Source organism: Helianthus annuus, chromosome 1, assembly GCF_002127325.2.
Source record: "Helianthus annuus cultivar XRQ/B chromosome 1, HanXRQr2.0-SUNRISE, whole genome shotgun sequence".
Taxonomy (NCBI): Eukaryota; Viridiplantae; Streptophyta; class Magnoliopsida; order Asterales; family Asteraceae; genus Helianthus; species Helianthus annuus.
Window position 1 is genome coordinate 136,912,772 of NC_035433.2, and position 72,089 is coordinate 136,984,860.

General features: G+C 36.2%; 5 protein-coding genes and 2 long non-coding RNA genes across 7 annotated transcripts; 4 read left to right on the forward strand and 3 right to left on the reverse strand.

The window, feature by feature from the left end:
- Positions 1-10,613: 10,613 nt before the first annotated feature.
- Positions 10,614-14,788, reverse strand: LOC110879892. Its single transcript, XR_002559068.2, has 4 exons — positions 14,380-14,788; positions 11,747-11,862; positions 10,885-11,679; positions 10,614-10,794 (listed from the first exon to the last, which is right to left on the reverse strand). It is a non-coding gene; the product is annotated as an uncharacterized LOC110879892 (long non-coding RNA).
- Positions 14,789-24,886: 10,098 nt separating this feature from the next.
- On the forward strand, positions 24,887-27,304 carry LOC110932357 (protein FAR1-RELATED SEQUENCE 5-like). Its single transcript, XM_035989408.1, has 4 exons — positions 24,887-25,022; positions 25,335-26,094; positions 26,183-26,441; positions 26,627-27,304. The coding sequence occupies exons 1-4, from the start codon at positions 24,887-24,889 to the stop codon at positions 27,302-27,304; spliced, it is 1,833 nt and encodes a 610-aa protein (XP_035845301.1).
- Positions 27,305-28,437: 1,133 nt separating this feature from the next.
- On the reverse strand, positions 28,438-29,925 carry LOC110940262. The gene is made up of 2 exons (XM_022181819.2): positions 28,947-29,925; positions 28,438-28,861 (listed from the first exon to the last, which is right to left on the reverse strand). Exons 1-2 carry the CDS (start codon positions 29,883-29,885, stop codon positions 28,580-28,582), a joined length of 1,221 nt encoding a protein of 406 aa, XP_022037511.1. The 5' UTR covers positions 29,886-29,925; the 3' UTR covers positions 28,438-28,579.
- Positions 29,926-33,763: 3,838 nt separating this feature from the next.
- Positions 33,764-37,100, forward strand: LOC110879895. The gene is made up of 5 exons (XR_002559070.2): positions 33,764-34,033; positions 34,148-34,214; positions 34,296-34,432; positions 34,846-34,911; positions 36,488-37,100. It is a non-coding gene; the product is annotated as an uncharacterized LOC110879895 (long non-coding RNA).
- Positions 37,101-37,577: 477 nt separating this feature from the next.
- LOC110879906 (putative HVA22-like protein g) lies at positions 37,578-41,906 on the forward strand. Its single transcript, XM_022128448.2, has 7 exons — positions 37,578-37,785; positions 38,083-38,147; positions 38,236-38,334; positions 39,121-39,177; positions 39,295-39,358; positions 39,438-39,641; positions 41,570-41,906. The coding sequence occupies exons 2-7, from the start codon at positions 38,116-38,118 to the stop codon at positions 41,813-41,815; spliced, it is 702 nt and encodes a 233-aa protein (XP_021984140.1). The 5' UTR covers positions 37,578-37,785; positions 38,083-38,115; the 3' UTR covers positions 41,816-41,906.
- A 2,346-nt stretch (positions 41,907-44,252) lies between these two features.
- LOC110879912 (probable protein phosphatase 2C 47) lies at positions 44,253-45,627 on the reverse strand. Its single transcript, XM_022128459.2, has 2 exons — positions 45,443-45,627; positions 44,253-45,317 (listed from the first exon to the last, which is right to left on the reverse strand). Exons 1-2 carry the CDS (start codon positions 45,554-45,556, stop codon positions 44,331-44,333), a joined length of 1,101 nt encoding a protein of 366 aa, XP_021984151.1. The 5' UTR covers positions 45,557-45,627; the 3' UTR covers positions 44,253-44,330.
- Positions 45,628-48,437: 2,810 nt separating this feature from the next.
- LOC110879924 (2-Cys peroxiredoxin BAS1, chloroplastic) lies at positions 48,438-52,733 on the forward strand. Its single transcript, XM_022128471.2, has 7 exons — positions 48,438-48,734; positions 50,281-50,352; positions 50,457-50,538; positions 50,615-50,694; positions 50,791-50,916; positions 51,074-51,187; positions 52,439-52,733. Exons 1-7 carry the CDS (start codon positions 48,543-48,545, stop codon positions 52,553-52,555), a joined length of 783 nt encoding a protein of 260 aa, XP_021984163.1. The 5' UTR covers positions 48,438-48,542; the 3' UTR covers positions 52,556-52,733.
- The last annotated feature ends 19,356 nt before the right edge of the window (positions 52,734-72,089 follow it).

Consider the following 72,089-nt stretch of genomic DNA (forward strand, 5'->3'; position numbering starts at 1 on the left):
CGATTTTGTCAAATAAATGAATTAGACGAGCTAAGGAATTATGCATATTCTAACTCCGAAATTTATAAAGAAAGAATGAAAAATTTACACGATAAATATATTAAATCTGATGAATTTCGGGTAGGAGATCAAGTTCTATTGTTTAATTCACGACTTCGATTATTTCCTGGTAAGCTAAAATCTAGGTGGTCAGGACCTTTTTCCGTCACCCATGTTTTTCCACACGGTGCAGTAGAAATTAAAACTCGAAATGGAATACCATTTAAAGTCAATGGCCAGCGGCTAAAACTCTACCGAGGATCCATTGAGGATGAGGAAGAGGAGATCTCACTTCAAACGGTTAACAAATAAACTCATACCCGACATGTTACAGGTAAGTGTACGTTTAAAAACCGGTAAGTCTTCTAGCCATTTTTGGAAATAAGGGGCATGCACACGAGCACATCGTAAAAAAAAAAAAAAATTCAAAAAAACTTTGCTCGGCACGGGGCCGTGTCCGCTGGACACGGGGCCGTGTCGAGGCAACTGTCGGGATAAAACCCTCTTTTCCTATCAGTTACACCATTCCACACGCCCTGTATAGCCGAAAACGCTCTGGTTCCAGGCGATTTTCTGCAGTTTTCCGACGTCACTACCGAGTTTAAAAACGTCAAGGTATGATTCTATCATCTCTAGTAGTTAGATTAGTTACTTGCATGTAGTTAAAACATCGAAAATTGGGGAAAAATCTAGGGTTCTTCATGTTCATCCGGATCGAACTCAAAATTTTTGATGAAATCTGTTAGTAGTAGTTTAGATTAGTATAGTAGGAAGTAAATAAACATGTATTGTTGATAGATTCGTTCGATTTCCAACTAAAACCCCAAACCCTTGTTCTTTAACCGAAAAACACGAAATTGAAAGGGTAAACGGTTTGTTTTGGGAAAAACGACAATTAGGGTTTCATTTTCGGGGGAAACCGCTACTATTGGGCTAAAAATTTTCAGGTTTTCGAAACCGGGACGAAAAATGAAATTTTTGGGCTACAGACGCCTGGACACGGGGCCGTGTCCGCTGAACACGGGGCCGTGTCCAGCCCACTGTTTGCAGTTTCACTTAAAATATCCTTGTTTCATACTAACCTTTGATGTATTCTTTCAGATGTCAAAATTCACGAGGTTCAACGCAAGCGAACTTGACGCTAGGGCACGGTACGAGATACTACAAACAAGACCGGAGGAGTACCCTAGGCGGGCATGTACCGACTTGTTAACCATGGTGAATCAACTTGACCGATTCAACAACATCGTGAGAGGTCCACTGGCAGTTGCATTGAACACCCGGCTTCGGTCGGTGCATCAATGCACAATGGAGTTTTACAGTACTTTCATTTTCAACTCAAGGTGTGAACCGTTTGACCATGAGGCGGTCACATTCCGATGTGGAGGGACCACGTTCACAACCTCCATGGCACAGTTTGGATCTATCATAGGGCTATATAGTGAAGAGGAATCGGGGAATGAAGAGAATACTGGGGGATTACGAGACTTGGATGCAACTGAACGTCAAGCCGCATGGGCTCAGATCGGTGAAGGAATCTACAACCCTAGCAGCACCAAGAGTACCAAACTGAGGGACCCGCTTTACCGCTACATTCACAGGCTCCTCACCTACTCGCTGAACCAGCGTCACGACAGTAGTGGCGTTGTAGGGTTGAAAGATTTGGTTGTCCTTCACTGCATCCACAACCAGAAGCCTCTCGATGTTCCTTATCTCTTGTTACGAAACATGCAACTAAATCGCCTTGCTCACGCTCCTACACCTATCTTCTTCGGGGGATGGGTGTACCGTCTTTTCAAGCATTTCACGAATATCCCAAGGTCCTTTGAAAGGAGTCCATGGTCGGGACGAGTTGACTACCACATTTGCCGAGCCATGAACTTACTTTATGAGGCGGAAGACGGGACAGTGAGTTTTCAAAGGACACAAGGCTATGCATGGAACCCGCAGGAGGCTCTAGTTCTTCATGCACCACCTCCCCATTATCAGTACCAACCCCAGGGCGATCCGGGTCAATCCTCCTCTCAAGGAGGCGGTTTTCCTAACTTTCAAAGTTTACATGATCTTTTGCAGGAAAACCTCATGTGCACCAGGAACACCTACAATCTCGCCAACAACACATACCACCGGGTTGGAGCTATCGAGCGCAACATTAACGATATACAAGATGATATCGGTAGCATCCGGGAGTACATGGCGAGGCATGGGGGTGAAGGTGATGGTAGCGATGAAGACATGGAGTAGGAGGATTGAAGGAACAAGGGGCAGGTTGGTGATGAGCCCACAGGTTTAAGTACCCTTCTCTATCGAACAATTTACGGCCTGCGTGCCGCTTGTTGAACAATTTACTTTTTTTAACTGTTTTTTTTTCATCTTTGTTTTATTTTTAATTTATGCGTGGAGACAATTAACGTTGGTAATTTAGGATGGTTTATGTTTGTTTGGTTTGGTATTGAGTGATTAAACAGGTGCAATGCAAGGGTTAAAGTGCTAAACATTAGCACTTGCAGCCCCAAAATGGAGAAACCGGGAGACAAAACCTGTTTTTTTTAGGCGCACAGACTGTCCACACGGGGACGTGTCCAGCCGACACGCCCCCGTGTTCATCTCCCAGACCTGCTGTTTGGTTACTGACCTGCAATTATTTGCCAGACACGAGGCCGTGTCCACCCAACACGCCCCCGTGTTCATATTCTGTAAGTTTTCATTACTGGTAGTTCGCCACGGGGCCGTGTCCAATGGACACGGGGCCGTGTCCAGACTGCCAGTAACATAAATCTTTGCTTTTTAACCTACTTTTACACATTCTAATCAACCAAAAACCTTATTTTTGGAGACATTGAGGACAATGTGTAATTTAAGTGTGGGGGGAATGCTAAAACCTTGAATTTTGCAAATCCTAAATACAAGCCTTACACAAAACTCTATTGGAACCGCTAAACACCCCAAATTTTTTCAAAAACTTTTTCATTTTTTTTATCATTTACTTGTCTTAGTTTAAGTTGGGAATAACAAGTTCTAAAAAGGTTATATTTTTACAAATTTACAACCGATAGCGTCGTGATAACAAAGAACCAACATAAGAAAATTACGAAACGGCATAACAAGTCTAGTTAAAAATTCGATTATATATACTTGATCACATTAAAAACCCATTTCCACAAAAGTGAGTTTTGAGCCTTTATTGAGCATAAAGATATACATATTTAGACTAAATGCTCATTTTTCGTTTCTTGTGTGAATAGCCGCTTGGTTCTTACAACTCTAGAACTTGCCACGACAATACATTCCCGGTCCTTACCAACTTAAACCCAAGTAAGTAAGTGATGGAGGCATTAGGACTAACCATATTTTTCTTTCTAAACCATTATTTTTCATTTTTTTTTACCACCTACCCAAAATCCCCCTAGATAGCCCCTTTGAGCCTAAACCTTTCATTTCATTACCCCAAAACCCTTTTTACCCACCAAAAACCCTTTTTATTTTTCACCCTTTATTTTAGTAACAAGCTCGGTTTTTTGTAAACTCGCCTTTTTATGTGAAAAAAAAAAACAATGATGAAGTCAAAAACAAACAAAAGCTATATAAAAGCTTGTTTGGAGAAATACTTCAAAATAAAAAGTCACTAAAAACAAGGTATGTCACGAAAACCGACGCTTTTTACGATTTTCGCCCTTTTTTCTAACTAACCCAACCAACCACCTTTAACCCAAGCCTAACCCTTCACCCCAAAAGTCCTCTTGATATTTACAAAGGTAAAAAGTTAAAAAGGAGGAGGATTGATTGCTTGGCAAGCCTATGGAAGGCGTAAGTTCCATGCCGCTCTCGAGTGATTCACTAAAAATTACACCTTCGGCCGAGTGTTGAGTGATCCCCCGCGAGGTATGTGAACTTGTATATAAATGGAATTTTATTAAGGCATGCTATGCCCAAATAAGTAATTTATCTTATGAAACGTTCAAAATAAATCATAACGAATAGGATTGTAAATAAATAAAAATAAAACTTACAAAGACCTTGGATTCCCAACACTCTAGGACAAGCTAAAAACTTTCTCTTCTACCTATTCCATTTGGGAGTGTAAGCCACATTTAAAGAGTTTTGCTTGAGGACAAGCAAAAGTTCAAGTGTGGGGGTATTTGATGTGTGAAAAATGCAACATATAAATCACATCAATTAAGGCATAAAACTAACCCTTTTTAAAGTACTAATGTTGGAAAAAGAGTGTTTTTGTCTTCCTTTTGTATTTTTAGGATGAAATGAGCTCAAAATCACAAAAGAAGCAAAAAGACAACTAATTCTAGCATAAATACAAGAAAAGGAATACAAGTAGACTGCCCGGACCCTCAACGGCACCTCCCAAGGCAAAGAAGAGAAAACAGAAGACTGAACACGCCCCGTGTCCAGCGAACAAGGGGCCGTGCCCAAGAAGCAGCAGAAAAGACAAACCAGTAGAAGCTTCCATTGCCCACCACGGGGCCGTGTCCAGCGGGCACGGGGGCGTGGTGAAAGTACAGCAGGCGCATTAATTGTAATTGCGAATTACAATTAATGAAGAGAGAGAATGTCAGACGGGCACGGGGGCGTGTCCAGCGGACACGGGGCCGTGCCCAGCCTTCTGTTCAGCCTATAAATAGGGGTGCTTGGTTTCATTCCATCTTATCCCTTGGCACACCACCTCTCTCACACTTCATCCACCACCCACCACCACCATAACACCATCATCCACCACCATCATCCATTGTCCATCATAGAGTGTGTGAGTTGTCTCGGGATCCAAGATTGATCGTAAGAGTTCTTGACAATCAAGGCCATGTTTGCCTAAGTCTCTTACATCACTTGGTGAAGACAAGTGTTTAGTATAATACTTTTTATTTTTAATCTTTTGCACTTTTTATTTGGTTTTGTATTAATGACTTTAATAACTAGTTACTTATGTTGAAGGTGATCTTTCCTTATCGTTTGTCCGTGGTGTCTTGGCATTATTTTACTGTCTATATAAAATAAAAGATTTTCACCATTCATATCTCCACGGTCTATATGGAGGTATGTTGGCTACCTGGTCGGGGGTTAAGGGAACGGTTTGGTAAGGGTCTTGCCCTTGTTCAGCGTTTAGAGGTCCTGCTTGGGACCTGGGTCAAATTTAGTAGGATCTCCTTCAATGCCCATAGGTATTGGATGGCGGGGATCCAAACTCTTTGACCCCCTCATAAGTTAACTACTATTAATACTATAACCCGGCTATTTAGGACTGTATCCCTGCTGACTCAGACTACTTAGCCGAGGGTAACGTCACCGCCGAAAGCGGGGCCTACCACAATTTGCATTAATAACTTAATTCATTATCTTTCAATAATCCGACCCTTTAGGATTGTATCCTTGCTGACTCAAACTACTGGGTTGAGGGTAACGTCGCCTTCAAAAGAGGGGCCTACACAATAACTAAGATAATCTCTTAAACAAGTGCAAAAGTGCGAAAATAATCAAAGGTTATACTAACACACGTGTCGGATCCAAGTGATTCATCTTGTCTATCTGTTTTTATTTTATTTTATTTTTCAGCATTTAGTTAGTTTTTATTTTTCTTAGTTTAAAACATTTTTCTCACTTTTTGATTTGATTAGACGTTGAGGATAAACCTGTATTAAAAGCTCTTGTGTCCTTGGACGACCTCGGTATCTTACCAACACTATACTACGTCCACGATGGGTGCACTTGCCCATATGTGTGTTTAGTGTTCGTAAATATCGTGTTTTATAAATTTAAAACTTGGCTAAAAGTGTAAAAAGGGGCTTAAATATACATTTAAAATATATTACATTACACACGCATCATGTACTATGCTTCTGGTTGTGCCTTGTTGTTTTCTTTCACTTTTGTTCCTAATTTAGCAAAGTTTTTATCGTAGTGTTGAATTTGTCGTCTACCATTCTCTGCAGCCTTGCGATTTCTTTCTTAATGATGACTTGCATCTCGGGGCGTATGACATTGATAATGGTTTTGAAATCTTCATTAAGTCCCCCTAACGCATCTCACAATGTTCCCAAAGCGTCTAGCTTTTCCAAGGAACGATTGACAAGAATTCCGAGTTGTGTGACCGATGTTTCGACATTAGTCAACATTTTGTCTAAGGATCCGGCCAAATCCATAGACACGCCTTTACCCAACTCAACTTCTTGTTGAGTCTCGTTGTGATTGTGTGTCTCCTCTTTGCTATAGACGTTTTTCTTGCTCGTTGCTCATTTCTTGCTTTTCTTGTTCACCATCCCGATGAACCATCCTCGCTCTGGTACCAAATGTCACGGGGTTAGTTTTCGACCCCCGTGTGGCATCACCAAGTCCCTGGGGACAAGCCAATCCATCCCGCTTCTTTGTGTGGGATGGATTGGCTTATCCCCAAGCACTTGTAAACATTCTCTTATACTCTTTCTTTGTTAATACAAAGCCTTTCAGTTGTATACTTATTTGAATTAGCTTTTGTAAATTCGTTATGGTCCCGAATTCCAGAGTTGTCGTCCTCCAAGTATATTCAAACTGGTTGGCGAACGTGTTACCCCATCACCTGGCATGTTTGGCGATGTTTGGACATGTTTTGGTCCGACCATTGACAATCGCCGGGGTGTGTTTGAATTGGTTAAAAGGTGTTACCTTATCATACGGCATTTTTTGTTTTACAACGTTTTACAACGGTCAACTAACACACCAATTTATCTAATCTAAGCTTACTCCTTTACCTCGATACCACCGTTGGGCTACAAGCCTTTTGTTTGACATTGTATCAACCATAAAAGGTAAAGCACAACACTCAAAATTGTATTTTGTAAATTTACCGTGTTGTTAGCATATTAGTGTCATGGATTTTTTTTTGTACGGCGGAACTACTATATAGAAATATAGCCAGGCCAACAAGAAGCTAAAAAACTCGAAAAAAATTACATCACAATGTCTCGCAAGTTAAACGTGTCTCGCTTGTTAAACGCATACCATCTATCCCAATCCAAGCTAACAAATTAGACCTACACCTTACATTAACCAAAGAAAAACAAGCTCCTTTATAAGATCCACCGTTCGATTGATAGGAGTGAAACGTTTATTAAATTCCATCTCGTTCCGGGTTTTCCATATCTTTCACATCCTCAGCAAGAATACCTCCTCCACTGTCTTCTTCCAGTCACGAATGGATCTAAAAAGACTACTGCTTGTTGGAAGAAGTGTTACCCATCATCATTAAACTATGGAATTTTCCCAAAATCCTAACTCTACTAGAAAAACACCTGGCATAAAATAAGTTTAATATTGCTGATTCAAGAAGATAATAAGATACTTTAATCTACGGGTGTTTATCGGTTCGGATATTTGTTTACACGATTTTGAATTGTTTTAGCCCTAGAAAAAACCGAACGGCTAAATCAGTGGCGGATATAGGATTTTATTCTAATGGGTTTCTTTTGGTAAATTCTCTTTAATTTTCACCAATTTTTTTTTTCTAAATTATACAAAGTTCTCACTATTTTTTCTGTTTTTTTACAAACGTACTGGGTTCCTGGGAACTTACAAATGTGGGCTGGATCCGCCCCCAGGCTAAATTCAAAATGTGTCTAATAGAGTAATAGAACAAAGTTCAATCGATTAAACTGATTCATTCATTTTGGGTTATCCGGTTATTATTCGGTTTATTAGATTGAATTTGATTTGGTTGTCCGAATAAGCAAGAACTGTGAGTCCACCGACAAAGCAAACAGAAAACGAATTCACAATTCAATTAAGTTTTTTTTATTAAGGATACGGTTTGGTTGGGTTCACCCCTACTCTAATTCACTAGTAAAAGTAGCCAAACTAAATATAATAATCATTTATACTTTTTAAAAGTTATCAACTTTGCTTTCTAATCAGGCAAAATACTAATATATAGTTATCCAAAATGAAAATTTAACAAATCTAGTCACCATTGCAATATTTAAGTTGGTGCAAATGTTTAGCAGCGTATGGATTGTGGTGAGGATAAATTTTGTAACAAACTTTTTAGAGGAGAAAAGGTGATGGAGGCCGTGAAAATAGGCTCACACTATTCTCATACAAAATCTTATCTTCATATCCGATTGTATAGAGTTAATCGGACCGGATAGGAGAATCTTCCACAATAAAAATTGTTAAAGAGTATCTTTTTTGTCTCCATGTATACGAGCCGTATCTCGTATACAATGTTATACAATCCATATAGTGTTTTACGACTCAAACCTCATATAATATATACGGCCTGTATAATGTTATATGACCCGAATAATGTTACATAACCAAAATTTTTCTTCATCTATACCAGTCATATAGCATTATACGACCCAATATTTGTCATTTCAGATTATTTTATACGGAGCTTATAACTGTTTACAACTTGTATAAAGGGTGTGAAAATAAGATTTTATGATGTGACTTTATTAACACCCTAAAAATATAAATTGGGGTGGGGTGAGTTGTCAGGGGGAATAAGCAGGGCTTTTTTATTTATATATTTTGAATTAAGAGCTTGTGCATAAAATTGAGGTGGGGTGAGTTGTCACGGAGAATAACCAGGGTTTTTTTTATTTATACTAGTGATTTCCCCCGCGCTATGCGGCGGGAATTCTTTCAGTATTTGTTCGGTTTGATGTGATACCTACAATCACTATAGCAACCGAAAGAGAAAACCAAATATTAAGTCATGGTATACCCAAACGTATATAGACACATGTTTTACGTCGGTTTAAAACAATAAAATCGAATGCCAACACTTATGTCGTCAAGTCTGAATCGCTTCAGTTCGTCATGGTACCGACATGGTAACAACACTTGTATTGCCTACGATACCCAAAACACACTCTAAATTCAAATCACCTATGATACTCATAAAACACTCTAAATGCAAATCCGTTGTCAGCAAATTTAATATCGGAACATTGAGAAAAAGACTAAACGCATGCGCATATTCCATTTTTCTAAGTAAATGAACGTAATTTTTAGAGGACAATTAGATTAAACGAAAATCAAACGCGTTAAAACATATATTATAAATAGTATGAGTGGTATAATTAAAACTTATTATAACGATTCGCTAAACACTGTTATACTCATCTTAAACTGAACCATAAATATAATATTAAAAATAGATAATGGAGACTACATTTGATTAGAAATTAAAAGAAAAATTGGTTCATGTTATACTCATCTCAAGTTGAACCATAAATATATATTATGAAAAAGCTAAAAATAACTAAATGGAACATGAATGCATCTGAGAAATAAAGAAAAGACTGGATTGCCTTTGGATCTGAGACAATCCAAATATGAAAACAATAAGGATGAGTTAAAAAGAATTATTAAAAATTTATTCACCTATTTGCTATTCTTCAAAGGTTTCTATTAATATATATAGGTAGAGGATCCTGTAAAAAGTGTGAGAAATATGAGAAGTGTATTATAACACTATATATAATACTATATAGCACCATATAAACACCGTATAACAATATGTAACACCATATAATACCATATAACACTATGTAACACTATATATCATTATATAACGCTATAGGTTGTCTGATAGCATGTCTATGATAGATGTATAGTGTTATATTTGTTATACAATGATATATAGTGTTACATAGTGTTATATGGTATTATATGGTGTTACATATTGTTATACGGTGTTTATATGGTGTTATATAGTATTATATATAGTGTTATAATACACTTCTTACACTTTGAGCACTTTTTACACTATCCTTACCCTATATATATATATATATATATATATATATATATATATATATATATATATATATAACAATCTAATGAATAGTGTATTTAATGTTATAAAGGTTTCAATTAATATATATATATACATATATTTATAATTATAATTATAATTAAATTATAGGTATTTATTTTATTGTTTTCGCTATAGTACCAAACCGAATATTTATTTTTATTGTTTTTGCTTTTGATAAACTAACACTATCTTTATCGTTTTTGCTTTAGTCAAATAATGAAGGATTTTCGATTAGTAATAAAAAAATGGTGGAGCTATAATTATAATTATAAAAATAGTTAGAATATTGTACCGCTATAGTACCGAACCGAATCAAAACCGATTGAACAACATCTTTATCGGTACCGGTATTTATTTTTATTGTTTTTGCTTTCGATAAACTAACACCATATCGCTACTATGTCGACTAAACAAACAGCCTTGGTACCGGTTCGGATTCATTTTTATGGTTTCGTGTTTGATAACGGATACTTTGATCATATGTTAAACTTTATATCAGTACCGGTATTTACTTTTATTGTTTTTGCTTTCGATAAACTGACACCATATCGCTATCATACAGTACCGAATTAAACAAACAACCTTGGTACCAGTTCATATTCATTTTTATGGTTTGATGTTTGATAACAGATACTTTGATCGTATGTTAAAATTATATGAGAAAAAATATGTTCAAAATCAATTAATGTATTAAAACAATTAAATAATGAAAATACAGGAAAACAATATTAAAAAAAAAAGAAATTAAACTAATGTTCATCAAAAGTTTGTATTATACGTTTTTGCTTTAGTCAAACTAGGGTCATTCCCCAGTCGAGCGTTGCGCGATTTACATATAATACTACAGCCCAAGGTAAGTAGAAGGTTCCTTTTGGGTAGATGGAGGAGCTACATTAGTTGGCCCATCTTTTTCAGTGACCGTAAGACCAAACAAAGCAATATCATTATACCTACAGAATTTATAAATATGTATATATACATATAAGTCAGCAAATTACAAGAACCAACACAAGTATCTGTTGAGAAGAAAATAAATTTACCTGATAGTGCTTAATATGAAGCTGAATATGTACAAAGGGTAGAGCATATAATCTATTATAAAGCAAAAATGTCATATCAAGTGACCTGTAATGCTAAGTTTCACAAGAAGAACCATTAATTACAAATATGATAAGAGATTCAAGATCATGAGTAAAAAAACCTATGCATCGTTACTAAAGGCAGGGAAGCATTATTAAACATGAATCAAGCATTTTTTTGTCTAATAATAAAAAGTACACGCAAGTATGAAGATGTAGGATTAGTAATCAGCAGGGAATGGTAAAAAAAGGTTTCAAGTTTTTACTTAATTTTCTAAAACTCTGATTACAACAATAAACTAATATATTCCATATACATAGGTCTTTTAAAACCATGATTATAAACATATTAAGCAGCAAAATACTGTAGGAAACATGACAATTCACATTTCAAAAACTCTAAGTGATTGTTTATAAGCATTTGAAGATACAAAAGGTTTTAAAGGCAACTGCAACCCAAACCTATGTTAAAAAGCCAAATATCAAAATATAGAAGTGGCCACTGGAACTTCCATCGTTTGACTGGGTTCTGACCTGAGTTTCTATGTTGACCGATTTGACCTATTCTTGACTCTCATCAACCATTACCGAGACAGACCTCAAGAACTTCAAATCTTCACCAAGCCAATCACCATGCTTTACCTCTGACCTGTGGACACTGGCGTTCCAAACGGGTGTAACCGGAATTTCACAAGTAGCCACCAATTTGACATAACCAGCCCTATTCCAACTGTGCCCTACTCCGCTTCACTGTTTCTACACATTCAAACCTGATTACTTAACCGGAGTTCACATACGTGGCCGGAAGTAGTTCGTGGCTTACCTTATATGTAGAGTAGGCCTGGAGTGTTGCCGATTCACTTGAAGAGCTCTCGTACAGGCTTCAATCTGCTCACCGGATCTTCACCTGGTTCTCCTTGCTGGTACTGCTCTTTAGATCTAAGACAAAAATCAAATTCTAAAAAACATAAGACGAAAAGAAAAAAAGAGAAAAACATGTAACTTGAACATAAACAATTCTTATTAAATCTTATGTTCGAGGTGTTTGAATGTGCAGTTGAACTAATTATAGCAATTTGTAGTTGCAAAAATCATTTTTTGGTGTCTTTTGATACTCTTTATAATCAGCCACTGTGATTATTTACAATCAAAATGATCAAACTTAAATATAAAACCAACTAACTATAACTAACTTTGCCAGGAGTAAAATCTTGATTCCAAGGAGCTACAAACACTTTAAAACGCACATCCATACACCCTTCGTGTGTCCTTCCCCCACAAAAATCATAAAGAGAAATATATCAAATAAAGATTTCAATCACTTTGCAAGGACGCATATTTAGTTAATAAAACCAATAAAAGAAACCTTATAGATTCCAAATGAAGTCAAAGTAATGTTAAGTAACAAAATGTTGAATTTTTCACTACTCACAACAACACATCTACTTAAAAACTGTTGTAAGTTACTTTCATGAAAACACATCCCTAGTTAGGGCTGCAAACGAACTGAACTTTCAGCGAACAGTTCATGAACCGTTCGGCAGGAAGTTCGTTTGTGTTCGTTCGTTTAATAAATGAACGAACATGAACAAAAAATTTCGTTCGTTTAGTTAAATGAACGGACATGAACAAATGCCGTGTTCGTTCATTTGTGTTCGCGAACGTTCGGTAACGTGTTCGTTTACGTTCGTTTGTGTACCAGAATATATATATATATATATATATATATATATATACATATAGGGTAAGGTTCATGCGAGAACCACCTTATTGCGAGAACCGCGAGAACCAATGTGAACACAACCTAAAATAGCTAAAAAAACCCTAAAAAAAACCTAACCCCCACCCCCCAAAAACCTAAACCCCCCCACCCCCCCCCCCCAAAAAAAAAAAAAAAAACCTAACCCCCCCTCCCAAAAAAAACCTAACCCCCCCCCCCCCAAGCTAAATGCTAAAAACTAAAACCCTCAAAAAACCTAAAAAAAAACTAACCCCCCCCCCCCCCACAAAAACCTAAACCCCCCACCCCCCCCCCCCCAAGCTAAAATGCTAAAAACTAAACCCCCAAAAAACCTAAAATATCTAAAAAAATCAAAAAAAAATAAAAAAAAATCTAAATTTTTTTTTATTTTTTTACTATTTTTTATGTTCAAATCGCTACTTTTAGTAGCCAAAAATGTTTTTTTTTTAAAAAAAAAATTGTTAAAAATTTTTTTTTTGGATACTAAAAGTAGCGATTTTTATATAAAAAATAGTAAAAAAATAAAAAAAATATTTTTTGGGTGTTTTTTAGATTTTTTTAGGTATTACTGTTTGTGTTCACACTGGTTCTCGCGGTTCTCGCAATAAAGGGTGGTTCCTAACGGATCTTTGTCCTATACATATATATATATATATATATATATTATTTTATTACCTAACTTATATTATATTATATTGTATGGCCCAACTTATATTTTATTGGTTATTTGTTAGATATTTCATTATCACCTAAGGTCCACCATATATACAATTGAAAGTTTGAAAGTACAAAAACCCTAAGCATTATCAGCGTCGTTCCAGATTCTGGGTCCCATTTTCTCCGCCATCGACCAAGCGCCGCTCTCTCCCCCGCTCCCTTCGTCCTTCCTCTGTCAATCACCATCGTTCAACACCGTTCCCACTCATATATGTTCGTTTGTGTTTGTTTATGCTCATTAACGTTTGTTTGTGTTCGTCTGCGTCCGTGTGCGTTCATGAACGTTCGTTTGTGTTCGGTACCTAAATTAACAAACGAACACAAACGAACACGAACAAGTTCATTTCCTTAACAAACGAACACGAACAAAAAATCTCGTTCGGTAAGTGTTCGTAAACTGTTCGTGAACACATGAAATACTTAACAAACGAACACGAACAAGGTCGTGTTCGTGTTCGTTCGGTTCGTTTGCAGCCCTATCCCTAGTTATAGAATCTTTAATAAGGGTAATCAGATAACAACCAAGAACATAAACAAAATACAAAGATTAGGAATAAATCAATGGCATTGGACTATCACATCAACTAATCAAAATATCAAGAAATTCCAAAGAAGAGTATGAATTATGATAAAAAAAATTAACACCCAGATGAGCAAACCTCACAAAATTAAACACCATTATACCCTGAATTCTGAAATCAACTGTGAATGATAGAAAAATCACATTTAAAAACACATAATAACATCTAAAAGAAATTACCCTTGTTTCTTTGATCTACAAAATGGGGTTGAGAGAACCTACGATGAAACAAAGGTATAATACTGGATAATAGTTTAAACGTAGCAAAGGATAATAGTTGTGCTGATAGCAAAATCTACTTGCTATTTACCTTCACCGGAACAGTTGGGTACACCAAATCAACATATATGATGCTTTCAAGACCCATTTTGAACCGATCTAACAAAGAACGAAACATGCAGATGGGTTCGGATCTTACCGAAATCTGGTCGGAATGCTAACCGTCGACATGGCCACCGTGTACACAGCCTCTTTCTCTCTCTGAAACCCTCAACCGTTGTTCCGTGGTTGGGGTCGTTGACACCCTGGAATCAGGTGGCGCTGTCGTGCTCCTCCATCGCTCCGCCACCGGGGGCGGTGTTCAGCCGCCACTCCCTCACAACTCTCTCTCAGTCGTTGTTTTGTTGGTTGGGGTTGTTGACGCACCGGAATCAGTTGGCGCCGCCTTGCTCCTCCATGGCTACGCGCCTCCACCACTCCCTCACGGCTCGCTCTGTCTTTCTCAGACTCTAATCTCTAGACATCAGCCTGTCTCTCTGTATTCAAGTTGGTGTAGTTGATGTGGATGAGGTGTCAAGTATGGGGACAGCCAAGATTAATACACGTAAATGATGAAGTTAAAAACACTGTTCATTCAGTTTTTCTTTTAATAGATATAGATATATAGATAGTGAAAGATATTCTATTAGTATTAAAAAAAAGGGTGGGGCTACAATTATAATTATAATTATAATTATAATTATAATAATGAGTTAATTACACAAATGGGTCCTGTGGTTTATACATAATTTCGCCTTTGAGTACTAACTTTATTTTTTAACATATTTAGGTTCTATGGTTTCAATTTTGTAACACCTTTGGGTACTAACACCAAAATTAGTTAATTAATGACTAAAATACCCTTGCATTTTTTTAAGTTTATCAATGTAACACATTTGGGTACTAACACCTAATTTTATTTAAGTTTAATTCAATTTTACGAATCTATTTATTTTTTTTATTTTCATCTTTTTATTATATCTCTTAATTAACATAAAGTCTATTTATTTTTTTATTTTCATATTTTTATTAAATTTCTTATTTAACATAAAATCTACTTGTTACACCAGTATTTTTTTTAAATAGATTTTTTAAATAAAATATACTAGCTATATAGTTTTATGTAAATTAAATTTCTTACTAGTTTTAAATAATGTAAACCTTACTCGTTTTCAATTTTGGATATATATGACTGATAATAATAATAATAATAATAATAATAATAAATATCTTTCATTTAAAAAAATTAAGCTATTTTTAACTTGTTTTTTTGTTCATTTACATTTTACTATTTTAGAAAGATATTTAATTTACATAAAATCTACTAGTTGTACCAGTAAAATCTACTAGCTATATAGTTTTATGTAAATTAAATATCTTTTTTTACAAAAAAAAACGAGTTAAAAAAAGGCTTAAATTTTTTTAGTTTTATCTAAAATACCTAGCTATATAGTTTTATCTAAAATACCTAGCTATATAGTTTTATGTAAATTAAATATCTTTCTAAAATAGTAAAATGTAAATGAAAAAAAAAACGAGTTAAAAAAAGGCTTAAATTTTTTAACATGAAAGATATTTATTATTATCAATCATTTCAATCCAAAATTGAAAACGAGTAAGGTTTACATTATTTAAAACGAGTAAGAAATTTAATTTACATAAAACTATATAGCTAGTAGATTTTATTTAAAAATATCTATTTAAAAAAATACTGGTGTAACAAATAGATTTTATGTTAAATAAGAAATTTAATAAAAATATGAAAATAAAAAAAATAAATAGAGTTTATGTTAATTAAGAGATATAATAAAAGATGAAAATAAAAAAATAAATAGATTTTGTAAAATTGATTTAAACTTAAATAAAATTAGGTGTTAATACCCAAATGTGTTACATTGATAAACTTAAAAAAATACAAGGGCATTTTAGTCATTAATTAAATAATTTTGGTGTTAGTACCCAAAGGTGTTACAAAATTGAAACCATAGAACCTAAATATGTTAAAAAATAAAGTTAGTACCCAAAGGCGAAATTATGTATAAACCACAGGACCCATTTGTGTAATTAACTCTATAATAATAGTTAGAATATTGTACCGCTGTAGTATCAAACCGAATCAAAACCGATTGAACATCTTTATTGGTACCGGTATTTATTTTTATTGTTTTTACTTTCGATAAACTAACACCATATCGCTACCATACCGACTAAACAAACAACCTTGGTACTAGTTCGGATTCATTTTTATGGTTTCGTGATAACGGATACTTTGATCATATGTTAAAAGTTATATCAGTACCGGTATTTACTTTTTTTGTTTTTGCTTTCGATAAACTAATACCATATCGCTATCATACAGTATCGAACTAAACAAACAACCTTGGTACCAGTTCACATTCATTTTTAAGATTTCGTGTTTGATAACAGATACTTTGATCGTATGTTAAAAATTATATGAGAAAAAAATATGTTTAAAATCAATTAATGTATTAAAACAATTAAATATAGAAAATATAGAAAAACAATATTAAAAAAAAAGAAAATTAAACTAATGTTCATCAAAAGTTTGTATTAATATACATTTTTTGCTTTAGTTAATTTTTTTTTGAACGGCGATATTCTACAACAGGTGATAAGTATCGCACCCGCTTAGCAGGCCCATCACTCCACTCTGGAACAACACTATGTTGTCTTAACCGGGCCCACGCTTGACATCAGAGTTTGGCTTGGCGCTCCCCGAAAAAATTTCCAGCCCACCGGCATCCCCGGCAGTTGGAGTCGAGAATCTCTAGAGTAAATGCACTGTAATAGAAAACTCGGGTGTGCTCCAGGATTCGAACTTGAGAGCAAAAGGTCCCAAGCCTTATCCCTTCATTGCATAACCACTAAGACAAGTCCCAGGGTTTTTTGCTTTAGTTAAATAGTGAAGGATATTCGATTAGTAATAAAAAAAGGGGTGAAGCTATAATTATAACTATAATTATAATTATAGTTATAATTATAATAATATTTAGAATATTGTACCGCTATAGTACCAAACCGAATCAAAACCGATTGAACAACATCTTTATCGGTACAGGTATTTACTTTTTCATTGTTTTTGCTTTCGATAAACTAACACCATATCGCTACCATTCTGACTAAACAAACAACCTTGGTACCGGTTCAGATTCATTTTTATGGTTTCATGTTTGATAATGGATACTTTGATCATATGTTAAAAGTTATATCAGTACTAGTATTTACTTTTATTGTTTATAATTATAATTATAGTTATAATAATAGTTAGAATATTGTACCGCTATAGTACCAAACCGAATCAAAACCGATTGAACAACATCTTTATCGGTACCGGCATTTACTTTTTTATTGTTTTTACTTTCGATAAACTAACACCATATTGCTACCATACCGACTAAACAAACAACCTTGGTACCGGTTCAGATTCATTTTTAAATGTTTCGTGTTTGATAATGGATACTTTGATTATATGTTAAAAGTTATATCAGTACCGGTATTTACTTTTATTGTTTTGGGGAATTGGCCTGTAATAATCTCACCTAGACCTTATTGGCCATTAATAATCCCACCTCAGAATATTCCCCCCACCAGTCCCACCTTTCAGCTATTTTTCCTACAATGGTCCCCCGTTAAAAAAAGTTAACGGAGTTAAGCTTTTTTCCAAATTACAAACAGATTTTTTAGGGCTTTTGATCAGAACGATGATACGAATCCATTAATGTAAAACTTACTTCGAAATGGTGCTCCAAGTGACTTGATTTTGGTTAATTGAAAATTTAAACACCCGAATTGAAGCGCCATTTTCATCGTTTAGAGCACTGTTTCAAGGCAAGTTTTACATCAATGGACTCGTATCGTCGTTCTAATCAAAAGCCCTAAAAAATCTGTTCGTAATTTGGAAAAAAGCTTAACTCCGTTAAGTTTTTTTAACGGGGGACCATTGTAGGAAAAATAGCTGAAAGGTGGGACTGGTGGGGGGAATATTCTGAGGTGGGATTATTAATGGCCAATAAGGTCTAGATGGGATTATTACAGGCCAATTTCCCTATTGTTTTTGCTTTCGATAAACTAACACCATATCGTTATCATACAGTACCGAACTAAAAAAGCAACTGTCGTACCGGTTCACATTCATTTTTATGGTTTCGTGTTTGATAACAAATACTTTGATCGTATGTTAAAAATTATATGAGAAAAAAATATGTCTAAAATTAATTAATGTATTAAAACAATTAAATAATCAAATCCTGTTACATCTCCCCATTCCTGCCGCCACAGCTCACCTCAGAACCACCATTGTGTGCAGCAGCAGCGGTCTCGTCTTCTTCTCCTACTCCTCGAGTGCTATATATATTGTGTGAAGGTAAATACGGGTTAAGTGTCGGTACCAAACAAACTGTTGGCATCTTTGGAGCTAACATTGTTCGTGTTTTTATTATGGTTAATGACCTTGTGTAGGAGGTGGATTGGCAGACTGAACTGCTAATATGTATGAAGTGTGGGCGTCTATTTGATGATTATGAGCGCTCAGTGGATCATATTTCTGACCATAAAGAAATTCCGCTCTTTGAGAACGTGCCTCGCCTTTTAGATGGTGCCGTGTTCACTGCTGGAAATCCTTTTTTGAGGCTTTAATAGAGCAGCTTATATGTTAACACTTGTAATCTCCTTTTCTATATAATAAAATGTAATCATGTCTAGGCCATTTGTATGCTTCTGGTGAAAGAGTACTTGGTTATGCTGAGTATATCGATTCTTGAAGAGTGCAAACCTTCAGTATCCCGAGATGTGCTAAATTCAGGGAGTTTCAAGAACATGTGACTTAGAGGTTTGGTATTGGTGCTAAATGCCAATCATTCCGTCAACTTATAAGGAGCAACACTAACCAAACATATAGGCCCAAGTGTCCTTTAAGAGCTCAAGGAAACCACCTGGTATGGTTCCACAATTTGATCAAAGACCAATCCTGGCCTAATCTTCTTCCCTTTCTCCTCGAGTGCTATATATATATATATATATTGTGTGAAGGTAAATACGGGTTAAGTTTCGGTACCAAACAAACTGTTGGCATCTTTGGAGCTAACATTGTTCGTGTTTTTATTATGGTTAATGACCTCGTGTAGGAGGTGGATTGGCAGACTGAACGGCTAATATGTATGAAGTGTAGGCGTCTATTTGATGATTATGAGCGCTCAGTCGATCATATTTCTGACCATAAAGAAATTACGAACAATGAAGAGCTCTTTGAGATCGTGCCTCGCCTTATAGATGGTATCGTTTTCTTTGCTGGAAATCCTTTTTTTGAGGCTTTAATAGAGCAGCTTATAAGTTAACACTTGTAATCTCCTTTTCTATATATAAAATGTAATCATGCCTAGGCCATTTGTATGCTTTTGGTGAAAGAGTACTTGGTTATGCTGAGTATATCGATTTTTGAAGAGTGCAAACCTTCAGTATCCCGAGATGTGCTAAATTCAGGGAGTTTCAAGAACATGTGACTTAGAGGTTTGGTATTAGTGCTGAATGCCAATCATTCTGACAGCTTATAAGGAGCAACACTAACCAAACATATAGGCCCAAACGTCCTTTAAGAGCTCAAGGAAACCACCTAGTATGGTTCCACAATTCGATCAGAGACCAATCCTTTAGCTAACCAGGTGGTTTCCTTGAGCTCTTAAAGGACGCTACCCGTTAACTTTACAAGGAAGTATATTTCCTTATATATATTGTATCATTATCGTTTCACAGTCAACATTCGTCTTTACAAGTTGTAACAGTCTTGACAAGTATTGATGCATAGTATATTGCAACTACTAAGAGAGTGAAAGAAGTTATTTGGCTTCAAGGACTATATGGTTTACCTCAAAACACATGTTACTAGTAATTTCCTGGAGCCCATGATCAGTTTTGGAACGATAAAGAGATGTTTCATTTCGCTGGCTTTGTATATGTACTTCAAATTTTCAAACAAAAAATTAAAAATGATATGATCTTCAAAAAAAATCTCTATATTTGGTGAAAATATATCATATTTAGACCACCCGTAGTGGGGAGTTTTGGGCGTTTTTCCCCAAAGGAACACCCCAAAACGCTGCACACCCGCCCCCTGGGTGTTTTTTTCAAAAAAATGCACAAGGTGTCCTTTTTTCCACACCGGTGTTCAAATGTTTTGGCCAGTACCGTTGCAACGGTCAGAATCTAAAGTCTATTCTATTTTTTTTCTTCATTCAACACACACACACACACACACACACACACACACACATATATATATATATATAGGGAGGGGCTCATGCGAGAACCACCCTTATTGTGAGAACCTTGAGAACCAATGTGAACACAACCTAAAATAGCTATAAAAACCTGTCACACCCCGATTTCCACGTGTCTCACCGGTGGGCCCGGTGGGGGATTACCGTGACGATGTTGGCAACAATATAGTCAAACCACACAATTATATAAATGCACAGCGGAAGCTTAAGATAAATATATAAACTTCAACCTCTGGTTGTAATATCAAATGTATTACAGAAGTTGAACATATCCACAGCGGATCAAAAATAATAAAATATTGTTCATTCAGATGCAGCATCGAGTTTGCGAGACTATGTACGATGCTTAGGCAGCTAATACCAGCCAATTTCGTCTAGTACCTGCACTTAATCTTTTTGGAGAAAATACGTCAGTTTACACTGGTAAATACATTCAACTGACACATTTGAAAATGTTTATTAAAAATTGATTTGAATGCACAAGGCACAAACTCTTTTATAACTTGGGAAAATTATAATAACATCTTGTGAACGTTTTACATGTTCTTTTATGCGTTCAGTAGACCGGGTCGTGCCGGGTTAAAGATTTATAGACACACCACGTTTGCGTAAAACCGTAGTATAAAAACCAACGGCTACGTCTTTTAATTTAATGTCGACACTTTATACCGGGTGTACGCCTACACCGGGATGTCGATGGTCGTGGCCATTTCGTAAAATGATGCCAAGGATATCCGGGACAACGGTCATTAAACCCCCCAAAGGCTTATAAGCAACAAAACTGTTTAAATGAGCCGATCATATTATTTAATTAACCACCTAAGCGATGGAAGAATATAATGCTCAATCAAGCGGTATTAATATACCGTAACCCAAGCCCATATAGGGGAAATAAGTTAAAGTATTTACCTTTGCAAGTATATTTCCTTAATTTGGATTAAATCACCGATAGCTTTTACTGGGGCTCCTAATCTGGAACGAAGGTTTTAATTAACCTCTTAGAATCCTAACGAGTCTTTATAATGGCCGTAGCCTAGACCGATTGGTTCCGATATATATAGATACGGTTTAATCGCGCGAAAAGGCGAAAACCGAGAATGGAGTGCGATTCTGACCCAACAAGTTCAGAGACTTGTTTTATATGGGTTTATGGTTCACACTCTGGATTTTAGGGTCCAAATAATATAATTTGACCCGTATCGGCTAATTTATGAAAACTAGTTTCATAAGCCGAACCGTGCGCTCAATAGGCGAAACGGTTAACCATGAGAGTCGTACGCTTATTTCCTAAGTCAATATGCCTTAAATGGGTTGTGGTATCAGTAGGATACCTCCCGTGACGCCCGTAACGAGTTTAAGTTAATATTATGCCCCGTAGGGGCTTTTCGGTCATTTTAAAGACTTTTAAAGAGCTTTTCGAGTTCTACAGGAAATCTGAGTTTCCCGAACAGTTTATAAAGTCTAAAATACTTTATTTATTATTTAAAATCATTAGCAACTGGAATCGGGTCAAAAGACCTTGTAGAACTCATGTTTTGGCCGAAAAGGGCATATTCGGTATTTACCGAACCGTAGCCATAACCGCAGGTTATGAGCGAGGTAAAAATTATTAAAAATCTTTAAAATTCCCAAAATATTATTTTAATACAGTGGGTAAAAGTTTTGGTGACGAAATCTTGGTTTAGATAGGTGTTATGCTAATTGCGCCGTTTATTACAAAAGTTTATTTAAATTGCGCTAATTAGCATAACTCTCATTCTAGACCTCGGATTGACGTGAAACTTTAAGGACATGCTTATAATTTAATAAGCAAGGTTCTGGTCCGTTCACGTGTCCGAAATACTCGTTTTAATTTCAAAGTGGCGTTACGGTCAACTTTTAGGCGATTAACGGAAATGCGTAAAAGACTCGGATAACTCATGAACCGATCACAGAGGTTTATACCATCATGTAACCTGGTCCTAAGAGAGTTCTAAGGTATATCTATACCTCACTAAAACGGGTCAGAACTGAAGTCAAAGCAAAAGTCAAACTTTTGCGACATTCGGCTCCGAACCGGTTCAATATAGCTAATGATCGATTCAAACGAGCGCAAACAAGTTTATATACTTATTATTATGTTTTTATAAGTGTCAAAACAGGTTTCATAACATATACATTACAGATTATGCATAAATCGCTAAAATAGCTTTCTGTTGACTTTTTAACCGCACGTTTGACTCGATATTTGACATAGTTAGAGTGGTGATCAGGGGGAACCCTTTTAGAGGTTTATTACCCACATAATTACCATCTCATAACCACTTTTGATTCGTCATAAGACTGAACCATTTGCAAGTTATTGTAATGACAACCGTTAGTTACGACGGTTGTGTTTATAGGCTAAAACTATGGAAATGTATGACCAAAATGGTTATGAACGACTTACAGAAGTTGTATCTTGATTATGGAACAGAAGAGAATGCTAGGGAGCTCTTGGAATGATCAGATGGAAGTGTTTGAGTTGTGTGAATGTTGTAACCTCAACATTGCTATTTATAGTGCTCAAAGGACCTCAAGATCATCACAACTCAGCCTACATTTGATCATGGATCATGGGCAGGTGTCCCTAAGGTGTATGGGTCGAGTAGGGGGCACCCATGCCTCATTGATTGATGTTTGGTCGTTCAAATGCTCCAAAAGGCAAGTAGTTACAACTTTCTGCATCTGGGCGTCTAATGCGGCCCGCATGGGAGTTCCATGCGTTTCTAATGCGGGCCGCCTGGGATTTAAATACCAGGCGAGTAAAAGAGGAGGCTCGCGGCCCGCCTCAACTTAACCACAAATGTAATGCGGGTCGCGTGGGACCTGTTTTTCAGATTTTTAAAATCTTTTGAAATGATTACGAAATCCTGGTAATTAATAACGAAATCTTTCGTAATGATTTACCTGACCTTTCGGGTTTGAAGGGGTAACTTTGCGGTTTGGCCCTCGGTTATTTACCGATAGGGGCCTCGTGTTATTTACCCGCATTATAAAGTCCCCGGTTAGTTTATTAATTAATTGGAAAGCCTTAACTTTCACTGTTGACGCTTTTAGCCCTTCTCATACGAAATTGAGTATAACTCTCTCGTTTTAAGACGGAACTTCGCGAAATTTATATAGTATATTCTAGTGAGTGTATAATACTGTTACGGAGCCTTGGGAACGTTAAAGGGTCACTCAGAGGTAATATTAAACATGTTGACACAGTTAACCCCTGTAGCTCGTAATCTCTCACTTTCTTCCGCGTTTCGCTTCCGCACGATCTATGATTTATTCGTTTGAAGGTTCAAGCATTATTTAGGGTTACTATACAGTATATTTACCCTTGTTGACATTTATAACCCTCGAATTTATATACTTTCAAGGTTTGTCAAAATTAGTCCTTTATTTATTATAGATGCCACGTGTAAACGAATGACACGTGTTAACACATCATTGGACACAAAAATTCGAGGTGTTACAAAACCTAAAAAAACCTAACCCCCACCCCCCCTCCCAAAAAAAAAACCTAAACCCCTCCACCCCCCCTCCTCAAAAAAAACCTAACCCCCCCCCCAAAGCTAAATGCTAAAAACTAAAACCCCCAAAAAAAACCTAACCCCCCCCCCCAAAAAAAAAAAAAAAAAACCTAAACCCCCTCCCCCACCCCTCAAAAACCTAAACCCCCCCCAAGCTAAAATACTAAAAACTAAACCCCCAAAAAACCTAAAAAAAATCTAAAAAAATAAAAAAAAAATTATTATTTTTTATGCTCAAATCGCTACTTTTAGTGGCAAATTTTTTTTTTAAAAAAAAAAACTACAAGTTTTTTTTGGCTTCGAAAAGTAGCAATTTTTATATAAAAAATATTAAAAAAAAATTTTTTTTTGTGTGATTTTTAGCTATTTTTAGGCATTTTTGGTGTGTTCACATTGGTTCTCGCGGTTCTCACAATGAAAGGTGGTTCTCGCATGATCTTCTCCCTATATATATATATATACACCAACCAACCTTCAGATGAGTGCGGGTGAAGAATGGTTATATATATATATATATATATATATATATATAGAGGAAGTGTAATGTACAAAAGGGGTAATCGTACTTCACGTACGCTAATACCCTGACCGTCAGATCTGTTTGATCATCTCGCAATTAAGGTTTAATTATTAAGGGCAGATTAGTATTTTTCATTCTTGTCACAGGGGTAATTCAGACATTTACTTAAAAACAAAGAAATTACACGAGTTCGTTATCTCCAGCATCCCGGTAATTACGATCAGTATCAGTTTCAATTAATTTCCATTTTTCAAATTATAAAATTAGCGGTTATTGGTGGGCGATTAGGGCTTAATCATTTTTTTCATTTTAATGGATCCACAGAGTAGTAATGCTCGAAACACAGAAGATGTCGAATTTGAAGATGCAGAGGTCGATACCGGACTTGAGGATGCAGAGCATTATCGGAATCCGACATCAGGCAACATTACCTTAGACGATCAGACTAGTAAGTTGTAAAGTAAATGGCTGTATTAAATGTGTTGTGTTTTATCTCCATCATTTTCATAGTTATTAGTTTCTTGATTGTGTTTTTAATCACGAGTGTTTGGTTGAATGTAAGAGAAGTTTAATTTACTGGGTGGTTTTTGTTTATGCGGTATTTAGATTTTCAAGTGTTATTAATTTTACATGCGTTATTTTTATAGTGATGCGTTTTTTTTTTTTCAATGTTCCTGATTCCGAAGCGTTATTATTTTTCCATGCGTCATTATTTTTACAAGCGTTATTTGTATTGATGCGTTATTTTTTTTCAATGTAGCTGAAAGATTGTATATCCCAGAGGTAGCTTCATCATGTGTTCCTGTTATTGGAATGGAGTTCTCTTCCATAGAACAAGCATATGTTTTTTATCAGACATATGCCAAGAAGGCAGGGTTCTCCGCTCGAAAAGGAGGTGAACATCATGTTGGTGGTATTATTAGGTCTAAGTATTTTGTGTGTACAAAAGAGGGGCATAAACCACAGGCATATGATGATAATTATTCGAAGTTGTCTAAGCCATATAAACGTAGGAACAGACCGACTATTCGAACCGGCTGTAAAGCACAAATTAAGCTTTGTTCGACGGATGGGGTGTTGTTTAAGGTTGATAAGTTTGTTCAATCGCATAATCATCCATTCGTGTGCCCCAAAGACATGCACTTATTACCAGCTTATAGACATCTGTCTGAGACACAAGAAGAGATGATATGGGAGCTTGGTACATTGAATCTTGGGCCAGTGAAAGCCTTTAATATAATGAGAAAAAGATACGGCGGGTTTGAAAATGTAGGCGCAACTAAAGACGATTGCAAGAATTTTAGAGCTAGGATACATAGCTACATCGGACAGTATGATGCAGATATGGTTATCAATAGGCTGACCGATAAAAAGAAGTTTATGGTTGATTATTCATTCTTTCATTCGGTCGATGAAAACAAACGATTAACCGGCCTGTTTTGGGCCGATGGCTTGTGCAAACGTAACTATGCTGAGTTTGGAGATGTCATATCGTTTGATGCTACATTTAAAACCAACAAGTTAGTCATTAGTTCAAGCTTTTTACTGGTATTTTTTTTATAATCATCTTGTTTTTTTATATTCATTTTTTGTATTCACATTTTGAAGGTATAAAATGGTTTTTGTATCTTTTACTGGTATTGATAATCATTGTCGAAATGTGACACTTGGAGCCGGGTTGTTAGCATCCGAAAGCATTGAATCATACAAGTGGCTTTTACAATCATTTTTGAACTCATTCGGTAAGCAGCCGAATGTGGTTGTCACTGATCAGGATCCCGCGATGAAACAAGCCATCGAAGCAGTGTTCGATAAGAGTAGGCACAGATTATGTATGTGGCACATAATGAAGAAACTTGCTGATAAGGTTAGGTTCAAATAGAGTATGCGTGATTATGTTAGAACTGGCGTAATAGTTGTATTCAGTTCATATCTTTATTTGATCAGACTAAGAATAGTCATAATGCGTTATTTATTTTTCTACATGCGTTATTATGTGCTTTATTCTTTTTTTCATTACACCGTCTAAGTTCCAATTCTTTGGTTTAATAGGTCGGACATCAGCTGTGCAATAACGAAGACTTTAAGAGACGTATGTGTGACATTGTATGGACAGATTCGATTACGCCAGAAATGTTTGAGAGAGAATGGAAGCTGATAATGATTGATTTCGGTCTAACTGAGAATAAGTGGCTTGATGATATGTTTTGCATGAGATCTTCGTGGATCCCAGCGTTCTATCGTCATGAGCCTATGTCTGGGCTTATGCGGACCACTTCTAGATCAGAGAGCGAAAACCATTTTTTCTGTCAAGTTGCGAATTCTCAACTTACCCTTGTTGAGTTCTTTAACCATTTTGACGGTGCAATGGACATTCAAAGATTCAACCATCGGAAGAATGACCATATATCTAGAAATACAGTCCCGGATAACTTTTCTGAATCTACTCTAGAGGATGATGCCATGAAAATTTATACCAGGTCAATTTTTGCTGATCAACAGGCAGAGTTACAAGGAACATTGTCCGAGTGCCTTCCTATAGAGACTAAAATTGAGGACCCTTTTTTGAGGATAAGTATGAAGGATTGGAAAGCTCACGGCGACGGTTTATTAGAGGTAATAATATATACATCAGCTAGTATGCATTTATTGCCAAACCATGTTTCCTTTTTATTTTTTTTTTATTATTTTTTTTTGTGTAGGTATGTTTCAAGAAGGGCGAGGATGTAATTGCATTATGCACGTGTCGCAGGTTTGAACAATATGGATTGTTGTGCAAGCATATATATTTCGTGTTCAAGATGTTCAAAGTGAAGGAAATTCCCAACAAGTATGTAATGAGAAGATGGACTAAAGATGTGGTACCGAATGATCTTAATAATACATTTGATATTACTGTTGACGGTGATGATGCGCATAAAAAGGCCAAAGAGGTTGCGTATGAGATTATGCAGACTGGAGAGTATCTTATTGGTAATCTGATCAAAGATTTCGATCATCTACTTATAGTTAGGGATCGGATGAGAGAGATGAAAGAAATGGTTGATGAACTTCGCATAACCAAGCCCATCGACCCTAAGTTTGATAGATATTCACGGTTAATTGGTTACGAGAAACCAAACACTGACGAGCCACCTACAGTCCGTGTGCCAACCGGTATTAGAAACAAAGGACGAGGTTCACATAAGCGGATTAAATCAAAAAAAGAGAAAATTATTAGTCTAAAAGGCAAGAGAAGTCGGACATGCAGTGTTTGCAATATCAAAGGTCATGACATTCGAACCTGCGAGGTGTTAAAGGGTAAAGCTACTGCTGCTGATAAGGTTGCCAATAAGGAGGGGAGGAAAAGAAGAGCAATTCAGTTAGAGAAGGATCCTAATTTAGTTGATGAAGAGGACGAGGAGGTTGAAAGTGGTGACGAAGAGGAGTTTGAGGAGTCCGACGAAGCAGAAGATAGTGATTTTGAATGCGAAGACGAGTAGTGTTTTAACAATACAGACATTCCATATTTAATGATTTTTGTTGTGACTGAACTTTTATGTAATCTATGACATTCACATGGTTTTTTTTTTTCACATGATATGGGTGATTATATATCTCAAGAGTAATTGTTTTTTTTTACCCCTTTTTTTTTGTGATTAACCACAACCATACACAGGACTTTTTTTTTTGAAATGGAGACTTCAAGTGACCAAACACTGATTCTCATCTACGTAACTAGCGTATTAAAAGGTACAAATTCATGCGTGATAATACGTAACATGCATTTTTTTTCATATCAATATTGCTAAACCAACATTCAAAAAAGTATGAGACATCAAGTGACATAACACTGAGTCTCATCATCACAACTAGCTATGGGTGGATGATTTTACCAAAATATACCCCCACATATAAGTTCAATACACACAAAACTAGACTTTAAAACCACCATTGTTCAAAATACCAACAACACATTAGGTCATCCCGAAAATCAACAAAATAGTTATTAATCAGCCATACCACTTACTTCGGTGACATTATCTTCCCAACCTCCTTCTCGGACGTCTCCATCTTCTCTTCAACGGTCTCCACTGCATCTTTCAGATATGAGTATACTAAGTTATCTGCCGATGCTCCTTCGTCTTCTTCCACTTCATCACAATCTTCAACACCTAGCGGCCCGTTGTTGTATAAATATTCTTCCACGTCGTCGATCATACCAGAGGTTACATAATGTATGACAGGCATTTTGACAGGTTCATCGAAAATTTTGTGTCTTTGGTTGAAATAATGGCTGTATAGAAGCTGCATATTGTTTTTTGAAAAAAAACAAATTATTAATATTAATATCGTATTTAGCATAACCGTTAAAGATGTGTACATAACATACCGTTAGGAATGCAACCGGGCCATTGTATTGTGAGTCTAACTTTTTCCAACCTTGTCTTGTTCGTTTCAGCGATTCTAAAACGAAGGAGCACCAGTCCAGATTTGGAATGTCTTCCTCTTTGTCAATTGCAAGTAGAAAACTTTGTTTAACAGTTGTTGACTTTGTTATCTCTACAAACAAAGTGTTCCAGTAGGCTAGGAAATTTAGCTTGAATAATCGTCCGCCAGTGGTTTGCTCTGACATAGTTCTTGCAAGCAAAGTATGAGTAATTTTGTTTCTGTCTGGCCACTGGTTTTTGAACTCATCTATGGTTGTTTCTGCGCCTTGAGTAGCCGTATTATTCTCCACTATTGCTCCTTTTCTAGGCTTATTTTTTTCTCGTACAATAACATTACCCTTTGGAATACCAAACACGTCATGTACTGAATCTCGGGTGATTTTTATCTTGTGATTTCCTATGTTTAGTGTGCTGTATTGCTCGTCATAGTTTCGTACGAGCCAATACCCTAAACGTGTGCTTATATGATAAAGCTTTATATTAAGGACATCACCAAATCCAATGCTTTTCACATCCGCCACCTGCGCTTCAGTAAAGTGCTTAACTGTATCCAAAAAACCTGAAGGACTGCACCGTAGGCTTATTACATCATGATGATAATGATAGAACGGTCTTGGTTCTGACCTAAAAGGTTCTGCATCGGTAATCTTCCGTTTCCCCTCGATAGGATCCATCTGCTTTTCGTTTTTCGATTGTTTCTTTTTTACTGGTTCAAAGTCTTCACCATCTTGGTTAGTTGTAGTACTTGGCCTTTTTCTTGTGTTTTCACCTCTTTTGACTATCAAATTTCTAATAGGTTCTTCAAAGTCATCATCATCATCTTCTAGACTATAGTTTGTATGCTTTTTATTAACCTTTGATTTATGAGGTTGCTTTGTCATAATCGCCTGAATCGGGGGTTCAAAATCATCATCATCATCAGCAACCCCTACATCATATTCCAATACAAAGTTTTTAAAAGATGGGATGAATCATGCTAATGCTGCTTGCTATCTCAAAATCTACAACTACACAATTTTTAAGCTAGAACCGGTATGTCATATCAATATGTAATAGCTATCATACTAATGCCGCTTGTTACCTCTAAATCACCAATTTTACAATTACCGCAGAAACCCAAAGATTATAAGTTTCATATCCCAATTCACACTGTAATCTGATTCAATATTTCCATATCAATCTTGCTAATGTTGTTTGATAGCTAAAATGATTCAATTACACAATTAGATCAGACGCCCCAAATATCAAGTGGTAAAATGCCCAATTTCACAATGTAACCTAATTCCGCTAGTTTATTAAAGAGAATCATCATCTAATGTTGAGCCTGATAATCCCGCTTCTACATATTAATGAATCAACAAAAAATTATGCTTGTTCTTATCAAATAACGCTAGTTAATCAACCCTAATTTTGGCTTGAAAAACATCAACCAACATCAAAACTGTAGTTATGCCGCTAATGTGCACCGGCAAGGCAACCTAATTCTATATTTCCATATCAATCATGCTAATTTTGTTTGATAGCTAAAATGATTCAATTTCACAATTAGATCAGACGCCCAATATCAAGTGGTAAAATTCCCAATTTCACAATGTAACCTAATTCCGCTAGTTCATTAAAGAGAATCATGATCTAATGTTGATCCTGATAATCCCGCTTCGACATATCAATGAATCAACAAACAATTACGCTTGTTCTTATCAAATAACGCTAGTGGATCAACCCTAATTTTGGCTTTAAAAAACAACAATCAACATCAAACCTGTAGTTATGCCGCTAATGTGCACCGGCTTCACCGGATCATTTCTTTTCTTGCTCCTTCTTTCTCTTTTAGCTGCTTCAAGGTATAATGTAACCGCCGATTAGTTCAAGTATAAGGTTGGGACTGTCTAACAAAATAAACGGGATTGAATCGATACCTCTTAATGCCGTATTCGTCATTCTCAAGTGAAATCGATGTTCGTTACTATTTCACCGTTGTTAGTCTTCTTTCACCGACGGTCGGAATCGTCTTTTCTCCGTCGCTCCGAGTCGTTTGAAAGTCACCGAATTTTTTGATGAACAAATATGGTTATTGATTAGATACTGAGATTTAGCCGGGTTTTTAGGTATAGGAATTGACCATTTTAACCTTTGATTCAAATAATTACGTTTTAGCCAGACCCTTAAACATTTATTTAATCCCGCTTTTAATCGTCTGATCCAACGGTCAGGATTATAACGTATGTTATGTACGATTAGTCATTATGTAGGTTAACCGCCCTCTATATATATATTATACACACACCAACCAACCTTCAGATGAGTGTGGGTGAAGAATGGTGCATGGAGGTGTCTTGCGGGTGAGTGTGCTGCTGGAAAACGGCACCAGAAGTTGGTCGGGTCTCCAACTCCGGTTACCGGATCTTTTTTAGAGAGAGTAGAGAGTTGAGAGATGATTGATAATGTTTTTTGTGTGTGTTAGAAAAGAAAGATGGGGGCTAGGGTTTTAAAATGAAGGAGAAGGGGAAAAGTGGGTTAAATAGCTAGGTTTTTTAAATGGGTTGGGCCCAAGGCCCATTAGCCCGTATTCAGTCTTTCATGAACAAAGGTCTTTTTTTGGTTTTTATTTTTTTTAACAATGTAATTTTTTTATTTAATGAAATTTTGTTAGTTTTAATTAAAAAAATTAATAATTGGGTAATCATTGATAGGGCATTATTGGGCATTATCTCACTACACTCATTTATGAAAAACGCCCCATAATGCTCCTTTACTGACTGGACAGACACGTGTCGCACAACGCCCATGAGTGGGTGCATTATTCATGTGTACCACTACACATTTCTTATCATGTATGAAATGTGCAAACTATGTGGTATTTAAACTTACATAATCTGATAGTTACAATAAGTTACATTATATTTACATATTTTCAATGTGACCTAATTTTTTCTCCATCTATACGAGCCATATAGCGCATTATACGACCCATTATTTGACATGTCAGATTATTCTTTACGGGTCGTATAACTCTATACGACCCGTATAGAGAATGTGAAAATAAGATTTTATGGTATGACTTTATTAACAATGTAAAAATATAAATTCGGGTGGGGTGAGTTGTCAAGGGGAATAAGCAGGGTTTTTTTATTTATATATTTTGAATTAAGAGCTTGTGCATAAAATACAAATAAAAAATGAAAATAAGTTTTCACTAAATAAAAATATAAGTGTTGGTCTTGAGAACCCATGTAATACTTACAAAAATGAATTAGGTAAGGTAGAGTTTTGTATATAGGAAAGAGAGGTGGAGTAGATCATTACGAGGGAATAAAGAAAAAAGTGTTTTGTTGGTTATAAATTTAAGCTTTTGGTTTTATATTGGTAGTGTTTGGTATGCAGGAATGAGAGGTGGAATGGAATGAGTGATTACGAGGGAATGAAGAAAAGAGTATTTGGTTGGTCAATGGAATGGAATCACCCATTCCAAAAGATATTCCATTCCCTCAAAATCATTCCTTCCACCCCCCATGTTTTTTTTCCATTCCATTCCTCTTGCACCATTCGTCAACAACACCATAACCCACGACCTTCCCCACAACCCACCACCACTACCACCCACCACCACCCACCACCCACCACCGACGCCATTGCCGCCACCCGCCGCCACCCGCCACCACCTCACCCCGACAACCACCACCGCCGGCGCCTCCCACTCGCCACTGTTATCACCCACAGCTGCAACCAACCGCCAACGCCACTCGCCGCGGCCGCCGCCCATCACCATCGTCGACGCCACCACCACCGCCACCACCAACCGCCACCTTTGCTGCCACCCACCACCAACGGCCACCTTGTCGCCACCACCACTCATTGTCACCGCCGCACCGCCACTCGCCGCTACCACCACCACCCATCGCCGCCGCCGACACCCATCGACACCCACCGCCACCACCTATAACCACCCACAATCACTACCACCGACCACCACCACCACTCACCGCTAATTTTATTACTCCGTTTTTCTTGCCTACCGAACAATACACAATAATAATTCATTCCATTCACATGGTAACCAAACAAGACATGGAATGGTATGATCCATTGCATTCCCTCGTCCATTCCATTCCTTCCTCCATTCCATTACCCCATACCAAACAGAAGTTTAAGCGTCTCAAAAAAAAAAAAAAAACATTTCATTCCCTAAAAATCATTCCATCCACCTCATGTCTTTTTCAATGCATCTCCTCTTGCATCATTCATCAACAACACCACAACCCACCACCTTTGCCACCACCACCACTACCACCCATCATCGACGCATCTACCAGTCACCGTCACCGTCTCCGCCGTCACCCCGACATCCACCTCCGTTGCCACCCACCGCCACCACCAACCACCACCGCCGCCAACGCCACTGACCGCCGCCACCCGCCGTCTCCGCCACCACCCACCGTCGCCTCCGCCACCACCCACCACCGCCACCTATAACCACCCATAATCACTACCACCAACCACCATCACTCACAACTGATTTTATTCCTTCGTTTTTGCTTGCCTAAATCAATACACAATAATAATTCATTTCATTCCCACATGAAATGATCCAAACAAGACATGAAATTGTAATGATCCATTACATACACTCGTCCATTCCATTACATACCCAAAGTCTATTTTAAAAAATCTAACGTAAACATAATAATATAATCTATATTATATAATACATTTCCTTAGGATTAAAATGTAATTTTGCCCTTAATTTTTAAGATGGCATATCAAACGTCACTGCTATTCCCCGTGAGTTTCATCCCACTCTTCCAAATATGCCCCTTCAATTAGGTTTTAGTGATTTCTTTATGTGGCAGATGGATTCATGAAATCAAACGTATATTGGTTTCAATCTCAAATAAATGGCATTAAAAGTTAATTGATGGTGTCGATTCGTTTCTTTTTGCCTGGTTGTGTTCTCTGATTCAAGAAGAAATAAAACACGCTACCTATATCTTTCATTAAACTTCCAATTTTCAGTTGCCCTAATTTCAAGGTTTTTATTATTCAGGAATTTGGCTCGTTCAGTGATACTCCTTTCTTGATTACAACGTTTATGCTTAATTCGATGTTTTAGTGGTTTAATTTCATCAATGTTTATGTTTACCAGGTTCTGCGTTACCCGCGGCGTTTATTTGGTTCTGCGTCAATTTCATCAACTATTCTATCTTCCAAAGGTGAAATCCTAAAATTTCTTCTTTATCTATAAAGGCTGGTAAACTATTGTAGGTAGCATACCTGATAAACTATTGTTACAGCTTGCGTTGGGGCTTAGAGAATACAGTTTATCCGACAGAAGTGGGACATTTTCTACAAAGATCATATTCACAAAATCAATGTCCCGGTTCAGGCAATCGCTGGTGAACAGGATGCAATATGTCCCTCTGAAGCCGTGGTATGTATGATCTCTAATCGTATATCGTTTTGGTGTTAATGTTTATGAGAAAGTAGTTTGTAGTTATTGTTTTGAACAACCTTTTGAGTTTTCATATATCTGCATTGTTTTGTTTTGTTTTATCTATTCATTAATTTTTCTGTATTTACTAAGTATGGGCTTTCGTATGTTTGTTCAAACTGGTCTGACCGGAAGGGGTAATATTTTATGAGTGTTCAAAGCAGGTTGGGTTGGGTTGGGTTGGGTTGGGTTTAAAGGGTTATACTTTATGCGTGCTCAAAAGTCAAAACAGGTTGGATGAAGTTGTACCTTTAAGTATCAACGAGTTATTAATCTTCTATTTGCGGGTTCCTTTTTTAGATTTATTATGTAAAAGTTAACTTATTTTTATATTATTTTTATTTGTAATGCAGACATGACGGAGAAGCCTATGTTATATGATGCTTGGGATGTTGCAAACAAGATTGGAATAATCTAAGGTAAAATGTCATTTCATTTTAAAGTGGAAATGTATGCTCAATCATTTTTGCAGTTCTGTTAGTTATGTTTGTTTTTTGACTAAGAGTAGTTAATTTGGATTCAACTTTGCTAATGGCTGTTAGTTTTGTTTGTTTTTTTTAAGAGTAGTCAATATGGATTCAACTTTGCTAATGGAGCTACTTTACCTGCTTCAGTCATGTTTGTTATTTTGAGATTTTTTTTATCATACATTCTATTTAAATGATTGCATTTTTGATCTTGAAGCATTAAACGTGTTGCCGATCTGGAGGCACCATTTGATACACCGGTAGGGGTGTAAACGAGTCGGGCCGAGTCCGAGCCTTCCACTACTCGAGCTCGGCTCGTCATGCTTTTATGAAGCTCGGCTTGGTTCGAATCTATTTATTTGAGCTTGAGCTCGGCTTGTGAGTAAGAGCCAAATCTTGAGCTCGGCTCGAGCTTGCTTCGATTTCGCCTAAACGACCCAAAGCTCGGCTCGAACTCGGCTCGCCAATGTTATTACTTTGCCATTTTTTGTGATTTGTAGTGGTTCTTGGAGGGTTATTTTCTTTTTGCTTTTAATAAGTAATTAAGGAGTCGCACATGTCACATGAAACAAGTTTAAAGCCTGTATCTGGTACTCTGGTAGATGACATTTCTGCTTCAAAGTATTGGTCTTAAGTGTGAACATCTACCTGGAGCTTTTGCATATGCATCTTCAAAATCATCCTTCAATACCATGACAAAGGTAAAGCAATTTAGGTTTATTTATTGATAACATAGTAGATGATACCATTAACGGTCTGTTTTGGAAGTGATGGACTCACCTTGAAATTAGTTTTGTTTTAAAGAAAGAAGCAACAATAAACACATTCATAATTGAACTTTTGGAAAACAAGATAGTTAGGGCTATATAATTCACTTCCAAGCCTTTAACATTTCCACTTTCTTTATCTTGAGAAGTTTCTTTTTGTGTTTATAATACCCTTACTTTATAAAAAGTGTGCTTAAGGCGCACCTACGCACGAGGAGCCTTCATGCGAGGTGGTCATCGCTTCTGACACATAATGCGTGCTTCTTCGCCTCTCGCCTAGCATGGTTATGCCTCGGCTCTGGGGCTTATTGCTTCACTGCTCGTCACACTTTTTAAAACTAAGAATTGAATCCAGTTTCATTGTGGTTTGTATATTACCCTTTCAGGAATTTTACACTTTACACTAAATGGCAATGTGTTGGGGGGCTATTCAATTGACAAAACCGATGTCACCTGACCTACTTTAAAATGACAAAGGCCTGCTTTTTGATCTTCTAAGCTTCCTTTTTGTTGAACTTAAAAGAAATGTTGAGCATGATAATCATAAGATTGAATACTTTTTGTGAAGTTTTTTTCAATTATTTATTTTAATGCACATATTACTTGGCAACACATCTTGAAGTTGCTCAAGCCAAGTTGACTCCTTTTGATAAAATGCAAGATTACGTTGAAACGCTTGAAGTAAGTTTTTTCATTGAGGAAGCTTTTAGTATGTTAATAGTCTTATTAGTTTGGTTAACAAATGAGTTATTTTTATGCAGGATTTTATGGCCTTACTAGCTTACAAGGAACTAGAACAATCACCAGTGTTTCATCTACTTAGTTTGGAGTATCCGCAACATGTCGTTGAACAGAGTGTAGATCCATAAATTGTTCAACATTGAACTGCAGATGATTTAAAGAATAAAAATTTGGCTGCCCTCAATCACATTAATAGACTAACCACTTTGTTTCATTAATTAAAAAGAGGTTCTTCTGAGTTGCATTTGCCCAGCTAACATTTTTTGCATAAAGATTTCCTTTCATAGCTCACCTGCCATTAAAGGGGAAGTGAAGATTTGGGTTTGTGACCATATGTCTCAAGTTCGAATCCGATCCCAACCGGGTTTTACTGCAGTGGGTCTTCTGGCGGCGGGTTTTTCCCGAAACCAGGGATGGTGGGCCTAGGTTACTCAGTGTTGTCTGCATCGCAGGCGTATGTGGTTGTCTTTTGCCATTGGGTTACCTCGGGTAGTCGTGCCTTTATTCGTTGGTCGTTAAAAAAGCACTTTCTTGTTGTAAATTTTTAGTCTTTTGAAGCTTGAATCTTAATGTAAGCAACACGAGCTTTACGAGTACTTGTTGATCAAGTTTACAAAGCATTATCATTTATTTTGTTTTATTTCTATACGGTTTTGGCAATTTTAGCACAATCAGTCCATATAGAATCTAATTTATATATAGTTCAACAAACCTTGGATCAGTTGATGGTTTAAGTCATGTGACATAGACTACCCAAAAAGATTAAATAAGTCTTATAAATATGTTTTTTTTACCATAAAGAATGTAATTTATATTTATATTTATATATAGTTCAACAAACTTTGGATGAGTTGTTGGTGTGAGTCATGTGACATGGACTACCCAAAAAGTTAAATAAGTCTTATGATTATGATGTTTTTTTTCATTTTATGGTTTCAATTATGTTTTCGGCTCATATTGTAGACTCCGCTGCAACGCGCGGGTTTCCCACTAGTAGTAATTAAAAGAAAAAGATAATAATAACAAACTCAAATCCACCAAACTAAATATACTTTTTAAAAGTTATCACCTTTGCTTCCTAATCATGTAACTTATGAAATTTGAAGTTGAAAAAATAACAAACAAACATCACTAATCACCGTTTCACTACCATATGATATACCCCCACAGCCCCACTTCACCTCCCCTCCCCTCTCTCTACCGTCGCCATTGTTGCTCACCTCAACCAAAAAGAATCTTAAGCATTTTCAGTTTCACTACTTCAATTCATCTCCTCCAATTCACAGAAACCATCAACAAATCCCTTTCTATTACCAAGGTAGTAAATCTTCTTCTTTCTTCTTGCTTCATATTCCCCATCAAAGATCCATTCATCATAATAATTTTAACTCAAATACACTTTCCAATTGGATGTGATTTTCAACTTAATCACTTCCAATTTGTAATCCGACTCGATCTATAATTATTAAAGTAAATCGTTCCTTTATCATTTGTTTCAATTAATAATTTATTATTCTCGTGAATTAAATTGGGTGTTATTCCAGTTAGGTTAATTAATTCTTGTATAGATGTGAATAAATTTTAACAAGATTTCACAATCCTTTTTTGTTTCTAGTTTGCTGTAAAATTAGCAGAATAATTGAAGAAGATGCTGGGCGAACTCATCATAAACAGTCTTGTGTAAGCAATTTTATTAATTTCATTGAGATATTATTTTGGGGAAATTGGGATTTTGATCAAATTTGGTGATGTTTGGTTATGGGTACAGGTTAATTCTTGGATATGCTTATCCGGCTTTTGAGTGTTTTAAAACAATTGAGAAGCATGGTGCAGGAAATTCAGAATTAAGATTTTGGTGTCAATATTGGTAAATTTTCTTTCTCAGTTGAGGTTGACCATGTTGTTGTTTGGTCAACTGTCTTTTTTTAGGATTTAAATTTGAATCATCTCTATCTTGTTTTAATGAATGTGACATTGTGACCGTTATGTGTCATTTTAGTTGCTTGTTGATGTCTTAATCTTACAAATTGAATAATTAGACATATCCTTTTGAAAGAAATATGTTGGTCAAACTTGCACTTTTGAAAAGGTCAAACATTTTTTTTTCCATCAAATGCAATGTGGTAACGTCTAAATGACTCGTAACGCTGGCAATAGGTAACCTGTATAGGACACGATTAGACATGTTCACTGAAAAGTAAACCATGTGATTTTTGACTTTTTTTTAAAATAATTAAAATTAGAATGTTAGGATCCATCATTTCTCCTTGGTACATAAAACATACAACTGTGTTATAGACATTGGATAAAAAGTAGTTAAACGAGTCGTATTCATGTTTAGGACTTGTGTTGTTTGCGTCATCACAGACCTGTTAAACCTGCTAAGACACGATTTGCCAGCCTGCACTTTGTACATTGTGTAAAATATTTTACCACTACTTTCGTATTCGAGTTGATGACTTGGTCCCACAAATACTATAAGGTGCAAAAATAGTCAAATTCTAAGTAGTAATGTTATTTTGACTTGTTCATTATAACAATCAAAATGACGATTAGATGCCGTAAATCAATAATCATCTTGAGAAACTGGTTTCTACTGAAGCACTAATAAGTAATAACTGAATCTTGATTCTTAGTTATGATTTCTTCGCAGGGTCATCATAGCCGTTCTTACAGTTTTTGAAAGAATCGGTGATATATTCATTTCATGGTATGTATAATAAATTAATAATAATTGTCTTTACTAACCACATATGGATGTTGTAATCTATGCATGTTTTCACCTGATAATTCACCATAAATTTTTTTGTGAAAAAATGTTTTATAGGGTACCAATGTATAGAGAAATGAAGCTAGCACTCATCATCTACTTATGGTATCCTAAAACTAAGGTAAAAGATGATCACTTTTCATTCTATGAAATATTACCCTTTTTGGTTTCTATAAAAGGAAAGTTTACGGGTGATTCAGGGAACAGGGTATGTATATAATGCTATGTTGAGGCCATTTGTAGCGCGACATGAGACCGATATAGAAAGAAGTTTAAGAGAAATGAGAGCAAAAGCATGGGATGTGGCGATTTACTATTGGCACAATTCGTCGGAACTTGGACAAACTAGATTCTTTGAAATCATTCACTATTTAGCTTCCAAACCTTCAAGGCCAAGATCCGAGGTACCCTTTTTTTCTTTCTCGTTTTCAAAGAAAACCGATAAGCAAAAACCAAAGAAACGATGATACGGTGATACTGTGTTTTTTAGGCTTCTTTGTGTATATTGGACTTTTTATAACCCTTTGAAATATATTGGAGAGTTTACTTGCAAGGGATAGTAAGTTAATCATGAATCCGTATAGGCGCATACTGTTCGTTTAATACTAAGTTTGGTTTAAAGTGAAAGGTGACAAAAGTTGAAGGGTTGTTTATGATAATTCTAGGTGAATTAAATTAGGGATAAATGTTAGTTTAATTAAATAGTTTATTTAATCTGGTTTGAGTTAGTATTGGTTTAGGATAGCTTCTTTTCCAAATTATTATATTAGTATAAATAAATAAATAAATAAATAAATAAATAAATAAATAAATAAATAAATAAATAAATAAATAAATAAATAAATAAATAAATAAATAAATAAATAAATAAATAAATAAATAAATAAATAAATAAATAAATAAATAAATAAATAAATAAATAAATAAATAAATAAATAAATAAATAAATAAATAAATAAATAAATAAATAAATAAATAAATAAATAAATAAATAAATAAATAAATAAATAAATAAATAAATAAATAAATAAATAAATAAATAAATAAATAAATAAATAAATAAATAAATAAATAAATAAATAAATAAATAAATAAATAAATAAATAAATAAATAAATAAATAAATAAATAAATAAATAAATAAATAAATAAATAAATAAATAAATAAATAAATTCATATGGTTAATGTTTTATGTGTGGTTTTGATTATTGAGTAAAAGACTTTGTCTAATATTGTCTCTCTTGATTTTCTTGTTCTCAAAACACTTATTTTGCGTGTATGAGCGTTTGTGAGTTCTTTGTGAACGTGATCGATCCAATTGTCTCCAACATTTCTACCGACGCTACAATCGTAACCATAATTCTTGTTGGCTCCAATCGGATCAAAATCATCCAAGCGACGATGCAAATTTTGTGCTTGTTTATACTCATTTTATTATTGGTATAACAAGTTGGGTGATCTTCACCCAAGTGGATGCTATTAATCAAAATTGGTTTGTTTTTTGGTTCCCTCATTTTGTGCATTGCAAGTTGTATATCATATATTGCATAATTGAGTTGATATCTCTATTCCCACTTTTGTCTTCTAACGTTCACCTTGTAATGTTGTACTATATATAACATAAGTAGTACGCACTATGTTATACTATACAATCCTATGATGCAAGTGAGACAAAGATGAGACGCATAAAGCAGGTCAACAAATCCGAGATATATACAAACTCGATTTATAAGGTTTGGCTCAAGAGCCTTGGTCTAACTTGAATTTAGGCCATATGCCGTTAATGTGAGGTTACGGGCCATGTGATTAGCTTCCAAGTCGTTTAAAGACAAGCGGAATTGATGGTTTTAAAGTTAATAACACGACACAAGTCGCTTCGGCCCCACTGATTTCGTTGTTTAGTTGTGTCATGATCAACATCACATGATATAAGTTGTGTGGACCATTTTTTTTGTCACAATATACATTGAATCCAAGTTGCTTCCGCACTACCGAGGCCCATATCACAGTATTTCAAAAGGGTATTTTGTACTCTAGTTCTAGTAGTCTATTGGTGCCCATGGTATAGCCTAGTGAAATCTTAAGGGTGAGATCCAGTGGTGCGTCAGTGATCCAAATTTTTAAAATATGTTTTTAAGAAAATTTAAATGGTGATATTTTTGTGCCAACTAATACTTGTAATCAACTCGTCAACGGGTCTAAAAATTAAAGAATTGAGACTTAGAGACCACATCAACCATATGTTTTCATTTAGGATCAAAATCTTTAAACAATTTATTTCTCTTTTATATATAATTATCAGAACCCTACTAACGTGTGTTTTTTTGTATAGGTATTACAAAACCGTCAAAATTCAGGGGAGAGACGTCCTCCACCACCTCCACCAATCGCTCCGCCCTCAGTTCCCCAACCCGATCAAGTTGAGGACACGTGGGCACCAAACGCTCCGCCGCTACCAGACACTAGCCAGCGTCAACCGGAGGAGTTGCATATTCCAGAATCGCCGAGTAGACCCGGTTTGACTCCGGGTCAGAGAGAACCCGTTTGGCTAAGGTTCAAACGATCGAGAGGACTATGATTATTTAATAGCTAAACTGTGCATCGTTCTATGTTCATTATGATACTAATAATTGGAAACTTAACTTTTGATAGCTAAGCACTTAAAGTAACAGTCTAGTCACTTAACAACTTTCAAAATTAAGAAAAAATGGAAGTGCTACATTTATAACTTCCTTTATAATCATATAATGTCTTACTAAAATTCTTTTGTATAAAATACACTCTATTTTTTTCAATAAATGAATCAAATCCTATTACATCTCTCCTAGGATTTTCGACTTGGCAGCCGGACGCGCTGACTCGGTGCTTGCTTCGTCCTTATCGTCAACATTAACGATGACCTGCGATTAACAACACAAAGCAGAATTAGTAGATAATCATGAGAAAGAAAGGATGAGAGAGAGAGAGAGAGAGAGATTACAACTGTTGTCTCCTCAACCGGAAGCGCTGGCTTGGCAGCCGGAAGCTCTGACTCGGTGCTTGCTTCATCCTTGTCGTCAACACTAACGATGACCTGTGATTATAACACAAAACCACAATCAGCATAGATACATTTAATTCTTTTAACACGAAAAGCTGTATGATCAACTCAAAAGATTGAAAATCCTTTTAACACAAATGATACATTTCATTTAAGCAGGCAGCTATAACCATAAAGACTCGCAGAGACAGCAGTTAGATGACTGAACTTGTACGCTTCAGTTGTTCCGATTTTGCTAAAAGCATCTACAATGTACTTGATGCATGAGGCAACCTCATCCTGAAACTCTAATGCACAGAGACCCTCCGCAGGCCACACTTAATATAAGCTTTACACGCCTCTAGTCTAGACATCTAGCACACGATTATGAAAATGCCCAACTACAAAAGCCTCAAAGTTCTGTGCACCATTCACCATCCACAACATCTAATTAGTTAATCATACATACTCTAGAAAAGTAGTAACAAAAACACAAAATCTTACCTTGGGTGGTTTGTTCATGATATTCATCATTGTTTTGAGCGATTTTATCAAGATGTTCTCGTTGTATAGCATAGGGATAGAAGGGTCCAGAAATTCATTGCATATCCATTCATCAGAAAGTGGCGATATCTGAAACATATCGCGCATAATGTACAAAAAAAGATTAAGCGTAATTACGAAAAAAAGGATTATTTATTGAACATAACAATACAATGACAACACTTGAACATAACATAAAGTGGCGATATCTGAAACATATCGCGCATAATATACAAAAAAAGATTAAGCGTAGTCTAGTAGGAATGATGAAATCCACGGAATCCTACGAGAAGCAGAACACCATGAGCAAGATACATCCTTCTTACACATTTTGAAGAAGCGTCAAAGTGCATAGTTGTTAATGACAATAGTGACAAATAGCGATAAGGTACCTATATGCTACATAGCGAATAGCGATAAATAGCGGACGCTATTTTATAAATAGAAGTACACACGGTATTTTGATTATGTGGCCCATAATAATCCAAAATATTATTAATTTTTGAAAATTTTTAAAAATATTGATAAACATATTTGTTTTAAAATTTTAAAATATTTCATATCGTAACTACTTCGATTATTGTTATGCTAAACTAATGGGCATTTTTACGTATATTATTATTATTATTATTATTATTATTATTATTATTATTATTATTATTATTATTATTATTATAATTTGTAGTTTAATGATCGCGTAGCAACGTGCGGGTCCTATGTTGACTTAGTTATGCTCATCTATGTTTTAGGTTTTGGTCTATTTTTTTGAGTTAACACACCTTTTTTTACATATTATAAACCAATGTAAGCACATTTCTCTCTTAGGATTACATTTGTCTTTAGTATAATATAACAGACTTTGTGTAGATTTTCAATATTGTATAAGAGCATCTAATGATCCTTGAGAACCAAGCCATTTCCGCTTTATATTTGATTTTTTTTTTCTTTTAAAATCAGACACCAACCTAAATCTTAAAAAGTGAATGCAAAAAATGCACCAAAGATCCATGAAGAAATGCAAAAAACTGTTAAGATCATAAAACGACTGATAAAAACATGTCGATTCTCCCTCTTGGGTATCGTAGATTCCGTCGAGTTTGTGTAGATTTTCAATAATTACAGTTGAATCGTTTTAAAAATCGTTGGATTGTCTTGTTTGACCAACCAAACAACTATAATTCATGCAATTGAGATTTGGGTACAATCAAACAAATAAGTTGTTAAACCTTAAAAAGAAAGGGCAAATGCTAAAAGATCACATGGACTTTCATCGAATATATATAAAAAGTTCTTAGCCGAATCCGATTCTCATTAGTTCTCCCAAACCTTAGTATAGTGATTTTCTACAGTGGATTTCGGATTTTGCTTCAACAGCAGATAAAACTAAAAAAAGTAAGAACAAAATTTAAAATTTCTTTATAATCATATAATGTATCTTACAAAAATTCTGTTGTATAAAAAATACTCTCATTTTTTCAATAAATGAATTGAATCCTATTAGATCTCTGCTGAGTAACCGCTTGATCGAGTTTTACAGTAAGACATTTAAGGGTTTCTTCTTAAAGAGCCTAGAATTTGGAAACCGAGCCTGAGTAGCAGGGGTAAGAGCGGGAGAAGAGAAGCAAACGACAATAGCAGTTAGATTATCAGCCGAGTGAAGGCGTGATGCTTGAGCAATGAGCTCTTTAGCACATCGTTGAGGGTCATTATGCTGCCTTAGTTGACACCGAACAAGAGCCACCGCTTCTTGGTTTGACATCACATCCCAGATCCCATCACACGCAATGATCATAAACTCATCATTATCCGTCAACACCATTTGTCTCACATCCGGTTCAGCAATCACCAACTTCTCCTTCTTCATGTGCCAGTCTCCAAGCGCACGCGTCACACTCAGTTGACCATTCAGGTACCCGTCTTCATCAAAGTAACCACCTAACCGCTCGCATCTTTCCTTTTCTTGTAAACAAGTTGACCCCCTGTGGTCTTGAGTCATCTGTGTTGCCGACCCGTTCCTACATAGGACCGCACGAGAGTCACCAGCATTCGCTATTATAACATGTCTTCCCATGATCAGAACAGTTAAAGCTGTCGTCCCACAATAATCGTTCACACTGCATTCATCAGCTAAGGCTAAGTCAGCCTGTAAAAACGCTTTGTTATGAGACTCTTCCACTTGTTTTAAGAACAAAACATCTGCATCCGAAGCGCCCGTTGGTGCTGCTTGTGGTAGATCCGAATCCTCAAAGAATAACCTCATGGCGTGTTCTTTAACATAAGATGCTGCTTCGGACCCATTATGACCATCAAATAAAGCGTAGAATGAACTCGAGAGACCCCATTTGTAAGCATCACCCAGATGCCTTGACAGATCATCGATCATGATATGTTGGTCTTCGTTTGATCTGCGTGGTCCAATGTCCGTATGACCTCCTGACCTGATGCTTGTTGGACTCAAACTCCTTGCAGTAGACTCCACAACAGTATTACTCTTGATATTCACAGAGCAGCTTACATCCTGAAAAAACAGATAACAATAGGTCAGAGATGATAAAATATTGACAGACTGTATTCAAAAGTAAAAGAAACACCATAAAATAAAACCCTAATTAACACATAATTCAAAAGTAACAAAGAATATACCAAATTCTCAGAGATGGAGATCGAAACCGAAGCGGAATCCGGTGAAACAGCGGCGAGTTTCAAGAGACCTGAATTGAATTGATCACACATCATCTCTGCTGCTCCAGCAATCATCTTCTGATATGGTATGTAGTGTAGGGTTTTTGTATGCGTAGAGTGACAAAAGGTTGAAGAAATTGGGGGTAATTTTGAAGCAATTTGTTTATATAGTACGCGCTGCGTGTACCTCAATCAACTGAAATATAGGCGGCATTTTGATTATGTGGCCAAGAATAATCCAAAAATATTATTAATGTATTTTGAAAATTTTAAAATACCGATAAACATATTAATTTTAAAATTTCGAAATATTTGATATCGTAACTACTTTCATTATTTTTATTATTATTTTATTATCACTAGTTAGAGTAATGGATTACACATTGAAAACGTTATCTTAATATTGAAAAACTTATTTAAAGTTGCAATTTAATATTTTTATTTAAGGTTTTAAGTAGTGTTTGAAAAAAACCGTTTTTTTTTAATCTAAAAGTCACAATTTAATATTTTTATTAAGGTTTTAAGTAGTGTTTGGAAAAACCGTTTTTAATCTAAAAGAACAAACCAATGAGACCGTGCATAATATGGCACTACAAGAATTTTGAGCTTTAGTGGCGACAGTATTAGCGGCGACTGCTAATATGTCGCCGCTAAAGGTGTATCCGTGACGTGGCCCGTGGGTCCATTAATCGCTTATTGGCCGTTGGATGAAGACCTGATCCAACGATCAGGGAAATATCTCATTTGAGTCGTCACTAAAGGGTTTTAAGGGGGATAAAGTCCTTATCCATTCCCTTTCCCTCCATTCTACCCTGCACCATCCAGTGGCGAAGCTTGACTCGAATGACGGGGGGATAGAAAAACGTATATACCCAAAAATTTCTATAGAACCGGAGGGTCGAAAACGTATATACACAAAAATTTATATACGGAACTTTTTTAGGTTATGCAATAGAAGGGGGCTTGCACTTGAATTGAAGTAGCGCTTTTGGAATATGAGTAAAAAAGTTCGTGGGGTCAGACGCCCCCTCCCGCCCCTTCCATACTTCGCCCCTGGTACCATCTCCACAGCCCTAATATGGTTCCAAGGGATTTCCAGTGTCTGTGAGCCCCGTTCCAAGCTGTGCTCCGTCCACCCCACTCAAAACACTAAAGATTCAGGCCTCCTCCACTCAATTCCAACCACCTCTGGTAACATCCATCGAAATCCAACCACCTCCGGCGACATACACGGTTAGGGTTCTTTATATTGTTAGTTTATTTTAGTTATATAGTTATATTTTTTGATTTTGTATAGTGTTTGTAGGTCACCTCCACTAAAATTCAACCACTTCCGGTAACGTCCACTGAAATCCAACCACCTCCGGCAACATACATGTTTTAGTGGCGACGCTTATCGTCGCTATTGTGTAACAGGCTTTAGCGACGAAATCAGCAATAGCAGAGACATGCTTTAGCGACGAAAATCAAGCAATAGCGACGATGCAGTAGCAGCAACAGCTTTAGCGACGAAAGGTCGCCGCTATTGCCTATTTATAACTTTAGCGACGACTTTTTCTAGATTTAGCGACGATTTTTATCGCCCCTAAAGCTGATTTTTCTTGTAGTGTGGCGTGTAATCTCTCATTCATGCCATTTCACACCACACACCAATGCCCTCCTAGGCGTTAAATGGGTAAAACTCGTTTAGACCATGATACATTTCATGGGTGAAAATTTGTGAAGTCCAAGAATTATGTTGGCAACCATCAAGGCACTAGATAAAAAAATTCTTTTTTTTACCTATACAAACTCATTCTCTACAAACAAAAAAACATCAAGATGCATCCCTATGAAAATTCATACAACCCCAAGCTCCAAGCACCCCGGCAAGGCCCAACCCGTCCAAACACCACCACCACACCAAACACCCAAATGCAATTATCCAATTAGTCTAAATTTATTTGAGAATGCCGACATTCCGAATCATAATCTTTATAGCATGATACGAAACATGCCGATGAATGCTTTCGATTTTCAACAAAACGTCATGGGTTTTCCACCACTAGCTCGAAACTAGCTCGAACACAACAACCCGCAAGTGTTCCCGAGTCACAACCAAAGGTGGTGCCCGAGGCGCAACCGTTAAAGGCGGGACCATCACAACCTGATACAATAGCATCTACAACCGGATGAAAATTAATTAGGGGAGTGGGCAAAACAATGCTCACATCCAACAAGAAAGCTTTGGTTGAACTCCAAGCAAAGAAAGGGCCAATCGACTGCATTAAACATTGGGACCTTTTAAGGAATATCTCGAAGTTGCATCTCGTCCTGCTACTAAATAGTTGATGATCAAAGAAGTCGAAAAAACCCCGTCTACCCAATCCTTGAGTCAATCTTCCGACACTCGGGTTATTTTTTATATTATGGTGTCACAACATCTAAAGATCCTAGAAACCAAATTATTTTTGCTTTTTGTTTGAAAATTAGACACATGGATGTCAAAAACCAAAGCAAAAATGCCGCAAAAAACTTATCATATTGTGATTTATATTGTCAGGTAAGGAGTGGGTCCTAGAAAATGGAGAATGGTGCTTGTAAGAGGATGAGCTGTGGTCGGAAGTTCGGTATCGAAAAGGAAGGAGAAGAGGCAAGAATCAACAAGAGGTGATGTTTATGTGGTAAATTTTCTGGAGGTGATGATAATGGAGCGCGTGTCTGACCTAACTACTAACTAGCACGCTTAATTGGATGAGACGAGCTCAACCATTATACTTGAATCGATTAGGAGGAGCCAACTCAATTATGCACTCTCTAACACACATGGCACAACCTTTGCTATATATTTTTTTGAGGGAAAAATAAAACTATTTTGTTTGAGCAAAAGTCAACATCATATCTAGAATCTTTGATGCTATTTTGACCTAAAGTCAACAAAACAAGTCTACCAACTACCAAAACAGTCCAAAACCCATCATCACTATGCCAATCATTGTGATTTATCACATTCTCTTCACCACACAAACCCTAGGCTCCATCATCACTGACGTTAACAGAAGATCGATCGATCGATCAAACAATGGCGTCTTTATCTGCTTCTGCTGCTCTTCTTTCTTCAAACCCTAGATACATTTCCCCCAAATCATCCAATCTATCTCAAACCCTAAGTTTCCTCGGCTCTTCTTCCGTCAATTTCCGATCCAAATCTCTCCGCTCCGCCCTCGCCGTTCGTCCCTCGGCCTCCCGTTGCAACGGATCCCTTATCAAAGCTGTAAGTAGTTCAATTCACCGTTCACGGAATTATGTTTATTTGTTATTAGTAGTAGTAGTAGTTGAATTTATGGTTGACTGAATTCTGTTTGTTAGAATTTGTTGAATTTATCGTTGACTGAAATCTGTTTGTCTGAGTGACGTGATTGATATGTTTGTGTTGTTAATTACTTGCTAAAGAAGTTAGAAATGTAAGCGTTAAGTTGAGATATTAGATACTACTGGTTAGGACAAATATCGATACGCTGCAGTTGGATTAAGAGTAAATTAAGTTTGGAAGCATTTCAATCATAGTTATTAAAGGCGTTAGCGCACTCAAGGCGCATAGGTCTCGCTTCGGGCCTAGGCGCAAGGCGCAAAAGAAACGCAGGCCTGAGAAAAAAAAAGCGCACAGCGAAAAAAACTCAAAATATTTATATATAATAGAAAATTAATACCATCCTTCATATAAAAAAAAAACTAAAGCTATTATATAACATTTAATATCGTCTACTTAGTACCAGAAGTTTTAAAATGCTAGTATATCTGTGTAGAAAAATAGTTTTCGTTAGATAAAAGTATAAATTTAGCTGGAATCTTGCCAGAATTTAGAGAATTTGGCCGGAAACTCTTCAGAATCTAGGAATCTCGCTGGAATATGCGCAGAACCATCACCCAAAGAATTAAAGCGCAATTGCCTTGACTTAAGGCGCAATTGCCTCGCCTTGCTAGGAAATTGGGCCTAGGCGCAAGAGGCGATGGCTTTTAACAACTATGATTTCAATTGGCTTTTCATTTCAAGTTATGTAATTATCCACAAAGAGATGGAGGACTGTGAAACAACGAGCGATTTTGGATGAAGAAAATGTTGAATATGGTGTTTTTTTTCGGATTTATACATTCAGTGTCAAAATTGGCTCATTTTGTTATGAAGTATGATTTCTTTTGGCATTTTTTAAGAAGAATGATGATTATTGATTAGTTTGTAACGAAGAGCCAAGTATGATGATATAATTTGAGATCTTGTTGATGTAATTGTGGAATTAGAATTGATTGATTGACTTGGTTCCACCTGTTAGTTTTATAGTTGTGCAAATAATGACGCCTTAGTGTACTCGGTGTTGTAAGGCAGTAAGGTTACTTGTGGGTATGGGGATACACGTGTGTGATTCGTAAAACAAGGATATGTGTGCATTCATATATGTGTTTATCTGTGTAAATATGTACAGTCTTAAGATTGAAACAATATAAGAAAAAAAGTTATTTCATGATTTATACATTTAATTTGTAAATAAAGAGCACACATAGGCCTAACTTTGTTTTGTCACTTTACCTTATGTGTTCATTTTTGGAACGGAAACCCATTTCACGGATAAAACAAGTGAATTATTACTATTATAGTTAAAGCTCTGATATTCCACATTTTTAGTCCATGAGTGAATTATTACTATTATAGTTAAAGCTCTGATGTTCCACATTTTTAGTCCATGATTCTTTAGCATTTTGTATCCTTATTGACATTAATATTTATTTGCCATCTTTTATCTAAACTCCGTTTCTTTATGTAGGCACTACCATTAGTTGGAAATAAGGCACCAGATTTTGAAGCAGAAGCTGTTTTTGATCAAGAATTCATCAAAGTAATTAAATTATCAGTACCTTGCCTTCGTATTTTTTGATAGAATTAATATTAGTCACAAAAAAATCAGGAACTTTTGTAATTTTCGGAACTATGCAAATGCAGGTTAAGCTCTCTGATTATATCGGGAAGAAATATGTCATTCTCTTCTTCTACCCTTTGGACTTCACTTTCGTTTGTCCAACCGGTGAGCATGTTTTAAGTCAAATTATATAATATTCTTGGTTGAACAAATTTCTTATTTAATATTCTTGGTTGTACAGAAATCACTGCTTTCAGTGACCGTTATGCTGAATTTGAGAAGATAAATACCGAAATATTGGGGGTTTCCGTAGACAGTGTGGTATGATTGTTTAAGTTTAACGGGGCATTTGGTTTGTACATATAAGATTATCACAATGTTATTTATTTATTTATTTATTTTTGTTTTCTTTTATAGTTCTCCCATCTTGCATGGGTTCAAACAGACAGAAAATCCGGAGGTCTTGGTGATCTGAACTACCCATTAGTTTCGGATGTAACCAAGTCAATTGCGAAAGCTTTTAATGTGTTGATCGAAGACCAGGTACGCCTTTTGTTATATGCGTAAACACACTCGTATTATTATTAATGTTATTGTTACTGTTACTGTTCACACCTATATACGTGGATATGTACTTTTTGTAACCTAAATTGTAAACAATTAATGAAAATAATAATCTTTCTTGATCTTTACATTTCAGGGAATCGCGTTGAGAGGACTTTTCATAATTGACAAAGAAGGCGTTATTCAACACTCCACGATCAATAATCTTGCAATTGGTAGAAGTGTAGATGAAACAATGAGAACACTTCAGGTAGATAATTATTTACTTGTTACGCCCCGCTGGCGGTATGCGCATATAATGTATATATGTGTGGGCGCTCGGGGGGCAAAAGTGAAACTTCACTAGTTTTAACGTTATTTTTACTAATTTCGTGAAAATAACGTTAAAAGAGGGGGATGGTTAATCATGCATCATGTGGTGGCGTTGATAGCCGAAAGACAAGGGAGTACATGCACTAATCGGCCGTTGTCTTAATTGCTGAGTGTTATGTGCCTTATGTCCAAGGCTTGATGCAAAACTACTATCGAGTCGGGGGTCTCACTGGAAGCAGCCTCTCTATTCTTAACGGGTAGAGGTAAGGCTGTCTGCATCTTACCCTCCACAGACCCTACCTTAGCTTTGCTGAGTATGATGATGATGAGATTTTACTTGTCTTCCACTCAAACTCAATGTTACCATCCATGTTTTCATAACTGGACAGGTCATCGAACTGACAAATGGACCGGTTTAAAAAACCGTATAACTTCATAAATAGTTTAAAATTTTGAGTAAAATGCCAAATCGTCCTTGAGGTTTTTGGGCGCTTTTTCTTGTTCCCATCCCAAATAAGAATTTTTTGTAACTGGACCCCTGACGTTTCATTTTTGTTGTCATTTCCATCCAATTTGCAATTCTCAAATCTCAGGGATGATTTTGTATTTTATTTTTTGTCACTATCGTCCCTGAGGTTTGGGAATTGCCAAAATCATCCATGACTTAACAATATATTTTAACTGAGTTAGTGATTTGGATGGAAATGGCAACAAAAATGAAACGCCAGGGTCCAGTTACAAAAAAAATCTTATTTTGGATGGAACAAGCAAAAGTGCCCAAACCTCAGAGACGATTTTGGCATTTTACTCAAAATTTATATATATTAAATTTAAGGGAATATTTCACAGAATAATAACCAAGTTTTAAAAGTATGAAATCAGCTTATCTTTTGGTGTGGATTTAGAATGTTAACATAATATAATAGTGATTGAATCAGTAAATGAGATTTAAGAAGGATTTTTTTTTTTTAAAATCCAACCTAACCACCTGGTGTGGTTTTGACGGTCCGACCGGTTGGACTCGACCAGACCGGTCATGTAATGTAGCTGGTTCTCGGTCCGACTGGCTGGTCAGTGAGGCTATGAAAACATTGGTTATCATTCTAAATGATAATGTCCGTTTAGGCTTGTCAACATCTCTGTATTTGAACATTTGACCAAAAACATGTTACGGGTGGTTGTACTGTAGGCATTGCAATATGTACAAGAGAACCCCGATGAGGTATGCCCAGCTGGATGGAAGCCAGGGGAGAAATCAATGAAACCAGACCCTAAACTCAGCAAGGAGTACTTTGCAGCAGTATAATTTTGGGAGCACTTGTGGAAAGAAACAAGATCTCCTGCCTTGTGAAATTGGAGTTATGAGTGTATCTTGTTTTAAAACATTGTTCTATCTAATGAGGTTTTGGCATAATAAATTTGTGGTTATATAATAAATGAATGATTTAACAAGTATATTTAAAAAAAAAGGTTATTGGATTTTATCACCCCAATTATCGGCTTTTGGCCGTTGCCACCCTCAACTAACACTTTGACACCCGACACCTTCAACTTGACTTTTAGTTTGTGCTGTCACCACTCTCTTAACTCATTACTAACAGAGTTAGTTTCTGATCCTAGGTGTCACAACTTACTTTACGTGTACAGGATGACATGGAGGTGGTGGTCGATTTGAGAGAGAGAGAGAGAGAGAGAGAGGGAGGGAGGGAGGGAGGGAGGGAGGGGAGAGAGAGAGAGAGAGAGAGAGAGAGAGGGAGAGGGAGGGAGAGAGAGGGAGAGAGAGAGAGAGAGAGAGGGAGGGAGGGAGGGAGGGAGGGAGGGAGGGAGAGAGAGAGAGAGAGAGAGAGAGAGGGGGGGGTGAGGGGGGGGGGGGCATCTTTATATCTTTTTAATTATTGTTTATTACTTGTAATGGTAATTTAGTAATTTCATTCCAACTTAACTGAGAAAACTAACAGACATTTACTCTGGGGACCATCCGAGTAACAACTTAGCAAATCATAGGGACCAAACATGCTATTTTTAAAAGATGGACAGTAAAGGTGAAAAACTAGTAAACCACAGGGACCATCTGGGCAATTAACTCTTTAATTTATATAAACAAACACAATTGGATCCCATGATTTTCCGTCCTCCAAAACTTTTTATCAAGCTCCGCCATTAAAAAAAGATTGTTACTATTCACCTCCCAAGAACAAAACCACTAGTAGAAAACCTCCAGGGCAATTAGACTTGTACCATATTGGCCGTTCCTAATCATGCACTTATTTTAGAATGCTTTTTTTTTTATTTTTTTTTATCAATACTTTTTAAAAAAAAAATCCAATTGGGGATAGTCCCAGTGGTGTTGGTAAGTTTAGATAGAGCTTAGGATAAGAGAGATCAGGTGTTCAATCCTATGGTGTGCAAGTTTAGTTATTCAAAAAAATAAAAGAAAACAATAAATAAACAACATAATCTACTTGGATATACCATGATCAATGACTGGTCCCCTTTTTATCATCCGCCAACACAATTCAAATCTACAACCGGTGACAAAAACATCATCCGGTAACCGGTCCCCCACCCTACAAAAACACATTTCCAATCTTCCATTTTACCTTAACCATTCCAAAATGAACATGACAAACCTCGCCACCATTCTAACCATAACCTTCGTCGTCTCCATCATCATCCTCTTCGCGGAACTCCTCTTCGTCCTCAGTCGTCGCCGCTACTTCCCCGCGTGTTCAAAATCCAAAACACGCGTCGAACCATCAAATTCGCCAAATAAAAAACCCGATGGGCACTCACCGGAGGACCCCGTGATCGATGTTTTCAAGCTGTTGGAAGCGAATGGGCCATCGCGGGTTTTATGTACTATCAAAGAAGATGATAGAGAAGAGGTTGAGTCAAGTTCCATAGCCGGCGTGACCGAGAGAGTGTCATTGCAAGCGTGTCTTGAGTCGGAAGTCGCGGAGGAGCGAGCTGCGATCGTTGAGGGTACAAAGACGGTGTTGTCTTCGCCGTGTGATTCGCCGGTGTTTTTTACTCCGGTGGGGTCTCCGTTACTAGACGGTATGAGTTCGGAGTTTGTTACTCCGATCTCAGTAATGTCCAATGCCAAGAATTGAACCGTGTTCTGGTTGAGACAGAAGTCTTTGTTACTAGATCAAAGCTGGAATGACGCATGCATTGAATTTTATAGTTATTCTTGTACTATTAGCTTCTTGATGTGTATGTTTGATTTCGATGAATTAATTTGTGAATTTTATAGTTCATATATAATTTTTTTAATGACTAACATACAACTCTAAGGTAGCGTTCGTTTCATGGAATGGAATGGAATCAGGAAGTTTTTCTTTGTAAAATTGATCTTGGTTGGGGGAGGGAGGAATTTGAAATCCAATGACTTTCTTTAATCAATGAAATTTGTGACTATTTCAACATTCCATTCCATTCCTTCATTTGAGTGAAGGATTTCTAAGAAATGTTGAAATAGTCACAAATTTCATTAGAGTGAAGGATTTCAAATTCCTCCCTCCCCCAACCAAGATCAATTTTACAAAGAAAAACTTCCTAATTCCATTCCATTCCATTCCATGAAACGAACGCTACCTAAGGGGGTGGGGTGATCACTAGTGATATAGAATTCCATCACTCACAAGCATCCAATCAAGTTCCGCCATGTCATCAACCATTTTTTCATCATTCACAACTTTTTTTAGTGGCAATGGTCATCACTCACCACCACACCCAACAATTTCCCCCCCAACCAACAATTCCTCTCACAAAATCTGGCCATCACGCGTTAATTTTTACACGCGTTATACTTTTGCAGCATGCCATCACGCGTTAATTTTATGTGACGGTGGGAATATTGGGTTTACCACGCGTTAAATTTGCCATCACGGAAGTTCAACGGGACCGCCCCTGTCCCCTAATCCAACAGTCTATACCCTTTAATTCAATAGTCAACACATATTTTCAGAATCTTGATACCGGTAATCATATGCGAATTGTGTAAAACTAACTATATTTTATAATTAATTTAGCAAAAACAAAATAAAAACCAACAATATTTTTCTTTAACTGTAGAAATCTCAAGTGATCAAAATTGTTGGGTTCTCATATATATATATAGGGAGGGGCTCATGCGAGAACCACCCTTATTGTGAGAACCTTGAGATCCAATGTGAACACAACCTAAAATAGCTAAAAAAACCTAAAAAAACCTAACCCCCCCCCCTCTAAAAAAAAACCTAAACCCTCCCCCCCCAAGCTAAATGCTAAAAAAAAACTTAAAAAAACCCTAACCCCCCCCCCCCCAAAAAAAAAAAAAAAAAAAAAACCTAAACCTCCCTCCCCCACCCCCCAAAAACCTAAACCCCTCCTAAGCTAAAATGCTAAAAACTAAACCCCCAAAAAACCTAAAAAAATCTATAAAAAAAAAAATCTAAAATTTTTTTTTTGAATTTTTTAATATTTTTATGTTAAAATCACTACTTTTAGAAGCCAAAAATTTTTTTTTGGCTTCGAAAAGTAGCGATTTTTTTATAAAAAATATTAAAAAATTCAAAAAAATTTTTTTTGTGTGATTTTTATGCATTTTTGGTGTGTTCACATTGGTTCTCGCGGTTCTCACAATAAGATGTGGTTCTCGCATGATCTTCTCCCTATATATATATATACATACATACATACATACATACATACATACTAGTCCTTATAACCCGCACGTTGCGGCGGAACCGTTAAACCAAACAAGCAGTAGACGTAAAAACGTTTAACCATGCACATGTGTTACGACGTGTTAATTCGCAAAAAATAAATCGAAACGAAAAGCATAGAAAAGGATAACTAACTTGACTTAGAACCTGCGTGTTGCAACGACACTAGGGGTGGCAATCGTGTCGGGTTGATGGGTTTGGCGGGTTAACGGGCCGTGTTAGTCGACCCAAACCTGTTTTTTTCGTGTCGGGTTCGGGTCGGGTTAACGGGCCGTGTCAAGAATTTCCGCCCCTAAACGACACCATTAAATTATAAAAAAACAAACGTAAAAAACGTCGAACCACACATACACGTTGCAAAGTATTAACTCGAAAAATTTATGCTAGAATGTCAAACATTAAATTTAAAATCATATAAGAGTTATATGATGATGACTATTATTATTAGTTAACTTATATTGTCACATTCTATCATGCCAATATTAGAATGAAGGAGAGACGAGGACCTAAAATATAAACTATTGGTTAACAAAGGATTTTTAATGGACCACAAATAGAGAAAGTGAAATGATAAAGGATCAACATAATTCTGATTTTTAATGCTTCACCAACTTGTAATTAAGCTATGTGGGGTAGTAAAAAAATGAAAAGTGAAAAGTAGACACAAAAGAATTTTGTAAAATAATGGTGGGATAATATTGATAATGATAATAATTTGTGTTTTTTTCAATATTTGTAAAATTTTAGATGTTTATAATTTATATTTTTTGCATCTTTTTATAATAAATAATCTTTAAGGTCGCTATGAACTAGAGGTGTATAAAACCGGTTATAGGACCGAAACCAGAAAAAAAAATCGAAACCGGTTCTTTTTAAAACCAGTTTCAACCCGAACCAAACCGGCGGTTTGTATACTAGTTAGTATTTTTGAACTTTCAAACCAGTTTCAAAAAACCGGGTTTATTTGGCCCAAATCGGTTTTTAACTGAACCAAATCGGTTAATACCAGTTTGGGTTCCCACCATGTAAAACCGATTAAAAAACCGAACCCGTTTTTTTCCTATCAAAAAACCCGATTTGGCTAAAAACCGGACCGTTTCTAAAAGAAAAACAATTTGTACACCTCTACTATGAACCACTCATGCATTGTCGTGTTTCCTCTTGCGCATGTACACATGAGATATGAAGCGTGTATGTATCCTCGACTCGTGACGTAGTGCGATGTTGTGTGTTTGTTTTAATTTTCTCAAGTTTACGGTGTACCTTTGTATTCCCGTAAAAATGTGATGCTTTTAATTAGACATATTGATTTTCTTCCTAATCATTGTTCTTTTTAATCAATGTGTTGTTGTTGATGAAGCTAATTAGGGGCATAAAAGAGACGAGTTCGAGCTCAAGTTATTTAACTTACGAGAGCGTGAGCTCGAGATCGGTTCGTTTCGAGCTCTATTTCTAAAGTTTGAGCTAGGTTCATGTGTTGTTTTTCAAAATTGAGCCTTGCTTGTTTCAAGCTCTATTTATAAAGTTCGAGCTAGGCTCGCCACTTGTTTTTCAAACTCGAGATCAGCTCGTTTCAAGCTTTATTTTTAAAGTTGAGATTTGCTCGAGACCAATTCATTTATTATATATTAAATAATTTATATACTTTTTACTTATTTTGTATATACTTTAATTACAGTTTTTGTATATAACATAACATTATTATTAAGTTATTATTTCTTAATTTTATATATAATAGTAATAGTAATAGAGGAAAGTTAACGTACATTACGTCTTAACGTACATCACGTACGACAAGTAATTACGCACGTTCATTTTAAACTCACGCACGTTATAACTCAAAAATCCAAAATCACGCATGTTGAAACACAATAATCACACATATTGAAAACATTAATCACGCATGTTATATAACAAATCACGCACGTTGTTGTACGTGAAGTACGTTAAGCTGTAATGTACGATATACTTTTTCAATAGTAATAATTATATAAATATATATATATATATATATATATATATAGGGTGGGGATCAAGAGTGAACCATATTTAAATTGTGAACAAAAATGAACAGATCCTGACCGTTGAATGATGAGATGTAGTTTTTAGGATTTTAATAGTTTTTTAATTAAAAAAAAAGAATAAATTGATACTAAGTAACCGTATAAGGGCAAAATTGGTACTTTCGTTATTTGTTTTTTACAAGCCACTAACAAGAGTTTCCTTCTTTTTAGGATTTTCCTATGATATTGCATCTTATATTAAATATGTCAGATTCTTCAATTTTAAATACGTATGTTTTACATGCAAATATAGGAGTTAATAATAATACTATTTAATAAAATGTTTCCACACATATGTGAAATACTATTATACATGTGTGTATAATGGTTATAATATTATATTAATGTGCATAACTTAACAAATATATACACATGTGTAGGAAAACAAAACAGTCATTTAACAACAGCATATACAACTAAACACATGTGTATAAAAAATCAATTGCTCAACAAACAATAATTATACACATGTGTATAAAAAACAAATAGCAACTATACACACGTGTATGAAAAACAAATATTCACCAAACAACAACTAGATGTTTACAAAAAGAATTAAAAAGTGGTAATTTGTATTTTAGTTTTTTTTTAATGATGAAACAACGTAAATAAAAAAAAACAAAACAGACCACAAAACATATATGTTTATTCAATGTTAGCGTCAATCAGCAACATTCAATATATGATTTTAGAAATAACATTACACTGAAAAACTAAAAGACAAGGCATAACATAGTTAATAGTCGTTTAAAAGGAAAATAAAAAAATTCATGTTTTGTTAGGAAGAACATTCTTCAGATGAGTTTTTCCATAAAAAAATAAATATGTTCCATATGTTGGCTCACAGTATGACTCATACATACACAACAAAATCTCCATAGCCTACTTTCTTTGACTTATTTGCTTGAGTATTATTGCTTGTATAATATCTCCAAAACTATAGAATTAACACCAGGTTTTCGGAAAACTGTTGAAGAACAAACTGATCCGATTCAAATTGATACGATGATTGATGGATGGGTTGAAAGAGAAAGGAAACTGTTGATATAAATTTTGATTGAATGTTGAATTTGATTTTTTGTAATATTTTGATTAATGAATTGAAACATAAAAATAGACAAAATAATATGATGATCGGTGAATGTGTTGAAAAAGAGAGGAAACTGTTGAATTCGATTTTTTTGTAATATTTGATTAATGAATTGAATCACAAAAAAATAGGGATCAGTTACCATGTTGGTAACCGATTTTAATGAATTAATTAAATAAAAGAATAAGTTTATAAGGTTAATGACTATCCTACCCTTATAATATTGAAAATAAATCAAAGGTTAGGATGAGTTCACTAAGTTCACAAATAAGATATGGTTCACAAATGAACCTAACCCTATATATATATATATATATATATATATTTATATTTATATAATTATTACTATTGAAAAAGTATATCGTACATTACAGCTTAACGTACTTCACGTACAACAACGTGCGTGATTTGTTATATAACATGCGTTATATATATATATATATATATATATATATATATATATATATTTAAGATATTTAATAAAAACAATACAAAGTTAGGGGTTGTTTAGGCTCGCGAGCCAGATTGAGCTCGGGCCTGAACTCCTTTAGTATACAAACTTATTTTTAGGCTTGGTTCAAGCTTGTTTAAGTTCGGCTCTATTTGACCTTGCAGCGTCTAGCGAGCTGGTTTCAAGTAGCTCATGAAAAGTTTGGCTCGTTTAAAGTTTAAACACTCTAGCTTGGCTAAATGTATTAAAAGTGTGGTTAAACGTTGTGTTTTTAGTTTAGTTGAGGTTTTATGATCAGTTTAGTTTTTAAAATAAATAAAAGTGCTAAGAATTTAATATAATATTAAAATGGGTTAAGTTACTGTACAAATAGGTCTTAATATACAAAATACCTTTAACGTAAGAAGTGAAGGAGGGCCGTTTTTTGAATTTTTTCCCCCATCATATTAAGGACGTATTTTAGTCTCATAATTAAAAAAAATCATAATTTTACACTAGTACTATAAAATCACAATTTTTTTTTACCTTTTGCGATTAAATGTCATTCTTAAGTAGTAGGGAAAAGGTTTTCAAAAAAAACGAAAGAAATTCCCTCCGTTATTTCTTACGTTAAATGTATTTTGTGTGTTACCAATTTGTATTTGATCTTTACAGTCTAAATAATGATAAAAGACTTCAATTAATTTAACATGACAATCTCTCATTCAATTTTATAATTGAACTTTTATTGTATTTAAAAATATTTTTGTTATCCTTATTATTATTTATTATAAATTCTCTCAATTTTAATTTTAATTTTAATTTTAATATTATTATCTAAACTCTAATAAACCATTCCAACAAATACGACATGACAATTCATCGTGCTACCTAAATATATTATTAACTAAATTCCATTTTATATTTAAAATACTTTACGGATAACTAAAAAAAATATTATATGGATAACTACAATTAATATATTTTACTACAAGTAACTTCTATTTTGTTTAATCGTTATTATGTTTAACTACAATCACCGCATGACAGTTTTTCGTTCTATTTTGTTATCATTAATAACAAATAATTTTTTTTTTGAACGATTAACAAATAAATATATTTTATTACAATAAAATATATTCAACAATATAAATAACGATTAAACATAATAAAATATAGTTGTGACTTTTATATTAATGCATATATTTTATATTTGTAATGTTATGGATATTTTCTAATAACTTAATATTTTGTACAATAATTAACTAATACATTAAAAACTAAAATATATTATTAAAATGTAATATCTTTTGGGGTTTTTTTTTCAAAATTTTGACATGATTTGTGTGTTGGATTTTAGATACTTAAAACTTTATTACTGATTCAAATATGTTGTAGATTCTCCGATTTATTTAATAAAAATTATTTCATTACTTCGTTACTTCATTGGCGGTGTAAAATAATTAAAAAGTTTCTACAGAATTGATGATTGCGATGAGCACTTTAAAAGTGGGTTGGGTATTATTACTATGAGTAAAACATTACATGTTTGTGTAATGATTATCATGATGATAGTCATTACACAAACATGTAGTAATAATACCCAACACACTTTTAAAGTGCTCATCGCAATCATCAATTCTGTAGAAACTTTTTAATTATTTTACACCGCCAATGAAGTAACAAAGTAATGAAATAATTTTTATTTGCGATTTTTATTATTTAACCCGTGTATACACGGGAGTATAAACTACTATTAAAATAAAAGTATTCATACAACAAGGATAATTCGGAATGAAATATTAAGTTATATATTCAAATTAAGTTATACCTAAGACCATGCGTAGTGGTAAAGGTGAATAATGCCCCCATCCTTTGGCGTTTTATGCCATGTGGCAGTCCAGTCAGCAAGGGGTATTATTGGGCGTTTTTTTCTAAAATGGGTGTAGTGGGTATGTGGGCATTATGTTAAAAGGGTATAGAGAATTAAATAAAAAAACCCAACAGAAAAAGCTATTGGCCAAAAAAAGGAAGATTAAATGTGATTGGCCATTCAAAATTGCACAAAGCGTGATTTGAAAAACGCCTGGAGGGTTTTTTTGAGCAATAACGCCTAGGGGGTGGGGGATGGGCATGTTTGGGATAAAAAATGCCAAAATTTACACCACTACGCATGGTCTAAGAGGCCAAATATATTGGCAATCGCGTGGACTAGTCAAATTAGGCACGTGCTGAAAAGTGTTCCTTAAACAGTTCGAGAATGATTTGATCCCGTACCAAATTCCTTCATCATTATTTTATTATTTTTATTTTTATTTATTAATATTTTATTTGTGTTCGAAAAGGTTGCTCGGTTGGTTGGATCGTTGATTTAAAAAGATGTTAATGTTTAGAACTGGCCAACGGGTGGTCCCACAGTTTTTAAGTTACTATTCCGAATGGCTCCCTCAGACTCGAATTGGGTCCACCTATTTCGGATAGGGCCAGCTTTTCGAATGGAACATTGTTCCGAATTGAGCCAGGCCCATTGTTTTGGATAGGGCCCAATTCGAAGTAGTATAAATAGGCGTCTCGGATCATTTCGAGTTACATTTCTAACTATTAAGCATTTTGGATTCTCTCGGACTACTAACTCGAATTCAAGGTTTGCAGGTTCCTTAGCATTTCGGATGGACTTCAAGTATTTCGGGTGTGTTTCGAATGACTGCCATGCATTTCGGTTCTCAAGTTCAAGACTTGGCTCTAACACCAAGATCTTTTTTTTTCTAATTCATTTCCTCTTAACCATACTTTTGGGCCCAATTTTCTTTGTTGTATAATTGGTCTAGAACAAGTAATTCGAACAAATAACAAACCTGGAACCCGAATTGAAATTGCAAAGTTTGTGAAAAACCTGGTTTAATCTCTAAATCGCACGATCTAAGGGGAAGCAACAACACTGTTACCAACACATCGTTGGTCCTGCAACTTAAAACGTTAAAGTGCAACATTATGTCAACAAGAATCAAACTAATAATAAGAAAAATTTTAGGGAGAATGCATGGTGCAGGATTGGAGTTCGTGGAGATGTAGGATTAAGGTTAGTACTTTTGGAGGCCTAAGTTGTCTCACACTTTGGATAGATCTTGCATGCCACTTTATGCCTATATTTGTGGATGGATATATGTTGTTACATGGATATATGTTTTTCATTTTACATTTTCATTATCTGCTTGGTTGGTGGTTTTCTATTTTCTTTTAATACTGCTTGTTTGTTGTTGGTTTTGGAGTTGGAGTTAGGGGTCTCTCTGTAAACAGCATCTCTGTCCTCAGGGATAAGGGTAAGAATTATACATCACACCCTCCCCAAAACCTGCTATTGATGGGATTTAATGGGTTCGGTTGTTGTTGTTTCAACTTCTACACATCAAGAGACTAAACAGAATGATCGAATGGGTATCAATGCGAACAAGAATGACAAGTAGGAACACAAAAGAAAGAATCATGGTGGAAGCAAAGAGAGTAGAATCCCACTCAAGGAAGCACTGATTCAGTGGTGAACCGGTACCGGCATTTATTGATTTTTATCCTCAAATACCGGTACCGTACCGGTACCGAACCAGGTATATTCGGTACCGGTACCAACTTTTGAGGATTTTCGGTACCGGTTCTTTCGGTACCGGACGGTACCGAGCTCATCCCTAGCACTGAATCTAAAGATCCTTTTGACATACTTAATGAAATGACTGTTAATTCCATATATAACCTTTGTTTAGAATAACAAGCCAAATCGAAACAAGCAAGCCGAAAGTTCAAAAGCAGATGATGTTGGTACAAGCAAACATGTCCCAAGAGTAAAGATTATAAAAAAAAAAAATCCTTGATGATTACTCAACATCAAAAATAGGATATTATGGCATTCATTAATAATCAAGAAGTCCCCAGCAAAGAAATGCGATCAAAGTGGAATTTTTGTGGAGTACAATTATTTACTTCAATGTGTAGCAAATTTGCCTTCACACAATCATGCAAAACATGATTAATGATGAATTCTCCAAACTCGCCCATAGTGACTAGTAAAAGTTGTTGATCACATTTCATTTGGAAATTTTGTTTGGGAAATCCGGAACTACTTCCCATGTCACACCCCAACTGATGGTGGAATCATTAGGGTGGGACGAAATAGATTGCTCGAGACTTCATAACACTAATTTGCGACAAGTATTTAATAATCAAAATTTCATTTCATTTCATTTCTATAATCAATTACATCGTTTGGAAACAAAATACAACACCATAATAAAAAAAAAAAAATACAACATAAGTTCTAAATTAAGTGGGTTTCTAGTTCATCCTACTGATTTCATGCATCCTCATCATCATCAATTTCCTGCAATACGTATTAAAGTATAGTTCAACACACAAGGTATGGCGAGCATACGGAGTCTTGTCAAAGTCGTTGAAACGTAACTAGTGATTAACAAAAGTAAGCCTAAACAAAATGATAAGAACGTGGTACCTTGTTGCAGTGAGAAACGAACGTGCGACGGTTGATAGCTAAGAAGGGAACATGAGCATGATGGCGAAGTCTGATTTGGTATAAATTGGTTGAATGATCGAGTGGTCGCCCAAAATATCGTTTAGTTCGTTTGAGTGAGATACAATTTAATTTTAAACTAAACAAAAACGTAAAATGTAGAAAAATAACTAAGTCGATTTAGGACCCGCGCGTTGCGACGAAGTTATCAAACAGAGAAAAATAGACGTGTTGCGACTGGCCTTTAAAGGAGAGAAAACAGACGAAAAAACATTGAACTCCACATGCACGTTGCAGCGTGTTAACTCACAAAATATACAACGAAAAGCAAAACGAAAAACTTGCGAAAGATGAAAAGCATGGGGGTACAAAGTTGAAAATAAAAAAGTGTTGGGGTTAAATTATAAAAGATTGAAAAGCTTTGGGTTAAAAGTAAAAAAAGCCAAGGGGGTTAAAATGCAAAAGATAAAACCTTTAGGTTAAAAGTGCAAAATGCAATTTTTTTTAAAAACCCCCCAATGCACATGTTACAACAACATAAAGCAAGAACATGTTGCTAATTAATAGGTTGTAAATGTAAATAAATAAATTCCAAGATAATGCTTACTAATGGGGTATGGGGCGGGGGTCAGGGCGTGGGTTGGGTACAAACGTCTAAGTCACCACCCCGGGTGGGCTTGGGTTTCGGCGTGGCCCCTTGGGCGGGGGTTTCAGCCCGGGCATTGGGCGTGCCTAGTGGTCTTCCGTGGTCGGCTCTCATTGGCTAGGTTGGTTAGGCTATATGCCAAACGGTTCACCCAAGTACTATAAAACCCCCCCACCGCCTGTCCACATCGCTACCCCAACCCTTCACTCCACCTACCCGAACCCGCTACCCACACTTGATAAACAAGGCCGGCTCAAAATATTGTAGGCCCGAAGCGGATAACAAAATTGAGGCCCTTTGCGTAAAAAATAAAAGAAAAAAAATTGTTTTTGATCCTACGATTCATATACCATCTCTATGTATACATAGTTATATATCATAAACCTCAACGCCAACAATTTTAAAGTCAAAATCACCTACATATAATATGTCATCTTAAGAATTTGGGGCCCCGTGGAAGTGGAGGCCTAAAGCGGCTTCCTTTTTTTCACTCCCCCTTGAGCCGGCCCTGTTGATAAATGGCCTCTTGGACGCACGAAGAAGAGCTAGCACTTGTCACGAGCGTCGTGGACGCGATGAAGGGCCGCCAACCCGGTAAGACCCGTTACTGGCCGGAAGCTTTCGCTAGCTACCGGCACAACGTGGGGAACGACCGGCACAATCTAAACGCGTGCCAACACAAGTGGCGCGAACTACGACCAAAGCTCGACCGTTTTAAAGCCTACTACGACAGCGTCCCGGGCGGTGATATAAGTCACGAAGACCGGGTGGCGGTGGCCAACATCGAGTTCTGGGGCAAGGAGCGGAAGCCGTTTGACAAGCTCGCCCTGTTCGAAATCTACCTAACGATTTAGGCTTTTTTTTTTAATTTTGTAATCCTTTTTTTTGTAGGATTTTGTAATTTTTAGGAAATTTAATAATAATTTAAGGGTTTTTTTTTTTAATTTTGTGTGTATTTTTTAATTTTAGACTTTTTTTTAATTTTTATAACACTGGCCAACCCATGCGGACTAGCCACGCCCCGCCATACCGACCCAACACATCACTCACCAGCGGGGGGGGGGGGGGGGGGGGGGGGGGGGGGGGGTCGAAGTCCACGTGTCAACCATGCCCCAAACCCCCGCCCCACCATACCCGACGGTATAAACAACATAATATAATATTTGAACTTTATGTGTTTTTTTTTATCTTCTTATTTAAACAAACGATAAAAGCATGCATATGCATGCATTTTTTTTATTTATTATTATTATTTTTTTTAATACTACAACATTGAACACAAACAATACAATCAAGAAGTTGAAGCATGATCAAACAATTGAATGCAATATCCAGCAGCAGCATTATAAATAAATAAAAAATGCATGTGGTGCTAATAATAAAACATAATAATGATTAACAAAGCTAACTATGACCAACTTGGTTCAATCCACACATGCGGGTCGAGATGACGTTCTGTTCCCATGAAATCCCCAAAACTTTCGTCTTCGACATTGGATGTGTGATACCTTGTTGTTTCGAGAGAATAGAACACTACCTTCTTGTTCTTAGAATGCAAGCACGGAAAGTAAGTCTTGTTTGCCAGTTCTAGCGTTTTGGCTTCGATGCAAAGGCATGCCTTACGAGATATAGGCAAAAGATCAAATACAAATAATCTTAACATACTAAACATACAAATTGAAGGAAAACCCAAAAAGACAAGGTGGCATTTTTGGGTTTGGGGGGGGGGGGGGGGTTAGGTTTTTTTTAGGTTTTTGGGGGTGGGGGGTTGGGGGGGGGGGGGGTTAGATTTTTTTAGGTTTTTGGGGGTGGGGGGTGGGGGAGGGGGGGGGGGGTTAGGTTTTTTTTTAGGTTTTTGGGGGGTGGGGGGTGGGGGGGCGGGGGGGGTTAGGTTTTTTTTAGGTTTTTGGGGGGTGGGGGGGGGGTGGGGGGTTTAGGTTTTTTTTTGGGTGGGGGGAGTGGTTAGGTTTTTTTAGGTATATTTGTAGAGTAACTTTGATAGTTATTGATAATTACAAAAATGTCACCTTGTCTTTTTGAGTTTTCCTTCAATTTGTATGTTTAGTATGTTAAGATTATTTGTACAAGAACTTTACCCACGAGATGTATAAATCGTGTACCTTCCTAAGCTCTCTGTTTTCACCCATTCTTTTGAATCATTCATCTTGAATACCTCAACGCATTCTCCAAACTTGCCCACGATGACTAGTAAAAGTTGTTGATCACATTTCATTAGAAAATTTCGTTTAGCAGATACGCAAGGGCTTTCCACCCACGTGTAATCTAGGTTGCCAGTATCTATGAAACCAAGTCCTCCATTGTTATACAACGCATAAAGATTTTGGCGATAGAGTGTTGCAAAATGAAAGGAGTGCAAGTTGCCTCAAAAGTTTAGCCGGAATTTACGCCAAGATGGCTGTCGACCTACAAAATGGATATAAACATGCCATTCTATACGTGTTGTAAATCCAACAACCATACAATCGGAGGAAGTAGGTGGTGCCGAGAAACAATAGGTGTCTAAATAAGGACTGTTTGGAAGCTCACGGATATCACTTGTGAAGGGGTTAAAGAACATCAAGCGTCTCCTATGTTTACACATAAGCAGCCAACCACACATGGAACAATATATCATCAATATACCACCAATCAATTCTTGAGGTGTCTTTATGAAGTACTTGTCACCAAATATCGGATCGGTAAAAGAGATAAGACCTCGGTCATTGTCAAACAACATCAGCCATGGCGAAGCGAGATCGGATCATAGGTGCTACTAAGTGACATTGCTTGCATGTAGCACGAAAGTGGAGGTATTCGGCGCCAACACAAAACTATCACCATCCGTTATGCTCCTCATTTGCTTAGTGTATGACATTACGACCCATTTGTACCTCTTTCTTCTGCGGTCTAGCCGACAAAACACAAAGGCATGTTTTACAGTTGTTACCATGAAAATTGAACCAAGATCATCGGGAGAGGACGACAAACAACATTCTTGGGTAATATCCTTGGAAAGCAAGCGGGGGAGGCGTATGAGCTTACAAGACACGGGGTTCCAAAGAGACAACATGTCATTGTGTGGAGGGTTGGAGAGAATCACCCAACCATAGAAACACCCCCGGACACGCCTCCCATGAGACGGAGGAAGTCGAAACCTGTGTGAAGAGAGCGGATCACGAATCGTGTAAATAATATGGTCTCTGTTGTCTTCTTCTTCTAGGTTCTGGTCATAATCAGCCAACCAAGGATGGTATATGGAAGCACAAACATGCTTCTGCCCCATCTGTCAAAACAATATATTTCAAACTATGAACTATTCAAGTTTCAATAAATAATTCAATTTCACATCTTGTTCACCATATAGTAGAATCAAAGGATACTGGAAGTTTACCTCACAAAAAAAAAAAAGAAATTGGAAAAACTGGGAAGTGAAGAAGCCGGAGTGGGGGCCGTCGGGTCGGAATCGGACTACAGGCGTGCGGGTGTGCTTGAATGGCAGAATGGGGAGGGTATGATGTTAGTCGATGGTATATAAACCTAACTAGGTTTTTTTCACAATCACGGCGTTGCGGCGGCAAACTTATTTTGTTATTTAGTTTGTATTTACATGTGTTTTGAAATCACTATGAGGGCGTTGCGTACGAAACCGCTGACAAGAATAAAAAGAAGATAGAGAAAAAAAACTAAAAGATAACCGAAAGAAAAACAACCAAAAAAATTTTATGATAATGATTTTGTTCGTATGAAACCCGTGGTCAGAGATAAGCAAATGGTACTGGGTATCGGTACTGAATTTCCTGAACCGAAAGATCTTAAGTACAAATTCGGTACCGACTATTGGCGTCTACCGGTTTTTACCTTCATATACCGGTACTGTAACAGGTATTTTCGGTATCGATATCGGTTGGCACCAAGTTCATCCCTACCCCTGAAACTGAAAAAAAAAAAGAAATCATTAAAAGTTGAAAAAAATCAACAAAAAAAGTTGCATGATACCGTTGTTGTTCGTACGGTACCCATGATCAGAGATGAGCAAATGGTACCGGGTAGAAAGACCGAATTTCCCGAACTAAAAGATTTTCAAAATCATTTTGGTACTGACTTTTAGGGTTTTCTGTACAAGGCTAATGGCGTTTTTACCTTCGTGTATCGGTAACTGTACCAGGCTGGTGTCGGTTTTTACCTTCATGTACCGATAACGAACCAGGCCATAATGTGTTTTCGATACAAGTACCGGTTGACACAAAGCTTATTCAAATTAAAAAGTAAGGAAATAATTCATATTACAATATTAAAATAATAAAAGTATTAAAAAACTATATATATTATTATAATATGAGTAAACTGCCATTTTGGTCCCTGTGGTTTGGGCACTTTTGCCATTTTAGTCTAAATCTCAAACTTTTTACATATGGGTCCCTGTGGTTTGCATTTTGTTGCCATTTTAGTCCAAAACTCAAAAACCCCATTTTTTTACTGTTGCAACCTCCTATTTTGTCTTTTAGTTCAGGGGCATTTTGGTCATTTTGCTTTTCATTTAACATATTAATAAAAGTTGTTCATCCAATCTATTCAAAATGCAGAAACAACTCTATTCAAAACCCCCCCAAATCACTCTCCAAAACCATCTAATCTGAACTTCTCTTTCCGGCGTCTTCGATTTCCGGCGCCATCGTGTGGCAGAGTACTCCGTCAACGCCGCCGGTCCAGACCAAACCGTTCCAGTTCGAGAAGCAAAAGGTTTCAGTTCGAGAAGCAAATCGGTGAGTTCTTTAAACACCAGATCGAGTCAGGTACATCTGCAGCTTACGGAGACGGTTTCCTACTCCCATGATGTTGCATTTGATTCTCAATAGCAATCGGAACACTATTATACCATATCAATCCTGCAAAATTGAGTTTGACTTCCCAAATTCATGATCAAATTCAAAGCATCCAACTTCTAATTGTAGTCAAACTCTTTGACTTTGAATCTGCAATATCTTCATTAACCTGATAACATGCATCCTCTGACCTTTCAATGTTGACCTGAACCAAACCCAGCAACATGAATCATTCAAAAACCCCATCAGAGAGAACGAGAGAAGAACATACCCGAGGAGACGATGAATCACGCCGGTGATTGCGGCTGCCACCACCGCCCCCATCTGCAACCACCGCCCCCATCTCTCTACACCACCAGCAGCAAACACCAGCCACCACCGCCCCCAGAAACCATCATCATCAACCATCAAACACCACCCCACTCCACTGACCACCATCTTCGCAATACACCAACCACCACCGAGAAAGCCCTCTCCGACGACCAAATCCGTTTCAAGAACCACCTCAAACAACACTGGGTGTTCGTTGATACATCTTCTTCGTATTTGAAATCTGAAGGGAGTTCGAAGTCGTCGTCTTCTTCGTCGTAATTGTAGTTTTCGAAGTCGTCATCTTCGTCTCTGGCGAATTCGTCGAAATCTGGGAGATCTGGATCGTGGGTTGAGGTGGGTGAAGGTGAAGGTTCTGGTTCTTCGAGGAAGCTGAGGTCTTCGTCGTCGTCTTCATCGGTGGAGGTTTGTTTAGAGAGAGAAAGTGGGGTGAAGTGAGAGAGGATGAGGAGTGTGGAAAGACAGAGGATGGGTATGTGTGTGAATGTCTGTATGTATATATATATATATATATATAATATAATTAATTTTGTTTTAATTTATTAAAAGAGTAAATTAAAATGACCAAACTACCCCTGCAGATAAAGACAAAAAGGGACCTTAAAACAGTAAAAAATGAGATATTTTGAGTTTTGGACTAAAATGGCAACAAAATGCAAACCACAGGGACCCAGATGTAAAAAGTTTGAGATTTGGACTAAAATGGCAAAAGTGCACAAACCACAAGGACCAAAATGGCAGTTTACTCTTATAATATTAAAAACAAAGTTACTGTTCAAAAGGTTGGAAAATTAATACAAGGATAATCTCGGTTTCAGCATTTAAAAAAAACAAGAGATACAACGAAAGGAAGAGTAAATTGCCATTTTAGTTTACTAAGACCATGCGTAGCAGGAAGGGTGAATAATGCCTCCATTTTTTGGCGTTTTCCGTCATTTGGCAGTATAGTCAGCAAGGGGCATTATTGGGCGTTTTTCTAAAATTGGTGTAGTGGGAATGTGAGTATTATGTTAAAAAAGGGTGTAAACAATCAAATAAAAAATAACTAACCAAAAAAGGGGATTGGCCAAGAAAAAGGGAGATGCATGTGACTGGCCAATAGTTTTCCATTTTGGCGTGATTTAAAACACGCTTCGGAACTTTTTTTCAAAAATAACGCCCAAGAGGGTGGGGGTGAGGCATGATTGGGCGTGTTTGGAGACTTTTTTTTGAAAAAAGCACGCCTGTTTATATAAAATAATAAAGTGTTCACTTTTGTTTTGGAGATCGACAAGTAGGTATCCATCGGGGTTGCCTTCACCGAAACAGACACCAACCAAACCAGTTTACTTCTGCGCTCAACTCAAACTGTCTTTCAACATCCTCAATTTCATATGACACAAAAACAAAACTCTTGAATAACTATTTTAAAAAATTACCAATGGGGTAGTAGTTTATTGGCAAAGACAAAGTCTTTAAACACTTTAGGAGAGGGAGGTCTTGAGTTCAAGTCCCATAGACGACATAAATAAAAGAAATTTGCCGTTAAAAAAAAACTATTTTTAAAAAATTGCGTGTGGCGCTAGCCGACGAAGGAAACGGATGCAGATATCAGAAACGTGTAGATTCTGATGTTGAGGCAGGTGAATGGGTATATCGATGTGTGTTTAAACAAAGTAAATTGTCATCCCCGCCGCAGGGCTGTCTTTGAAGATCATAAACAAAATTTTGGCCCTGTGCGAAATAAAAAAATTGGGCCCTATTCGAAAATCTCAATTTAATATAAACTTATCAATCACTAAAATTTATGTGGATATAATTTAAATAATTATTTTTAGCTAAGTTTAAGAAATAATTTATTAATTAAAGGGAAAAACCTAGTTGACAAAATTAAGCATTAAATGCCACTAACAAGAAAAACAAAAAATAAGCTAAAACAAAGAATTTCGAGATGCCTAGATTAGAACCCGAGTCTACTTGTTGTTAAAGCAAAGCAGTAATCACTAACAAAAGTACTCATTTATGGTATTTCTTGATTCAGTGCATATATATTATATCTCATTCAGCGTAAATTATGTACAAAATTAAAAGATTTGGGCCCTCAGAGAGTTTGAGCCTTGTGTCGCCGCCCACCCTTCACCCCCTACGGGTTGGCATTGCCCCGCCGCGTAGCGCTGGTTTCCTACTAGTGCTTATGAAAAATACGTTGCTGTTAGACGTTATAATCGGTCCTAATGCATTTTATTTTAACAAC

Bases quoted from the DNA above. Each gene is read 5' to 3' on its own strand.
- LOC110879924 (XM_022128471.2), top strand. From the start codon at position 48,543: ATGGCGTCTTTATCTGCTTCTGCTGCTCTTCTTTCTTCAAACCCTAGA. The intron at 50,695-50,790 runs GTATGATTGTTT...TTTCTTTTATAG, and splicing joins GGGTTTCCGTAGACAGTGTG to TTCTCCCATCTTGCATGGGT. The intron at 50,917-51,073 runs GTACGCCTTTTG...TTTACATTTCAG, and splicing joins ATGTGTTGATCGAAGACCAG to GGAATCGCGTTGAGAGGACT.
- LOC110932357 (XM_035989408.1), top strand. From the start codon at position 24,887: ATGGATCCACAGAGTAGTAATGCTCGAAACACAGAAGATGTCGAATTT. The intron at 25,023-25,334 runs GTAAGTTGTAAA...TTTTCAATGTAG, and splicing joins TACCTTAGACGATCAGACTA to CTGAAAGATTGTATATCCCA. The intron at 26,095-26,182 runs GTTAGTCATTAG...CACATTTTGAAG, and splicing joins GCTACATTTAAAACCAACAA to GTATAAAATGGTTTTTGTAT.
- LOC110879912 (XM_022128459.2), bottom strand. From the start codon at position 45,556: ATGATTGCTGGAGCAGCAGAGATGATGTGTGATCAATTCAATTCAGGT. The intron at 45,318-45,442 runs GTATATTCTTTG...CTGTTTTTTCAG, and splicing joins TCTCCATCTCTGAGAATTTG to GATGTAAGCTGCTCTGTGAA.
- LOC110879906 (XM_022128448.2), top strand. From the start codon at position 38,116: ATGCTGGGCGAACTCATCATAAACAGTCTTGT. The intron at 38,335-39,120 runs GTAAATTTTCTT...ATTTCTTCGCAG, and splicing joins AGATTTTGGTGTCAATATTG to GGTCATCATAGCCGTTCTTA. The intron at 39,359-39,437 runs GTAAAAGATGAT...CGGGTGATTCAG, and splicing joins TATGGTATCCTAAAACTAAG to GGAACAGGGTATGTATATAA.
- LOC110940262 (XM_022181819.2), bottom strand. From the start codon at position 29,885: ATGACAAAGCAACCTCATAAATCAAAGGTTAATAAAAAGCATACAAAC. The intron at 28,862-28,946 runs GTATGTTATGTA...AACAATATGCAG, and splicing joins GCCCGGTTGCATTCCTAACG to CTTCTATACAGCCATTATTT.